This window comes from Pteropus medius, unplaced genomic scaffold (genome assembly GCF_902729225.1).
Source record: "Pteropus medius unplaced genomic scaffold, Ma_sr-lr_union100, whole genome shotgun sequence".
Lineage (NCBI taxonomy): Eukaryota > Metazoa > Chordata > Mammalia > Chiroptera > Pteropodidae > Pteropus > Pteropus medius.
Window position 1 is genome coordinate 26,743,268 of NW_024351730.1, and position 72,089 is coordinate 26,815,356.

The 72,089-nt window shown below is 35.1% G+C and overlaps 2 protein-coding genes across 4 annotated transcripts; one reads left to right on the forward strand and one right to left on the reverse strand.

Annotated features, from left to right (window-relative positions):
* The first annotated feature begins 14,960 nt into the window (after nt 1–14,960).
* On the forward strand, nt 14,961–35,333 carry LOC120588256 (uncharacterized). Of its 3 annotated transcripts, XM_039845546.1 has the most exons (5): nt 14,961–15,188; nt 26,763–26,833; nt 30,819–30,924; nt 33,999–34,081; nt 34,960–35,333. In XM_039845546.1, the coding sequence occupies exons 1-5, from the start codon at nt 15,080–15,082 to the stop codon at nt 34,978–34,980; spliced, it is 390 nt and encodes a 129-aa protein (XP_039701480.1). In that variant the 5' UTR covers nt 14,961–15,079; the 3' UTR covers nt 34,981–35,333. The 3 variants fall into 3 exon arrangements, 1 of the variants encoding a protein (XP_039701480.1); XR_005649199.1 differs by lacking the exons at nt 14,961–15,188; nt 26,763–26,833 and adding an exon at nt 27,852–29,521; XR_005649200.1 differs by lacking the exons at nt 14,961–15,188; nt 26,763–26,833; nt 33,999–34,081 and having other exon boundaries at nt 30,423–30,924.
* A 15,218-nt stretch (nt 35,334–50,551) lies between these two features.
* On the reverse strand, nt 50,552–51,707 carry NAA11 (N-alpha-acetyltransferase 11, NatA catalytic subunit). Its single transcript, XM_039844968.1, has one exon. The coding sequence runs from the start codon at nt 51,242–51,244 to the stop codon at nt 50,552–50,554; it is 693 nt and encodes a 230-aa protein (XP_039700902.1). The 5' UTR covers nt 51,245–51,707.
* Between the last annotated feature and the right edge of the window lie 20,382 nt (nt 51,708–72,089).

Consider the following 72,089-nt stretch of genomic DNA (forward strand, 5'->3'; position numbering starts at 1 on the left):
TTAATATTGGTATTTTGGCATTGTAAAGTTTTTATTAAGAGGGAAGTAGCTGTTTCCTAATTTTGATACAAAATTAGACTTAAATAAGATAAATTTTATTTAAGTAATGTTGAAATGTTAAATTTCTTACTAAAATGTTGTGAAATAGAAATTAGTCTGTATAAATCGATTTGGTTAATGTGTAAGCAATAAGTAAGGTAAGAAAATACAATAGGACTATATTAAAATAATAAATCTTAGAAATGAAAGGGGACTCAGTGTCAGGTAGGTTGGCTAAGAATTAGGTAGAGGATGTGGTAAGGAGGCTGGAATGTTGAGCTAGAATGTAGAGTATCTGTGTTCTAATGCAGTGCTCTTTTCATAACCATGAAGTAGGTGTAAAGTGACTGAAAGAATGCCATACATTTGTTAATGTATGTTATAACGATTTCTCAATTAAAATATATATATATATATATTTGATGTATGCATGTATAATATGCTATGTAAATGAGGCTGTATTGTAAGAGCAATATCTTTGTAAATAGTACAAGCACTTCTTAAGGCTAAAACTAGTACGTTTTTCAATAGCATCTACAGATTTATAATTGAAGTTGTAAAAAGAGAATCTGTACAGTTTCCAAAATTTGTTGGAATTTTATTAAAATAACCAAATTTCCTGGAAGGAAGTGATAATTTTATTCTAATTCAAACCAGACCGTTAGGTTTATATTTAGATCAGAGAAACTAAGTACAGTGATTTGAACTGATATCCTGTGCAATAGCTGAAACCTAAAATATATAATCACATATTTTGTGGGCAAAATGGTAGAGCGAACCCCCTCATTGACAAGGGAGTGAGACATGGACCAGAGAAAAAGAGAAGGAATAAAATGCATTTGGAGCATTTATTTTTCTGCGTGCGTGCACGCGTGCTCGCTCGCTCGCTCTCTCTCTCTCTCTCTCTCTCTCTCTCTCTCTCTCTCTCTCTCTCAATTAGAAACTACAATGATAGTTACTGTATGAATTACAATTTAAAGGGAAAATTTTCTCTCATGGGTTGTGTCATTATTGCTGTGGAGTAATGCTAAAAAATAACATAGAGATTCATGGAAAGCGAAGTGGAGGCTGTGTTCCATTTACCAATTGCTGAATAACATTAAAATTTTTTTTATTATGTTCTCAATTCTGTAGGCCAATAATTCAAGGACAGTCTATCTTCACTCCATAATATTTAGAGCCTCAGCTAGGATGACTTGAACAGCTAGAGATGGTTGAGATGGCTGGGATCCTGGAATGTCCAAGATAGCTCATTCTCTCACATGAGCCACAGGCTGTTAACCCTTTTTCTCGGTAGAATCCCTCCATGTGTCTACCTGGCGCTTCCTTACAGCATGGAAGTCTCATGGTAGTAAGGGTTCATACATGGTACTTGGCTTCCCTCAGAGCGAGAATTTCAAGGTCAGGGAAACAGAAACTGTTTGTCCTCTTAAGAATTAGGCTCAGAACTAGCAAAATATCACTTTTGATATATTTTATTGGTTAGAGCGATCATAGCCAAGCCCAGACTCAAAGGACTCCATACATTTTGCCTTTTGATTGGAGAATGGCACACAAGTACAAGGAGGGAGAAATTAAAAGTGGGCACTTTGGAGACAAGCTATCATAACCATAAGAAAATTTTTAAATTTACATAGTTTTATTAATAGGTAGTTTTAAATAGACGATACTCTATTATTTGTATAGGTTAAAAAATCCATGGATTTAAAAAATATGTTTAAATATGTGGAAAGTCTATTTCAGACATAAATTCAGAGGAATCTGGAACACAGAAAGTTATATTAGACTCTGGAATCATCTTTATAGGAAAAAAAAATAGAGACCAATTGCCCGAGTCATTTTAAATGAGGCTGGAAAAAAATATGCAGTAGGGATCAGTGTTGCTTTGGCAAGGAAGTACTACTGGTCTTTTTAACTCCAAATATCTATGATGTGTTGCAATATTTGTATTCTTATGTGGGTCATAAAACTCTGTCATAAAGTTTACTGAACTGTTAACATTGTCTGTCCATTTTGGGGATATATCCAAACATGTGACCAGGTCCCTGGGATGCTATTGAACTGCATAATCTATCACCCAGTGCATTTGTTGGTGCGTTAAAGAAAGTTAAGTACATCACAGCTGCAAAACTCCTCTAAACACTTCTTCCTCTTTTCTGAAAAAAAGTGCAGAATTTCTTTCATCAGGCTATTTGCAAGTCCCTTGCTCCTCCACGTCAGCTGCCCTTGGCTGCAAGATAACCATAAAACATTTACTGCAAAGCCATGAAGAATCCATATGTCCATTTGATGTGTCAGGCCACCAAGAAGCCAGAGCTTGTGGGGTAGCATAAGGATATCTGAAGGTGACACATGCTGTCAGTTGATGAACAGAGATGCAGAATGGGGATTCTGGCAGCCTCTATCTTGGCCTTGACAACTTGTGATGGTGACCAGGTGGGGTGTGTTATCTTAATAGTCTGGAGCTCTTGTGAATTATTTGCTGATAGATGTAAACAGCTGTTATTCTTGGTAATGGAAAGCAATTAGAAACATCTGTACTCTTGGCTATGAGTAATGCCTCCTATCCTCACGGCTCCCAAGTGCCAATTGGAAATAACTACATCATCGGGATGGTGTTGGCAATTCTACACTGCATTATGGGCTGATGATTAGTACTGAGCTGTGAAGAACAAGAGGTGAAGTGCAGGAGAAAGAGCCTTTACCTAGGATTTACGAAGCAAGAGGGGAAACTTACTGCTTTATCTGGGCGATGGTAGACAGGCACTCTGGCTATGAAAATGGTACATTTGCATCAATCACAGAGATATCGCAATATAAAAAGTTACCAATTCCTAAAAGAAATGATGTTGATCTGTTTCAAGTCTAACATAGTGATTAAGCATGGGCCGCAGAAGGTAGACTGCCTAAGTTTGCATTCCAGCCCAGCTACCTGTGTGACTTTGGGGAAGTTGCTTAACCTCTATTGGCTTCAGCTTCCTCACCAATAAAATGGATATAATACCTACTCTTATAGCATGGCTATGAGAATCAAATGAATTAATATATTAAAAGTGCTTGGAACAGTGCACAGCAAATAATAAGCACCCAAGCAATCGTAGCTGTTGTTGTTATTGAACATCTACTGTGTGTTAGGCACTGCTAGGCTCTGAGTACAGCCTTGGGGAGTACGTTCAAGATGGCTACTCTTGTAGGGACTGCAGTTTAGTGTGATATTTATAAAGGTATCTAATCTATATGCAAGTACACAATAGAAACTTATAGTTAATTTCTCTTCTCTTTTGCTTCACAGGGAAAAAGCTGGATGCTAGTTTTCCAAAATTTAGGACCAATGGTGGGTCCTTGATTCTACTGTAAGCCCTAGTTGTTGATGGCTTAAAAGAAATATGAATCTGTAAGTAACTAAATTCAGGGTACTTAAAAGTTATTTAGAAGAATTTTGTTGCTAGATCTGCTAAGTAATTATAGCCTAATACTTACTCTCTCCTCACAGAGATTCCCATAGATTTATTCTTTCTGGTCTTCATTAAGTTACACAGTACAGCTACATTGCTAAGTTGAAATATAGTACTATCTGTAGGCCTCATCATTTGGAAAAAATAATGACCAAGTTCTGTGCCTAAATACAGTTGTCACAGTATATAGTTTCATGATGGAGACTTCTGAGGAAGACAAATGATTGTCACAGGGAGAGATGATGAAGAATTTTAATGAAATTTGTCATAAGAAAAGGGAAAGGTGAGGCTTTTTTCCCCCATGAGTGAAGTATCATTTTAGGAATGATAATCTACCAGACAGAGACTTTGTTTTAGAGTAAAACTATTCTCACTGATTCATTCAATGAATATGTAAATTACCTTATCCTTTCTGTCACATTCATACTAGGAAAATGAATAAGAATAGGATATAGACCTTGCAAAGTTACACTGATTTTTATACATATTCTGTTGCTTTTGAACTTAGACTTGATGTTTATGTGAAGATAATGAATTATTCTAAAATATGTGTGCAGTCAAAATCCAGAATTATGAAAACAGAGCAAGGTTCTCGTTTCCTATAGACAAGGATTATAAAAGTGATATGTTTCCAAACTAATGGAAAGGAAAAGTTGAAAGTGTTTCACTAAATATAAGAAGATCCTCAGAGCTAGGTGTATTAGGACTTAAAAGGATATGCTGTAAGCAACGTACTGAATTTACAGTGACTCTGGCCTTCTGTTGAATACCAAAAATGCTTATTACTTTAACTATATTTGAGAACCTTACTGTATGCAGAGGGGGAGACCTTAAACCAATGCTTAATCACCTTGACAATATATTTCATATTTTAAAAGAACAAATTTAAATGCAAAAGTTGACTAGAAAAAACAGTAAAAGTCCGTGGAGACTGGTTAAATCCTCAAAAATTATCTGTACCACCATGAAGAAAAAGACAGGTATATAACATCACAAAAGCAGCTGAAAATGAACTGTCTCACCCAGTAACCTGGAGTGATTTATTTGCAACCTTATCTAGAAAGAATTTGGCCAGTAGAAGCATTCCTTTCTTTTGTTTCTATTTCTTGGGCTCTCCGTGATTATCTTCCCTACCAACCTCAACTTAAACCCCATCCAATTAACCAGTTCTAGAGACTCTTATTTTTTTCTTCCACTCTGCTCTCCACCGCTTTATTTTCACCCCTTGTCTCCCACTGGGACTCTTGCAGTAACTCTCCAATTGAAATCCCCGTTCTTATTCTTGTCTCCTTCCAATTCATCTTCCACTCAGTTGCTAGTGATCTGGCCAATGAACATCTGCTCATGCTTTATTATTTCTTAGACACATCCTATTCACCTAGCTAAAAGAAGAAGGTTCAAGTTTCCTAACATGTCATACAAGGTCCTGAAGTATGTCATAGAATGTCCAATTTCTACTTCTTTAATTCCATCTCTCACTTTGTGGACTTGGAAATTTGTTCTCAAAACTGCCCTGCACATATGCCTTTGTTTATATTGTTCTCTTGGATGACAATGCCTTGTTCATATTTCTTTGCTTGAAAATTCCTGGGTAATCCTATGCGACGTCTCTCCAGAGTTCTCTGCCGGGAAGCCCTCCGGACCCTCAGGGCATAATAGTGATGTTTTTCCTGTGCTGTTTCTTGGGCTTCTCCCTACAATTCATATCTCATTTTTAATTTATCTGTTTGAGGTCCAGACTGAGATACTTGAAAGCTGAAAATAGTATCTTACTGATATTTGCATTCTTAACATTCTTTATAGTAGGTCCTCAGTATTTGTTTCATGATTAAAATACCAATGATTATTATAGTAATGTATGTAGATTACTTACTGTGTGCTAGGCACAAAACTAAGTGCTTTGCATGAATTTTCTCACTTCTCGCAAAAATCTAGGAGATATGTACTACCTTTATTCTCATTTGACAATTGAGAAACTAAGGCTTAGAGTGAATATGTAACTCACTTTAGGTCACATAGTTAATGAGTGGTGAAGCCAGGGTTATAATGCAAATCTAGCCAGCTCTCTCAAGTGTTTTTGAACTAAACTAAGTTTTGCCTAAATCCTGGGTTCTCAATTTAGCCCTGCAGTTTGCTTGCTCTGAAATGTAAGGGAGTATGACTCCTCCAATTCTATTTCCTCATCTAAAAAGAAGAGCAGTAATAATGTCTTCTCTATGTACACATGAAATAGTTGCTATTTTCCCAAGACAGTAGCTCAATGTCCCTAATCCTTTCTTACCCATGAACAGGCCAGAGGGGCCCTATAAACTGCTCTTTGCCTCTCAGTTTCAAGATTTCACAAAATCCCACCGGGCTTCACCTTTTTGCTATCTGCTCCATTGGATTTGATGCTACAGACTGTCCTGGTAGCTGCTGAGCCCAGTGAACCTTAGGATGCCTGTTTGTATTTCTCATCCATTCACTCAACAAGTATGTGTTGAGCACCTGCTATGTGCCAGACACTGTTATAGAGACTTGGGGCACGTCAGGGAACAAAGGTAAAAATATTTGACTTTGAGGAATGTATCTTCTAGTGCGAGTGACAGACAATAAAAAACAAACACAATAACTGAAGTTAATTATATAGTAGATTAGAAAGTAATGCTGTGGGTAGTTCAACTCTAGGTCGTCACTTTGCTATGATGGCCAATCTTGGCTCTGAGAACCCAGTTCTGGCGAGAGCTTCTGAGCCTCTCTGTGAGCCTAAGAGTATCTTGGATAAGTGACATGCTCAAATGAGTTAATAAATATGAAATATGTTGTAAACCTGTTTTATATCTGATTATCTCAGAACCACATTGCTTTCCAAGGTGTTAGCTGGCAAGGTCTTAGAGGAAATAACCCAGGATTTTTCAGATAATAAAAAACACCCCTGGTCTTCCTGCCTAATCCAAATCCCTGGTGCTGTTGGGTAGGAGATCAGAGTCCAGTTGAAGAACAAAACAGACACAAAAGACATGTTTGGGAGATACGGCCATTTCCTCCCAGACGACCAATACCAGCAAACATTCATGGACTTTTTTCAACCTGGGATATACTATGAGAAGTTCTAAGGGTACAGTAGAGGCTACAACTGAGTCATTTTCTTGGGGATTTAGAACATTTATACAAAAATATACAAATTACAATGCAATGCAAAAAGGCGATGCTAAGTACCAAATGTCAGGTATAAGTAACTGTTGTAGAAGTTCCTAGAAAGGAGTGATGATTGAAATCTTTAAAGGCTCCAGGAGGCAGTAAGGCTTGCACTGTATCTAAAAAGAGGCTAGTTCTTATCAAGAGAAATGAAAGTTAAGGAAAGAAAACTGGGAGAAAAGATTGGGCAACCAGGGTAAGGATGAAGGAATCCTGGATGTGGGGCAGAATTTATTTTTGAGTAGTTCTAACTAACCTATTACTGACTGCCAGACACTGGGCACTTTTTTAGCATTTCTGAGCATTGGGCTCATACTCTTTATTTCAAAGTGAAATTGTGAGAAATGTATAAGGTCATGGGAGTTAAAAATTGTTTAATTATACAGAATTATATACAAATATAAGCTATTACTTTTTAAATGGACTTCAAGAGTTTTTTCTTTTCCAGAATGCACTTTTGTCTTTTCTTGTAAGAACACTCCAATTTTGTTTTGGAGAATTATTCTTCCTCCTCTGGATACAATGCCTTCCCCTAGCTAAGGGTGGGCATGCAGCCCAGGCCAGCTGAATTATATGTTATTTCCCTGAGATTTCACTCTTGAGCAGATGAGTGGTGTAAGGATGAAATGTTGACATTGACTCTTCCTGGCATTAGGACCCTGAACATATTATCCTTTAGTTCCTATAACGTAAGACCTGCTTTGGTTCTTATCTTTTCTGAATGTTTTTTTTTTTTTTCTTTCCAGGTTTTTCCTGGCTTCTGTAAGATGTTCCATATCCTTTCAGTAATTTATTTTTTTCGATTAAGTTTCCAGAGTCAGTAACTGGAGAACACCAATTGATATAGCAACTTTAAGAGACTCTGAAGATTTTGAGGGAAAAGGTGATGTCTTTTATTTTCATGTATATCTGGCCACCATTCCAGCTCCAATACATGTGCTTAGTAAATGTTAGCTGAAATAAAACGCGTGCATGGACTGGACTAAGTGGAAATGTTCATATGAGGGAATGAAGGAAGCTAATTAATATAAAAGAAAAGTTGTAGGGACTGCATTAAGAAAGTCTTGAAAGATAAATCAAATTCTTATTTGAGAATTGAGAGGCCTTGAAAGATTTTATCCAGAGGTGGAGGATATGATAGGTAAGGGAGCGATATAGGAAGAGCAGTGTTTTAGAAAGATTAACTGGACAGGCAAGGAAGAAACTAACACTTGTCCGTGCTTTACAGGCTGTAGCCCAAATGCTCCCCATGGATTACCATGGGTAATTCGCCAGTTCTTCATAAGAGTCAGCGAGATGGCTACCATAGTTATCTTTATTTTACAGATGAAGAAATAGAGTCACAGACTGGCCAAATAAGTTACCCAAGAGCAAACAGCTAGTAAGTGGTAGAGCTGGGATTGAAACCTAGGCAGTCTGACTGAAGAGCTTATGACTGAAGTGCTACACTGTTCTGCCTTCATACTATGGCTACGCTGATGGGGTGAAGAAAAGGTTCTAAGGAGGCAATAAAGAATCCAAGTCATAAAGATCTGGGCTACAGCGGTAGCTGTAGGAATGAGGAGGAGTAGATAAATAAATAGATGGCATACAATAAGAGTCGTCAGGACTTGACCTCACTGGATGTGGGCTAATATTTGGCGGCGGGGCGGAGGGCGGGGGTTAATCAAGGGCAAAATTAATGAATTTTAATGAATTTATCCATTAATCCTATAAATATTTATTGAGCATATACCAAATGTTATGCACTGTCTCCTGCAATACCGTGGTGAACAAGGCAGACAAGTTCATTGTCATTGAATGCACATGTACACATCCTACTGGGAGGGAACTGACCAAAAACAAGTAAATAAACAAAAAATATCAGGTAGCAATAAATGCTACAATAAATAAAAGTGAAGTGATAGAGAGGGATTAGGATGTGTTCACATAGACTGAATACTCCAGAAAGGTCTCTGAGGAATTGGCACATACACAAAGACCTGAATGATGGGAAGGAACCAACCACCTAAAGATCTAGGGACAAGTGTCACAGCAGAGAGACTGGCAAGTACAAAAGTCCCAAGGAGAGAATGAGCCGAGTATGCTGAAGAACTCAAGTATGGCAAGTATATCTGGGATGTAGTGGGCAAAGAGCAGAAAAAGATGAAGAGAGAGAAGTAAACAGCCTGCTTTATACAGGGCACTGGATGCCAGGGTTAGAGGGTTTTAATTTGGAAGTTTAGTTTTAAAGGAAGTCATTCTGGCTAATGTATGAAAAAGGAATTGTAGTATAACCAGAACAGAAGCCAACCGACATGTCAGGAGACAATAGTAGCAAGTCCAGTTTGTAGTTATTCCGGAGATTTCTCAGAGGAAGAACTGACAACGTTTACAGATAGATTAGATGTAGGAAGGAGAGGAAAGGAAAGGATTTCTAAAAATTTATTTGAGCAACTAAGCAGGTTGTGGTGCTATGTATTGACATGTTAAAAAAAACAAGGGGAGGACAGGTTTTGCAGGTCTTGAAAGTTTTGTTTGGGGCATGTTAATGAAATGCATATTCGAAATTCAAGTGGAAATATCGAGAGGTCAATTGGATCTAAAAGTCAATTTGGAGTAAAGTTTAAGGCTAGGGAAATAAAGTTCAGAATCACTGGAAATGTGGATATTCTTTAAAGCCATGGAACTGGATAAAATCACCTACTGACAATGTGTAAATAAAGAAGAGAAGGAATCCCAGCTCCAAACTTTGAGGCTTTTCAATATTGAGGTCTTACAGAGAATAGTCAGAAAAAGAATGGCTAGTAAGGACAGAGGAAAAACCAGCGGAGTGAAGTATCTTAGAGCCAAAAATAGAGCGGCTTTCCAGGAGGACAGAATGATCCAATGCTGCTGACAAGTCTATAAAGATGAGAACAGAAATATTACTGTTAAATGTGAAAACATGCAAATCATTGGTGATCTTAATGTGCAATCTCGGTGGATGGTGGGGCAGAAAGTCTGCTGGAATGAGATGAGGAGAAAATGGGAGGTGATGCAATAGAGGCAGAGAACAGACAACTTTTTCAAGCAATTTTGCCGTGAAGTGGTAATATAATAAGATTATAGAGAGTAGAATGTTAAAGAGATTTTTTTTTTCTAATGCATAAAACTAAAGACTGTGTGCCAATGAGAATGCTCCAATGGAGAGCGGAAGATTGCTCATGCAGCATAAGGAGAGTCCTGTTTGCAGGAGGAAATTTTTTTTAGGATTCAGGAGCTGATGTGTTTAGGGTGCAGTGGAGACTGAACTTTGGATAGGAGAGGATCTGTCTTTCATTAAAGCAGGCAGAAAGGCAGAAATTATAGTTAGAGTTCAAGGTAAACTGGTGGATTTAGTGTTGGGAAGATGAGGGAGTTTCTGTCTCATTGTTTCTATTTTAATCACAAAAGCTGAGGCAAGATTTCCCAGTCTGGGTAACTGGGAAAATGATGGAACAAGTCACAAAGAAATAAAAAGGATGTATGGAGATTTCACAGGATATATAAAGATGAGCAGAGGGCTAAGAACAGCCTTTTAGATAGTCACTTCATCTGTCTGTGATAAAAAGTGGCCTTAATAGCTATACATATCTTTCAAATGGTGGAAGCTGGGGAGGGGGATACATAATTTTGTAAATTCCTAAAAAATATTTTTAATATCAGTACTGGAAAATTGGTTATAGTGGTATATTTCTTTGTGGAACCAGGGGGCATATAAATATATATTTAATCCTCAATTATATTAATTGGAATTGTATTTTTTACTTACCACTTCATCTGCATTAATTTCCACAGAGCCAACGGCCCTTAACAAACATATTCTTTGAATGAAGTGATTTAAGGAACTTGGAAATCAAGGAATTACATTTTTCCTGGATCGTATAACCGTAATGCTTTGTCTCTGAATTAAAAAACAAGAGAGAACAGAGCTAAGGTAAGTGCTTTTAGGAAATTGAACTCAACTTTATCTAGCTCTGGAAATTACTAATCAGTAATTGAAAAAGTTCCAGAGAAGACTGTGACACTAAGTTACAATTTCACGTCTCTTTCCTGGCAGTAGTATCCTACCAAAGTCAATAATAAACCACGGTTCTTGAGTAATGGAAGGCAATATAAATTAGTACAAAGGGGATTTGTTAACAACGTGTCTTTCTATTTAGTTCCTAAGTAGAATCCTGGTTATCGTAGAGGATCTTCCCCTGTGACAGGACATAAATTTTGATATCCTTGTCTATCTATCAAGTCTGATTCAAGAGTACTAGGTTTATTATGTGAAAAAAGTCTGCAGTTGATCACCATGTATAACAGCATCTAGCAACAAATTCTAGCTATTGTATTTTCCTGAAAAATAGTGAATGCCTTTAAAGATGCACAAATTGAACATTAAAGTATTGGTTAGGAAGCAGGCGACCAGTTTAGTAAATTCTTTGGAAGAGTGTAGATTTTCTCATAGGGTGCTTTTAGAATCAGGCGGATGTTACACGGATAGCTTTTGCAGCATTGGGCAGAACCAGTAGATGGTGGTCTTAAGTTGCAAGTTGCTTTTACAGTAACACCTGTCAGCATGTGAAATTCTCCACAAAATGTTAAAATTCACTTTCCCATTCATCAGATGCTATAAATTGGAAGATGTCACAAGAGATCAGTCTGAGACATGTTAATTGTTTTTCAAAAGCATATCCTCTTAAAAAAAATAGAAAATTCATAACAACACTTTAAAAGTATGAAATACTTTTATCAGAATATGATATCAATGACTCTACCCATTGTTTATCTTTTCTTCAATAATGAAAGAGATTTTCAGTTTCCTAATTAGAATGTTTTCTGTTGGAATTCTGAAAAACGAAGACCAACTCTAAGCTGTAATAACTAAATAAGATATGTACTTAACATTCTCTATTGTTCAATGCACTTTAGAGATTCAATTGCAAGAGTATTATAATACCTTGTAATTATGCAGACTGACTAGAATTAAAGACTTTGGAAATTAATTTTGAGTTGAAATATTAAATTAAGTAGAATGTTTTATCATAATGGTGTAATTTAAAACTAACTAAAAATAGTGTTAATAATAATCATGATCACTCTTCTTTCATTAAAAGGAGATTTAGCACTAAATTATTAAATGATCAAATTTATGGTGCCCAAGTTAGTAAAGATTTTGCAGTAGCGTAAATCATGCTACATGATTTCTGTCCAGTGACTATAGCAAATTAGTCACTATAGTAAATTTTAGAGTTTGTTAATAATACAAACAATTCAGTGTAGGAAGCTTTCATAGAATGATACTGCATGGATCCTTGGGCATTCAAATATTCTATTTTTTTTCTCTCAGCATTGTATCATATACAAGGATTTATATAAGCAGGGATGGACAATTATACTTTAAACAAAAGAAAAGGGGAAGCCTTTTATTTTTGTAAGCCAACGATTTATGAGAAGTGATTTCTGCTTCCTGACATTAACCTTTGCCTTTTTCTCTTCAAGTCTTCTGATTTTAATCTGAAAATATACTGTGTTCCAAGCAGAACATATGTTGCTCATTTTCTTTAATAATTCTCAGGTCAACTCAATTTAACTCTATAAATCAAAAAAGGCGAGAAATGATTTCCTTTTAAACTTATTTAAAATCATGCTTATACACACACACACACACACACACACACACACACACACACATATATATGATTTTTCCATAATTAAATTAGCTGTACCAATATATAAACTGTAAAATGGGTAAGCATCCTAAAATAGAAAGCAAATACACACCAACCTCTTGAGTGAATGAAGGTAGTAGTGTTGGCGATAAGATGAAGGAGAATTTGCTTTATTTTATGCTTCTTAAAGTTCTTATAGGTGTTATAAAGTATATGTATGCTATAGATTTGTGTTTAATACCTTTAAATATTCCCCTCCTTTTTAGCTATGGATATCGTTTTTAGTCTGATTCATATTTTAGAAAGTTATCAGATCTGAGAATCTCAAAAGTCACTTGATATTGCAACTGATTAGTACGTGTGTAAAAATGTTGCGACTCACCCAAATCACTCTCTAGAACTTTCTTTTCTATTTTAAATATCAATGTCTTTAGGAGTTTTGTATTACAAAGACTATATACATGTTACATATCTGTTAATACATAATAGAAGTTTTAGAAAATTGTGGGCAAATAAGTCACCTCATCAAATTTACCATTATGGATTAATCTCTGAGAATGTTAGAATTATTTTGGACCAAGAACACTAATTTAGGATAAACCAGCCATTTGTTACTTTTCTTTCACATAGTAACATTTTGACTATTTAGGAAAAGGGAATATATATTGCTACAGAAGATTCTCATTAAAAACATGGACTGAAGATGGCTGGTACAAAAGCCAGGTAGTACATTCTTCACAGAGCTGTGGAGTGGCATTAACGAGGCTAGTTATTAATGATCATACATTCTTCGTCTTTTATTCAGCATGTTCGTGGCACTTTATGAAGTGATATGTGAATGAAATCAATACAATTGCTATATCTACAGCATCAAAGTCACTATAACTTAAGAATTTCATATATATTTTTTCTGAACATATTAATTCAACAGCTGGGATATTCAGTAGAGAACTACACACTTCATATTGAGACATTAAACTAGACTCAGGAGTCAAACAGACATCTGAAAACATCTATCGACTCATTAGTATTGTTTCAGTAACTGCTTTGGCTTTTATATAACTCAGGAAATAAGAAATCATAACATCATAAATAGTGTTAAACCGAATCTATTGATGTAGCCAGGGCAATTTTAAGCCAATCATTTCTTATTAGGCTAATGCTAGTAAAGTTTCTTATTCAAATAAGATTTAAAAAAATTTTTTTTTCTTCTTTTGGCTATTTAGTGGGCAATGAGGTGTAATAAGTTTTAACAAATTGGGGTTGAGGTCTCTTAGGTTATCTTTATTCTCTGCTATAAATTACAGCAGCTTCATAACTGCTTAACACAGCTCTTGAATCAAGAAATGTAACATCTGAATTTTTTTGTTCAGGCTGAATGACTAGCATTAAAGAGAAAGAAAGAGAAAGAGCACACAAGCCTCTAGAATTCAGGATTAAAACTGCTGCTTTCAGAGTATCAAACTGATTTATATTTTAACTGTTGAGCATCTGAAATGGTGACTAAATAAAAGTTTAATATACTACCATATTCCATATTTTTTCTCTTTGTAGATTATAATTTGGCAAATTGCTAAAATTTTGAATTGTACTCTCTATACCTTCTGTTGACATTCAGTTGGACTTTGTATTTTGGATTTTATTTTGGATTTCAGGCTCAAAACAATGGGGTGCGACTTTAGATTACTTGCTTCTGAGACTTCACAGCTGTTATTTTCAGCACAAGAAAGCCAGTCACTGCTATGAGGACCATCACTCACTAAGCAGCAGGCTTACGTAAGATCTCTGACAATAAAAAGAGTACTGGTGTAGAAGTAGCTCTTCCCTTAGCAGCTTTCTATAGGTCAGCAAATGTGACTTGTTTCTGTTTTTCTGTTTTCCTCTCTTCCTGATTGACGGTTCATTACGAAATGAGGTAGGATTTCTTTCCTGACTGGTTTAGCAAAAGCAGAAAAGTAATTAATACATAAAGTACCAAATATGAAATATTACTCTGTACAGAAGCATTTCACACTTCATCGATTTCATGAGCAGGCCAGAGGTGCCAGAACAATAATTAATATGTTGTAAGGGAAAAATTATTATGCAAGGTCAGTGTCATTTGAAAACTTTACAAAGAAGATGCAGTAAAAGATATTTTGAAACTTTCTTAAATAGGGCTAAAGTTGGGTTTTAAATAAATATTTGAAGAAATACACAATTTTTCTATGAGAAATTAGTAGGAATTTTTCATCTATCACTAAAAGTATGCCTCTTTATGCAAGCATAATGTATGTCATTATACTGAAATTTGGGGGGAAATATGAATAAATATGTGTGAGTAAATTTCTGTGGACCTATCTATGCTGGATATATAGATATCATTACTTCTGATTGTTCAGTGAGATGGTAAAATTTAAAGCTCAAGTAAATTCATTTACATTATTTTTAAATTACTAACCAACACATGTTTCGCAAGAAACAAATTTCAAAAAAGCAAAAAACAAAAACATCCAAATCAAATCAACCATAATTCTTCTATGATGATGTAAATATATTAATATTTTGGTGTGTATCCTTCCAATATTTTTTCCTTTAGGAAATATATTTTTAACGGGATTCTGTAATTGGGATTCAGTGTGCTTTTTCATTTATTTTGTGATTATTTCTTTAGGTCATTCAATATTTTTCTACAGTATTTTTAATGGCTACATAATGCTCCACTGGGTATATCATAATGTATTCAAGTAGTCCTCTGTGGCTGGGCGTATGGATGGTATACAGTTTTTAACAAGTTGCAGCCAACGTCATTGGAGCTATATCTTGATCATGCCCTTTGGACACATCTCTAGAAATGGAGTTCTGGTTGCTTTGACAGGTATTGCCAAATTGTTGTCCAGAAAGGCCATTTCATTTTACTTGCAACACAGCGTCTGTTTCAAATTCACATTTGATCGTGATTATAAAACTCTTCTTTATTCTGACGTCATGTAGTAAGTAATGGATTTTCCAGGATTAATTGAGGACGATTGAGAGAAGATCTCTTGAAAAAATTTCAAAAACAAAATATTTCCAGTGATTATTTTAAGACCAAAATAAGCAAGATCATTTAATAGCATGTTTTTATCCCAAATTGAAAACTAATAGCTATTACTTGCTGAGTGCTTACCATGTATCAGTGCTAACTTTTCAGCAGTTGCTTTGCATCAATTATATCTCATATTTTATCCTCAGTTACCCAGTGGAATAAGATTTTTTATGCTCCTTTTAAAAATGAGGAAGGTGAAACTTGGACAATTTATAAAGTGCCTGAGATCACACAGGTGGTTACTAGGAAGCTGGAATTTGAATCCAGAACAGTCTGATTCAAAAGATCATATTTTAGCTACTGTGGAAAACAGACAAGATCTTAAACGTGATTCTGAAAATATTGTACCTTAAAACAGTATACACTATAGCTTATTTGTATATTCATAGCCACCTTTTACCTCAATTTATTGTGATTTTGGTATTGCGATTGAAAGTGTGTGCTTGGGTAAACGATGGATTTTTACCTCTTGGACCTGTAGTAAGAAACAGCAGGTCTCATTTCTCAAACATGAGGTGCTAAGGAGGCTGGTGCCAGGATGGCAGAGCAAGATCTCATCCTCTCTCAACGCATATGACTCCTTGGTACGGGAAACTACCACTAGCCCTCTCGTTTTCTCTCCTCCTCTCACAAACTAGAGTCCATGTGAGAGTATGACTTCCTTGTTAACCTTTTCGTGAGTAAATTTGAGGTGATATAAAAAAGGAAAATGCCAGAAAACCAGGAATTGGACTGAAGGGAAGTGGCTTCTCTGGTATAGTGTCTCACTTGTGACACAGTTCTGGGAGGGCTAGGATAGGGAGCAGGGAAGAAGATATGTTCCAGACAATATTCAACCCAAAAGGTAATGGGAGTTGGTAAAGGGAAAGGAAGAGGGTATTCTCCATTCTGGATATGAAGCTCAACAAAGTCACATAATTAGGGCCAGAAATTGTCCTGCTGTGGCATTCCAAATGCATACCGAGTCTCTGTCCTACTCATTATGAATCTTTATCCTTTCCTCTCCCTTTGCTCCTTCTCTCATCAGCAGGCTAAAGAGAGGATACATCTCTAGCTTAAGCTTGGGGCTTTTTGGCACAAAGCTTGATTGTCTCGGTTTCCTCTTGGCAGATTTAAATTGTTAGAGAAATGAAACTCGTTTGAAAACAGTAGGCCCTGGCAGGCACTCTCGCAGGCATTGCCCAGGACTCCAGGAACAGTTGTCAACTTGCTGCATGGCATTTGTCTAGGTTGGGTTTGATCTTATTCTCAGTTCCCATATGGTAAGAAATAATTCCGTTTTAAAGTTTTGTGTGTTTTATAGTTGATGGGATGGAGGTCAGACGAGGGAGAGAGGATGCTGCATATGGAGTTTGCAGATTTTTAATACTGAGACTAAGATTTAAGGAAGATAGGAGATGAAGGAAAAAATTTTCTCTTTCTTGCATGATATTTAAAATTGTTTTCTGAATGTAAATCATTATTTGATTGTGGCACCCTTAATTTTAGTTTATTTCCACCATTACTAAAATATAATAATACTGATAACTAATATGCATATATGCTATGTTAGAGATTAAAAGCAAAGTCATATGCATTACTAAGTTTGAAAAAAATTAACTATATAAGTGAAGAAACAAAAGAAAATAGTACCATTTGTAGTAGTATTAGCTGTAATGTAATCAGTTATCGAGAGCATACACAGAACTATCTAAAGAATCGAGTAGCAGGAAATAATATGCTTGGTACTGCTGATGAGACATTTCCAGCATATTTACAAGTTGTTCTTTAGACTTTTCATAGGACAGAAGTCTGGAGCTTCAAGTAAATAACTGGATTAAAAACATCCCAAGAAGTCTTGGGATAAATTTATAGATATGCATAATTTTCATAACCAATTTCTAATGAAACCAACACTGTCATTTTATCATGTAATTACAATCTTCCTCCCTCTATCTTCCTATAACCACGTGGGAAAAGAAATGAACACTTAACAGCTGGAGCTGTGAACACAGGATGGATTTCAGAGCAACTAAATGTAGATGCTCCTCCAAAGAACATTTTAGGCATCATAAATAGGCAGTGTTTTAGCCATTAAATCTCATGGCTACCACCTCTGCTTATTTTGGCCATTTTACCGCTATTATTCCTCTTTGACACACAGTCTCTTCCTCTCGCTTCAGAATCTCAAAGGGGCAAACACTAGGTCCATTTCATGGACTCAGTTTAATAAAGACCTATGTGCACAATGATACAGTCAAAGCTATTAATAAAGAAAAACTGTATTTGGTGGTTCATGGAGTTAAAATAAGTTACCACTTGACGCCTCAGACCTGATTTTTGACCCGGATTTATTCCTTACATATCTGATCATCTACTTCAGATAACCCAGGTTAAGTAGAAGCTAAAACAGAGTAGACTAAACCAGGGGTAGAAGACAAATCTGATTAAATCTAACAATTTGTACATCTGTGTCTGACTTTCATCACTTCTTATGATTGTATATAAAGTACCTGCTGTTGAATGAGGGATTAAGCCCACTCCAATTGTTGATGCTTTTTAACTTTACAGATGTCAAAGGCATTCCTTCAAACCTGTTCATTTCCAGAGCAAGGCTTTTCCAGATGGGAATTAGAAAGCAAGATTTGACAAAATCTGCTTCTCTATTACTCAATACAAAGAAATATTACAGTAATGCTCCCATTTCTGCTAATCCATTCATTTCAGGTTTGATTTACCTTTTTTGCCTTGATCTAAAATCTCTGTGGCTTTATAGGATTATATATTGCTATATTCAGGTTTTGAATGAATCACAGTGTGTGCATTTTAATATGATTTCCCTGATTCCAAAGCCAGGATTAACCTGTTGTTTTTGATTAAAAAGATTTTATGTTTAGATTTTAGAGGAAGAGTGTTAAATTTCTCTAGTTATTTACTGATTCCCTTCTTTAGAAATAGGCAAAAGAAATTATATCTATTGGCTATGTTGATGGAAGAAAGGAAAAAAGCAAGCATAATTTTATAAAGAATTAAAAATATTAATACTCCATATAAACTGTTACCTATATGAGGGAAAAAAAAGTTTCCTTAGTTTTGTATTGCCTATGTTGACATCTTTCTAAATTGTGATTACTTAATGTAAAATAAAGAGAAATATTGGTGACTGGTTAGGTCATAGAAATTGGATAGAAAAAAAATGATTACTTTAGTGCTTAAAAATTGAAGGGAGTATCTCTGCTCTTCTCTCCTATGGTGCTGATTTTTTTTTTTTTTTTTTTTTTTTTGCTCTCTTAAAGTGGTTATGAAAAGTTGGAAGATATGGTAGGGGTTTCTGATATTATTTTAAGGAATAATAGTATAGTAATAGCAAAATCTTAGCGATGCTTAAAATGTGACAGTCACAATTCTAAATCCTTTACATATATCAACTCAGTTAATACTCACACCTTATGAGCTTGATACCATTATTTCCAATATATATAGATAAGGAAACTAAGACACTGAAGTGAAAGAAATTGTTCAAGCTTAGAAATTGGTGAGTGGTAGAACCATAGCCCAAACCTGGGAAATCCGACCAGTCCATGCTCTTAGCCACTCTACTAGCTATGTTGACATCCATAAAATCAGTTTCTGGTCCATCTAGAAATTATGCCTTAAACTCAGTCTAATGAGAATGTGGTAAAGACCAAATGAGAAATTGAATTAGCAACTGGTACATTTTTTTCTCTCTTCCACAAACTCCCTTTTTAAATATGAAAATTTCAGATATGGGTTCTGCATTTCTAGATTTTAAGCACAGCTCATGTGCCAAGCTCTAAGGTTTTAGTCTGCGACTCATGAGGCCTTTGGACTCATTACCGTGTACCTTTGGTATTACCCTACACTCAGGGGACAAAAATTTAGGATAAAGAAAAATTTTGTTGTGAAAACTAGACATAGATAATTGGTCAATATTTTTGGAGGGCAGATTATATCCAAAGAGGTGATTAGGGGAAGATTGAAGTTTATATGTACATTGCTATATATGGGTAGAGAATATACATACCCAAATTGAATTTTGGCAAGTCAAAAAAGGGAATGTTTACAAGCATGTCTAAATGCAAACTAGCAAGTAACCATTGTTTATTAAAATGAATTTCATTTAACCTTTGAAATGTCTAATGTTTACTAGGAATGATCCCTTTCTTTTGTTTATGTCTGTTGGCTTCATTCAAACCACTCTCTATGGTCCTTTTATGCAGTTTCTTATTAAGAAATCACACATTACTTTTTATCCTTGATGACAGAGGATTTTAAATTTAAATATAAACATTTCAGTGTATCTGAAAAATAAAAATGAAGCTAAAGTGAAAAATTTGTGATCCATAGTTTTCTAGGGATGCACATTTCATGTACTCTTCTTTGTATTGCAGCTAGATTCTGAATTCCTCAAAGAAAAAGCTTCATATTGACTATTTTTCGTATAATTCGCCCATGCCCTTCCCTCGTACTATAGCGATTTCAGTGATGTGCACATATAGTAGGTGCTTAGTATGTGCTGTATGAACAAATTGCTTTCTATCTCTGAAGCTTTTGGGGGGATTATTTTTTAAATGATAAAGGGGCTTATAAAGAATATAGCAGACAAGGCTTGAGACAGGGTTTGACTATAAATCAAGCATTTGTCTCCAGGTTTCTGATTTTACACACTCCAGGCAGTGCAGAATGTAAAGCAAACAGGCATGTCAGTGCATCTTCTCCTGTAGAAGGGGCTCAAAAGGTGTAATGAGAAAGAGGTGAGGTTGGAACTTGCTTTCTGGCTGCATGGTTTGCCTTTCAAGCACTAACTGAGCTGCAACATAAGGTGTGAAATTAGGACAAATGTTCCAAGTCCTAGAAAACAAGTATCTTATTTAACTCCATCCTGCTTAGGAAAGCTGTTTCAGGATTACAGGCTTCTAGGAGAGATTGGTGACTAAGGATGTTCAGGTCGAATGGATAATCTTTGACAATGAAATCTAAACTAAATGCTGGCACAAAGCAGCAGCTTTGATAACAATACTCACAACAGTATTTCAGAGTTTAGTATCAGAAACATTAAGGAAGGAGAATTAGAGTTAGTGTTAATTTTCAGATGTTAGTTTATTGTCTAAAACCATAATATCCCCAATGTTAATCACTGGGAACCTATATTATTCCAGTTTTCCAGGTTCCCCGTATAAATTCAGAATTTTCAAAGATTGGGAAAGAGACAGCCTGGTTAGATAATGTAAAGGAAGGAGCAAAAGAGGAAATGTTTGAAATGCTAGATATTCTGTGCATAGTACATATAATTTTTCAGTTATAAAAGATTTTTCTTGTTCCATCAAAAAAGACAGCTTAGGAAAGCTAAATAGTCAAGGATAGAATATGCTTCTCATAATATTTCCTACCTCTATCATTGATAAAGTAATGCAGAACAGATTGAATTATTGTGACCATGAACTCTTCTTATTGATTTAATATAAAACACATAATTTGTTCTTCTGCTCCAAGAGTTCTCTTCCTCTGACAGAGAAAATGTCTTTAAAGTATTGGATTAGATGAAACCTCTGGTTACTTGTATTCCAGCTTGAACTGAGCTAATATTTATGGACAGGTTCTTAAAAGCCACTTTAAAAAACCATCACTGCCCCCCTCTTTTTCTTTTTGCTATTTGAAAATTTTTTTTCTTTCACGTAACCAAAATTCCTTCTTGTGAAATTAATTCATTTTGTGGAAATAGAAGTAGCTATATATTGGACACTTTATTAGATGGGTGCCTTATGTTAATTCACTCAATCTTCACAATAATGCCCTGAGGAAAGTTACTAACTATCCCCATTTTACGGATGAGGAAGCTAAGGCACAGAGAAATTAAGCAATTTGCTCAGGGCTGTGCACCTTATACACTGTGAAGCCAGGCTGCCAGTTCTGGAGGCCATCCTTTTAACCAATAAGCACTCCATTCCCTGAGAGAGAGGACATCTTGTTCATCCCTGTATTCCAGCACTATGTTACTCCATGCCTGGCATTTAGTAGGCACTTAGAAAACATTTGTAAAACGGAACACTTTTGAACGCTATGTGTCTCGCTGTTTATTTTATTTCACTTCTCATCTCTGCAGCCAGATCCACATCTCATCCCATGTTATCTGGGTAAGAACTCCTCATTACTTTCTCCCATTCAGTCTTCGGTTGATACCAGTTAAAAGTAGTTTTGAAATGTTCATTTTATTCTCTTACTGAAAAAAATCTATGGTGGATTCTCATTACTTCTGAACTCTTGTGTCTAGCATTAAAGGTCTAGCCTGTCTTAATTCATATCTCCCACAGTCCTGTACACGCACCCGTGTTGTCATAGAATGCCTTATAATTTGACATTTCTCCCTATCCATAGAGTATTGAATGTTTATCCTTTCCTGTTGTGTGCTCCTGAGATTTTCGGCCTCATCTAATCTCCGCCTATGATTAAAGCTGTTGATTCTTTAAGGCTCAGATCATATATTAACACTTTAGCAACATGTTATCCATTGATTTTAGTTGACTTTATTTCCTCGCTCTTCTAAATTTTAATAGTAATTTACCACATTCTGTTTTATATTAAATGCCTTTATCTTTTCCCTCTTACTACATTATAAACCTCTTTAGAGCAAGGATTGTATCTTACTTTTATTAAGAACTGACTATGAAATAAACAAGAAAATCCATGGGCATAGTTGAAAAACTGTCTCCAAATATTCAGAATTTTTCTTTCTTGAGGGCTATTTTAAGAAATTTGGTGCCACGGAAATATTAAACAATAGTAGAAAGGGACTCTTGCCATGATTTTAATATCTGCCTTATTTTACAAATAAGAAAACTGAGGCATTTTCTTATTGTTGAGACATCCTGAATGCCAACACCAAATGCTCACGATGCCTTAAACTCAGCCTCGAGCCCTATTCTCTATATGATGTTGCCTCACTACATTTTTGAAAGATGAAAAAAAATTTATAACAACAGAATAAAGGGTTTTTTGGAAGTTTCCAGATTGCATCAAGCTATCTTTTCATAGACCTTCAATAATTTATCCACGAGAAAGAGACTGAAAAGGATGGTAAGAGTATTAAGGCCCTGATGTTCTAACTATGGTTTGAATTTTTAATCAATTCTGACTAATGGTTTTTTAGAGATTGGTTATAAAAAAATCACTTCCTGATGTTGAGTCTTGGTTTGTACTTGAACTTTTTTTGATATCCATTATGTCGGTTGACACTCTTCCTCATCCCAAAACAAAATAAAAACTGTCAGGTATCTTGAGTAGGTATTATTTCTCATTTTATGGGTAAAGAATCTCAAAGGAAGCACCTCTGTCAATATTAGGATTGTGACCTTAGCCAGACGTTAACCAGTAGAATCCTCCAGCTCTCAGATTGTGGATTTCAGAGTAACCTGCTTCCTCAGAAGAGAGTGACTCTGACTTCTTGAAGTGTGACTTGGCGATGTCTCAGGTATAATTTTATTAGCAGTGGAGACTGCAAGTGACAAATGCTAATAAATCTGAAGTCAATGCTGCAGAACCAGCTACCACGGCCAACGAGCCGTGGCTTGGTTCAGCTTGGTTTCCCCATGCACTTTCAGTTGATGGCAATGCCATACTTTAATATGTCCAGTTATGCTACTGATGGCAATCTGTTGTACCTTCTTAAATGAGGCACCGATGCCCACAGGAGCAAGTATTCGCAGACACTGAAAGAGTAGAACTATTTGGGAGAATATGTGATCATGACATGGAATGACATTGAGTACTGTTTCTCCTAAAGATGCAGGCAGATGACTTTCCTAAGGTGTGCAACATACTTGCCTGTGTTTATATGTGGAAAAAAACAATGATTACAGAGGGAGCAATACAGTGAAATTTGGTTTTATACCTTGCTGTATATTTCATAGCATGTTTCAGCACAAAGAACATTGCAAGTTAAAGTCCATACTACTCACACTGGTATTCAAGATTCCTCCACAATCTAGCCTACCTACCTTGTCACTTTTGCCACTTGTTCTTTCACATCCCACCTGCTCCAGTAAACACAGGCTGTCTACTGCAATTACAACATGCTGATTCAGCAAAATTCAAACAAAATATTTGTTCAAGGTCCACCATATGCTTGGAATTTTACTAGAAATTATAGAAGAAAGGAGAAGTCATTGCTTCTGTCTAGTAATTGGAAATATAGTGGAAAGACAAGCAAGTACATGAGTGAATCTAATATTCATTAGATGGAAAGGTAAATTGGCATTATATGAGAATATTAAAGAGGGGTGTGTGTGTGTGTGTGTGTGTGTTTAAAGCAGTAGGTGTCCCTAAAGATTTTGAACAGGGAGTAAATGATCAGAACATGGGGTGGGCATTATGAAGGATGAAGTGAAGAGGCAGATATTAAAATTAAGGAAGCCATACTTTAAGTAAGTTGTAATAGCAGTTCATGTGGGATATAAGGGCCTAGAAATAATCACTGGCAGTAGAAGTGAAATGGAAGGGTTGGATTCCAAAAACATTGGAAGAAGAATGCCATTATATTGCAGTGGTTAAGCATATCAATACAAGAGTCAGACAGGATTTGCATCCTGTCTCTGTTATTTATTAGCTTTGTCATCTTAAATGAATTAATAAACTGATCTATGCATCAGAATCCTCATCGATAAAGTAAAATTATCTTGACACTCAGAAGTATGTTTTGAGTTCAAATGAAATAATCTCTGTAAAATTCATTTGTGACACAGAGCACTCAATACATGTTAACAGACATTATTATTGCGAATGAGTTTTAAAGAAGATGGCTGAAGAATTTTATCAGAATATCCTCCACTCGGCTTTTTTTTTAAGATTTCTTTCCACTTTCCTCTTTGCCTCGTTGGAATCTGCCCATCTTGGTTGCATTTTCACTATGTAGAGTTCCTTGAATAGTCTCGTGCACAGTGATCTTTCCTGTGTCTGAGTTCCCAAAATATCAGTTACTTATACTAATCTTTAGACACTATCATATGCCCCATTATGCTGTTAAAATTTTACTCCTTTCCTTATTTCAATTAATTTATTAATTCTTTAAGGGTTGTTTATATTACTTTGTATCCTCCATTACACTTACGTCAGGTTTCACATTAGACTATGACAAAAATACGTTGATCAATTAATTTTGATTAATATATCAATTCCTATTTACCAGAATTCAAGTAAATTGTAATGCAGATTAACCAGAGAAAACAATTTCACTTGGAGCTGATTTCTAGAGTCCAATTCTACTTCCTCTGATCAAGGTCTTTAAGAGAACAATAAAGTAAGTTAAAAATATTCCTGCGGAGTGGCGATAAAGGCTGGGCACCAGTCAAGCAGCGGTGCTTCAACCTGGGCCTAGCAGGCATAAGGGCTCTAACTATCTGAGGTATAAAGCAGGAAGCAGTATATTCTAGAGACTATGCTACTGTAACCCACAGCAAATACTTGAATTGGGTCCAAATTTGTAGGGCAAAGATATACTTTTCAACAGTAGCTAATTTTTATTCCACATATCACTGTATTCTAAAAAAGGCTTAAAATTATTTTTTTCTGGCATGGGAGGCAGTCTCACTTTAAAGAGTCTCTAATTTCTTTGAAAAATGGCAAATGCTAAGATGCTTCTGTAGCAGAACTAGAGAAAAATTAAAGATTGGCTGAACTAGATTTCCTCTCAATCCATAGAGTTGGTTTGTTTGGCCTTGTATTAGTAGAACTGCATATGTAATTTTACAAAACAACATATGGAAGATGTTGAGAGTATGAATGTGTATGTGGGCTATAAAGGGCATCAGAGGAATTTTGCTTTGAAACATGTACTTTAATATAGATTGACACCGTAGAATAGAATGTCTTGAAATTATATTGCAGATGTCTGCTTTTAATAACTTTATTAATTTTTCTTAAATGATCTAAGCAGCATGCTTAACAAGTTATCAGTTTTTTTGTTCAATGTAGCAACTTTCTTCAATTTCATTTAGTATATTTTAAAACTAGTATGTGATTGTGTAAGGAAAGATATCACATAAAAGGAATTCCATGTAAAATTGAACTGGCATGGCTCCTGAAATTGTGTTGAAATATCCAATCTTGTATCAGCCTCTCTAAGTATATTGATTTCTATTCTGTGAGTTCTATTAGCACTGCTGTGCAACAAGATAATTATACAAAGAAGATATGACTGACTGATTCCTGTTCAATTTGGGTTGGAAATGCTAAAAATCTACAAAACAAAATGGTGGTAGACCAAAGTGAGAGGGGATAAGCAGCTGCTAACTAATGTTAACACAAATTTTAGGTGTATTTTCTATAAAAACACACAAATGCTTTATAACAGTCTTGTTTTAGTTGTATCATTGCATTATCTGTGATTATATAAAGGTGTGTGTATATAATGTATACATGCTCATGGTATATTTAGTGTATAATTTGTATTGCATACATGTGCATATGTGTATATATATACATATTTCATATGCCATATATTTTATATGCCATATCTTTGGCATCGACTGTAATAAAAGTGTTATGTGCAGTTTCCAAGTAATATGATTTAAAGAAAAAATTGCCTGCCTGCCATTTCATCTCTCTCTCTCTCTTCTTATAAGATGAAACTCAGATTAGATCTAACCTTATCCAATGCAGAGAACATCCCAGGAAATGGAAGAGTAACAAGAGATCTGTAGGGAAAAAGCTTCCCCACCAGCCTGGAAATACTCGCCCGTGGACCTTTCACTAAGAAAGGAATAAAATGTTATATTTTTTTGAGCCATTGAATTTGAGGGTCTTTTTGTAATAGATGATTGAAATATACCCAAAGTAATATATTTGCCATCTTGACTTTTTTATTTGTACACATTCTTCCCTTTTCACTCATGTTTTCTCAAAGCTTTTTTCATATGCATCTCTCAACATAAATATTTTTTAAAGCATGCAAAATCATCCCTAATTGGTAAAGAAACAACATAAGAGGTAAATTTATAGGTTTTTACTGTTGACATAGAAAATCAAAAACACATTGCAAATTCCGCACTTTTCTCTGTTCATTTCTTCTTGACTGTGTTGATGCTAAAGATAACATACTTGAAGGTGAGATAGGACTTAATTTAAGGGGAGAGGGAAAAGGAGAGGATTTCCATTTAAAAGCAATTTAAACAGAGATAACTATTCTGTCTCTACTGGTGAGTTCAAGAAGGCTTCTTATAGCAGACAGACTTTGGTCTAAGAAAAAAAAACCACTCAGATGACCTTTTAAAATTAAGTCAGTAATGGTCCCTTTGTTGTTTTGGGGGAGAATATAATTGATGTTCTTTTGATTTAATAATGCATGGTACCTCTTTCATTACTCTTTGGTAGGTTTAAAAGCTGCTGGGATAAGTTGGAAGATTTGCATCAAGACCAAGTTGCCTTCAAGGAGTACGAGTGTGGTAACAGACATTTTCACTTTAAAAGATCAAAATTAGAATGTCTCTAATGAATCTAGATGGCCTAGACTAAGAAAGATATTCTCTGAGCTTTTTTATCTCTACATTATGCCTTCGTTTTTAAGATATGATCATTTATTAATTTTTTAAAACTCATATTGACATAGTTGGCCATAATTTTCTTCTACACCAAGGCATCATTTTCTTAGTAAGAGTTCTTCACCTGTCATTTTTTCCCCGTTTTGGCACTTCTTTAGCCTTTTAGGTGTTAAAATATTTGGGCTAAAATGTTTACATTTTTCAGTGCAACTGAACTGAGAATATCCTCTATTTAGCAAAATTTCCTGAGCTTATCAAGAGCCTCAGTAACTGTGTTTTCTCAACTAAAAATATTATTGTTTACAAAGGAGAGTCAATTGAGTGTAATTTTAATTTTATTAATCATTTTTAAATGCCAGCAACTATATTAAAAAATTAAAAATAATACATTGAAAAAATATGTTCTTCAGAAAAATGTGTCCCGTGACACAGTGTTAGAGACAGGTGCAACTAAGAAACTACATAAAGAATGTGGATATGAACCAAAAATAATTACTTTTTTTTGATCATCTTCACTCATTTCCTCAACACCCCTCAACTCTCACCTCTGGCAACCACCAATATGTTCTCTGTTTCTGTGAGTTCAATTCTTTTAGATTCCACACGTAAGTGAGATCATACAGCGTTTGTATTTCTCTCTGACTTATTTCACTTAGCATAATGTTCTCAAGGCCCATCCATGTTGCAAATGTCAGTATATCATGTTTATTTTTTAATGTTCAGATAATATAAAGACATTTTGATTTTTTTTTAATGTACACAGATATGTTATTTTTATACTTTTAGCAAGAATTTCATTTTGAAAAGAGCTGTTGAATAGAAATATTTTATTTGGACAGCTAATATAAAAAAACAAATTGTAAGTCAATATATATATTTTGAAAATTGATATGATTTAAATGACTTTTAGTGTCCTATTTCATTCTCAAATATATCCTGGTTATAGAATTCTTATATGTTTATACTCCCCAGAATGTATGTGTCTGAGAGACTTGGACTCGATGCAACACCAAAACAAGGAGGCTGGTTTCAGGCATATTGTAAAACTGCTTTGGGAAACCCTTCTGAGCCCCTTACCTAAACATAATGAGTGTTCTATACATGCTTGGGTGCTAATTAAGAGTGCTCTGTCAACAAAAGGGTGTAATATTGAGCGCTCCAGGCCTCCTGTGGCAAGGAAAAGACATAGTTGAGTAGGAATCTAAGACTAAAGAGCCTACTTTTCCCCTCTCCACTACCCCAACCCCTAGATGCTGCACTAAGAAACTCACCGGATGGGCAGAGGTCTCTCATCTCTCTGTCAGTAGCCTCTCCTCATTGCATGAATTCTTTCTCAAGATGTTCTTCTGTTCTTCATGTAAAGAATGCTGCTGGGACAGACCATTGTCTTTTCTGGATTACATTTGACACATGCCTGGTTTCCAAAAGCTTTATTTCACTTCCTGCTCTCATTTGATATGAAGCAGTGGAATAAGGAGGCTTTTCATACAAGCATAGAAGTAAGGAGATGTGAGCCTATCACTTACTTATTCATTATAAGGATACTTAAAAGGATAGAATGTTTGGAGAAGAAAAAGAAGTCATCTTTAATAAGAAGATCTTAAACCAGGCCTCTTTTTCTTATTTGGTAGGTACTATTAAAGGAATCTGAAATGGCAGAACCATTATATTCCTTGAAAAGCTATTTTCCCCCTAGTAATTTACACATCTCTCTTCTCTACACCCACTTTGAAATCAATTAACAGATACTACTTATATGTCTACTTCTTCAGAGTTAACTCATTTGTAAAATCAGATGTTTCTATGCTTTCTTGCTTTCTTTATGCAGCTCTGGCAAGCCCTTTTCCAACTAGTTATGTGACGTTTCATTCTTCTTAGTAGAGAGGATGTGATGGGAGAATATGGTGGGAGAATATTCACAGCCAAAGTTTAGGCAATTAAGGGAATATTGATTTCAATATGTAATCACTGAAAAACTGGATGTTTACATCAAGGGTCGAAATTTTGAGCAAAGTAGAGATGACTTAACTTTGGGCTTTTCTATCTAGCTTCATTTCCTTATTTACCTTTAAAAGAGAAGAACTGTAGTAGCTTGCTAGGGCTGCCATAACAAAGTGCAACAGACTGGGTAGTTTAAACCACAGAAATTTATTTTCTCACAATCTGGAGGCTAGAGGCCTGAGATCAAGCTGTTGGCAGGGTTGGTTTCTTCTAAGGTCTCTCTTCTTGGCTTGCTGATGGCTGTCATCTCACTGTGTATTCCCAAAAGTCTTCCCTGTGTGTGTCTGTGTCCTAATTTCCTCTTCTTATAAGGATTAGGGCTCAGTCATGTTGATTAGGGCCAACTCTAATGACCTCCTTTTAACTCAATTATCTCTTTAAAGACCCCGTGTTTAAATAGAGTCACATACTGAGGTACTATGAGTCAGAAATTCAATGTATGAATTTTGGATGGACATAATTCATCCCATAACAAGAACTATGCCTATTACTTTTGTTTTTCAATAACAGTACTTTAAAAATAACATTGTTTCTCCTTCTTGCATTTTAAAAGTAATGGAACATGTTTAAGATTGCAGGACATCTACATAGGTAGGTATAAATCTTGTTGGCATTTTAATTTTCTCCCTGGAAATCTTGTTTCCAAGTGCAAGTACTAGAGGTTCTGGGAGCTTTTTTCATTATTGCTGTCCTTATGAAAGCAGCTGTTCAATGAACACAGCATATTTTGTTACCTCATCAAGAAGCAGAGGAAGATTATGTTATGATCAGGTTCTGTATGGCTGTAGTCAATGCTTTCCTGATTGTCTGAGCCCCAGTGATTGATTTAATAGGTCTAGTCCAGGGCAGTTACTCATCCCTGATATTTGTCCAACTCAAAGCCCCATGTTATTTATGTAAACGATGCTTTATATGCCTTCTGTGAAGATAAATCCAAGTTGACATAACTGTTTAAGAGATGAGTATGCCTCCCAATTGGGATTACGGTCACAGAATTTATCTATATCAACTTTTATGTTACTTCACTGGCAAATTGGGAGCTTTGGAGGATAAGAGGATAGGATATGATTGGGAGCAGCTATTTTCTGCTCTGAAGTTAGTATTTTGACATTTCAAAGGACTGTGCATCTAGGAAGACTTCAGAACACATACAAAAACAGGTTGGGAACAGATGATTTATCTTTGAAAAATGAAAATACCTCTAAACCATGGGGGGAAGTCTTCAACCAGAGTCATTTAGATATACTCAGCACTTGGAAAATATTCTTATGTATTATGAGTTATGCATTTAGCTTTGGCCAGGGATTTTTTTTCTTTTATATGGTAGCATATGAGCCTTATGTGTCCTTTGCACATGTGATTGTCAGAAGATTAAAGGGCTATATGTGATTTTGGAAATGGATTTGAAAATGATGGAGTGAAGTCTGTGAATTTCTCCCTTCTTTTATCTAAAGCCAAAAAAACCAGGCAGTTGGGGGAGATAATGCAGACTTGATCTCTGATAGAACTGGAAGATATCAAAACAATAATAGCAAAGCAGGCAAAAAGGAACTGCTGAAAACAATAAAGGCTGACTGGGACATATGGACATGTAAAGAGAAGACTTGCATAGTGACAGAGCTCAGCAAAAGCTCAACACGAATCTCTCAAATTAAGTATGCTACACTGAAATATAAAATAATACATATTTTATTTGTAATAATGGGAATAGAGAACATCTCTGGATACTTGAAAGTCAAGGTTAATGTAGGAATCCCATGGACGATCCATAGTTGCCCAAAGTAAACTCTGGTTGTGGGGGTCAGGGGAAGACAACCCTTTATATTGTTAACAGTGCTGCAGTTTTTAGCAGGAAAGATATAAAAGCTAAAATAACTCATTCACACAGGCAACTCTGTCATCAGCAGAATTGCTGGGAGCAGCCTGCAACACAGCCTTATCCACTCTCCAACCGAAACCTCAAATGACAGATGGGGAGGATGCGTATTTGAAAGGTGAGTGATGATGATAACCAGCATAGGCTCTAAACAAAGCTATTACAAGGGAAAACAAAGAGATGAAGAAACAGAAAAAAATAACAGGTGAGGAACATTGACCAAGAAAAATGTACCATGGAGCAGATAAAAATTATAACCCCATGTCATCGAGAATTAGTAAAACAACCTTAATGAGACAATCATCACTGAATATGAAAAGGACACAGTAGAGATTCAAGAGCTGATGAAAGATGCCCCTCCAGATACACGCACTACCCTCCTTCACCCTGATCTGTGCCCCAGGAAGCTGACCTCTGGACTACAAAAGGTTTCCTTTTGTAGTTTCTAGTTGAGCTTAGCTAACTGATTGTACTAGTAAAAGAACAGAGGAAGAGGGGAGAGTAGGTCAAAGTATTTATTCCCTTGACTCTCACTCTGGGGTCATGCTAGGCTGGCTGAGTCCCGTGACTAGTAAGGAGCTCCTTTGAGGTGGCTCTCTTTAGGTTCCAGTTACCACTCCTTCTCCTTGCCCCTTCAGACCTATAGGTAGTAACAGTTGCCCAAAGGGTACTGCACTAACCTTCGTAGATTCCCTACATTCTGTCTTCACCTTTGTAAACAATCACTTTATTCATTTTCTTAAGTTTGAATGTGCCATTTCTCTTCTGCAAAGTTCATAACTGAGAAAATGATAAACTGGCAAAGCTCAGCAATGAAGTAGAAGGAAAAAAAAATTAAATACTATTGAAACGAGACAGATTGGAAGCAGCTCAAAGGAAAATAGATTCTTCTGAAAATACAGGCACAATTAAGAGTAAGAATTAGAAAAGATGTAAAATGAAATTAATATAGCATTTAAAAATAATATAGAAAATAGGCAAATAATTGTCATAGACAAATATAACCAAAATAATGTAAACAAATATTCAAAGATATAACTCCAGATAACTTGCCAAAAATAAAATACTTAAATCTACAGATGGGGGATGCATATGCCATATCTAAGGGGAAAAAATAACACAGTGATTGACACCAAAACACATCCTAGTAAAGTTTCATGTATAGAGAGAGTCTATAACCAGATAAAAAGATCAAGAGACTTGAAAAGGAAAAAATGCAAGATAGCCTTAGACTTCTTTGTATCAATACTCAAAACTAACTGTGGAACAATTAATGTCAATTAAGACCTTGAAGAAAGAGTAATTCAAGAATCTTTATACCTAGACAAACTGCAATTGAACTTACAGGAAACGATTTGGAACACACAGAAACTCAAGGAATTCTGGTCTTTGAGTTTTGTTGTTTTTTTTTTTTAACTTTGGTCATTCTTTAGTAAATGGAGAGACTACAGCAAGAGGATTGACGTGAGAATTGAATTCATTGTCTCTGGAACTATATTAAAATAAGTGTGAGAATTATGGTAAAATTAGAAATGTAAATGTTAAAAACTTTGACAATATAAAAATTAAATATTCAACAAAATTGGAGACATAGGGGAAAGTGGTAAGAGGTGATGTAAATATGCTGATTTTTTTGTAACATGGACAGAGTATTAATATATAAATATATTATGTAGTATAACAAATAATAAATATAAACAGATAAAGTAATAGACATAAGGATATCTAGAGATATAAAGGTAGATTGTGATATTTTATATATTTGTATATTTTTCTGGAGAGAATTCATGTTGTTTGTTACTTTTGTTGTTAGTTTGTGTTAACTTTTTGTTTAGTCTTGCCTTCATGTCAGAATGATTTGATGGTAATGAGGCTGCTTCCACACAGATCAACACTTCCTGAGACTACAAGCAGGCCTTATTCCTTTCTGCTACAAGGGGCATTACTGTCTTGGCTTAGTTTCTAGGCATTAAACTATGTCTTTCCCCACTACCCAAATCCCTATAAATCTGCTATCTGAGTCATTAAGTTAGTAACACATTTTTTCAGCTTTTTATCAAGAGATACTGATTCCAGTTGCATGACTTCCCAGGAACCTTTATATTTCCTATCATCCCATAGGATGCTTGTCTGGACGTCTCCCTGCTTCCAGACCTGTGGCTCATGGCGTGCATGTCTTTCTATATAATATTGCATTCCTCTTATTTGACAAATTTTACACTGTGTTATATGTTAGACATCTTGGTACTTGTTACATGGGGGAGTGATAAAGTAATGAACTTAAATACGAATACAGATAATGTTCTGGGTTTTGGTTCAAAAACCCAACTATCATAATAGAGGACAGCGGAGATGTGGCTAAATTAAATGACAGCACACATAACAAGGACTTAGCATTTTAGGTAAATAAAAGTTCTATATGAATTATCAATGTAAGTGCCAAAACATCTAATTCAAGTTAGGCACAATAAAAGAAATATAGTGATGAGAAAAAGGTTGTAGGATATTCCCTCTCTGCTCTCTACAGATCATGGTAACATAGACTATTACTTTCAGCTCCAGCTGCTACACTTTAAAACGAACAAATCCGGAGCTTATCTATAGAGAAATAAGAATGCTAAAATTTTTGCAAATTGTTATAAATAAGGAATGTTTTAAGCAAATGACCTTTGAAGGATAATATCATAAATGTCTTCAAATGACCTTTGAAGGATAATATCATAAATGTCTTCAAATATTTCAATGATAGTAGGAAAGGGAGATTAATCATATTGTGTGTGGTTTAAGAAGACAAAATTAGAAAAGATAGCTATATGTTACATACTTTCTCATTCTATAAAACTAGAAAATTTTAGGAATTTCCCAAACATTAGTTTTGGAAATAAATTTGGCTGTCCTTTATAATGAGTTTCCAGTCATTGGAGTTGTTCAAGTGAATGTTGATGGATTTATATTAGAGATTCATACCTTCAGCTGAAGATTGTATCAATATCTCTTCCTTTGAGGTTCTACCATTTACCAAGTTATACCTCACTAGTCTCATTCAGTTTTGTAAACCCTTGTTAATTCCATTTCCACATCATGTGCCAAATTCCCTTTCATTTGCTCTGCCTTTACAAATGTTGTTCTATCCCATTTTTATTCCTATCATTAGCTTTGCTTAGTTAACCTCTTCTTGCCTTTAAATTTCAGCTCCAATGTCTCTTTGCCCTGGAAGTCTTCTTGGGGTTTTCTGTTACAAGTCTCTGTCCCCACTAAGTCATAAGCTCCTTAAGGTAAAATACTATATATCCTATAAGTATACTTACTACTGTATATAGTGCTTGACACAGGGAATAGATGGATGGATGAATCAATTAGTGATTAATATTTATAGTATTATTCTAACCTAAACAGAGACAAAAGGTTACAATTTCTGCTAAAAGAGGCATATAGAAAATGGCCAATGTCAAGGCATATTATTTTTGGTCCAGGGGGTAAAATATCTGAAAAAACAACAACAAAAGGACAATTGGAAATTTTTTAATTGAAAAGAAAAGCTGCAGAAGCATTTTGTGAAAGTGAGAAATATGTTTTTGAACAAATAATTTCACATTTGTATATTATTTGTTTTCTGTGGTCAGTTCAACTCAACTATTCTTCTATTAGAATAGTTTTGCATAATGATTCAATGTTACTTATGATGTAAGAGCCTAGAATAACTAGACATAAAATTCTATTTTATTAACATATTTCTAGAATATTCCACTCAGTAGCACTTTACTTCTTTTACAATATAAAGGGCATATGCATTCTATACTAGAAATACATGGGCCAAGTTTCTATATGACCAAATAAATCACTACTGTGTTCTAGTTTGATAACTTTGTCCCTATGTAATCTTATGGATATGAAAGTATATATAGGAAACACCAAGATAATTTTTATGAAGGGAAACTAGTGTTCTCTCATGCCTTAGAGCCTTTAAAAAAGATAAAAAGAAGAAAAGAATCTTATCAATACATGTTTGCAAAACAATTGCAGTCAGTTTCCTGGCTGAAAACTAAATTATTGTACATTATAGTATGCATATCTATGATAAGTAGATTACTATAGATCATTCCAAGAGGTGGAGGGAAGATTGCACTAACATTAGTTTCTCTGGTATTTGCAGGCTGTAAATTTCTTTAAATGATAGATGTAAAGATGGAAGACAGATGGATAGAAGAAAAGACAGAATCAGAGACTGGATGAGTTAGTACTGCAGCCGCACTGTCTTATTACCACAAGGCTTGCAAGCATCAAAGTCCCCCACAACCCCCACTCCCTCCCCCTGAAATGTACCGATTTATATGAAAATTAAGATTACAAATTAAAGCCTGGCTATCCTGGAGTTTTCCAGTTCATCAGCCATCCAATAAAAATGATGTCAAGCCTGTATGCATAATTCCCAGAAGATTACTTTGTCCTTACAGCTAAGCCCTGTCCCTGATATGAAAGATCTCTATCCACTTTTATTGAAATAAAGAACTAACATCATAATCCCAATATTGAGGTATAATCTTCATTATCTCCTGACCCTCTTGAGGTTCCCCCAATCTATATTACTTCAGATTTGTTTATTTATAATCCTTATGTATTTACCTTTATTGAGATAGGATTAAAAACTGAAAAAAAAAGCTCCAAAAAATCCTTATGATCTCATGATTGAGTTTCAATTCACCAACAATCAACTAATGTGTTAGACTATTTTTTTTTTTATTTAAAGTGGTTCTTATAGTTGTATAGTCTAAGCTTGAAAAGGCATTAATTGGTCCCCTGAGTGTCCCCATTTCATTAAATGAATTATTTCCAATCCAACTGGTTTGTGAATTGATAGCAGCATCTTCTTTTCCTATTTATTACAAAAGAGGGAGGAGGGGTGTATGAAAAGATAAACACAGAAAGAATCATCCAGAGTAACTTTTATCTCTTTTCTTAGGAAGTTTTGATTCATATCTATAGTTAATTGCTGGTAAACCACAATCCCCCAACCCTCTTTCCCCCTCAAGAGCCTTAATGGCCTCTGGCTGTGCCTCGGGCTGTTAACTACCAAACTAGTCATTAATGCTGGTCAAGATGATTTCTTGGAGATTATTGTTCCTTTATTTTTTTAGTAGACAAAACACACTTTGTTTTGAACAAAGAATGAAGTGGGCCTTGAGCCTGTTTTTTCTTTTGTTTCAAAGGTATAAAAACACCTAGAAAAAACACATTTTACTGCGATATTTTTTAAATACTTGAAATATTATTTTAGTTTTATTTCCAGTGTAAAAACAGAGTTTGCAGTGTCATGGTTTTCATTGATAATCATTTCACTGATAATTAATTTCTTACTTTAAATGAAGTTTTCCTATTGTATTTGGAGAAACATATCTTCAGAGATTTGATAAGTGTCTGTAGTTTTTTATACCTCTCATTTTAAACTTTTATGCAAGGAAATATTAGGATGATATTATTTGGCTGTTAGATATGAAAACTGAGTAGAAAAAGTAGTACTTTACTATTAGCATAAAACTGCACTGGAGTGTTTTCTTTTTGAAATAACATTTATTTTTTTATTGTAAAAGACACTTGGTTCTACCATTATTTGATATAAAGTGAGATTCGTATCATTTCCATTGGCTCAGTTATTTCTTATCTGTAAACCCTTTTGTTCGTTCATTCATTCATTCATTCATTCATTCATTCAGTGCTTTTACTTGAGCAGCTGCTATTGCTGAGATAAATCAGAAGAGAATGGAGAATAGACTGGACAGACAGAAACAGCTTATGATCATTGCATAACCTTTTTGTATAAAATATTCAAATGTAAAATCCTGTATTGGATTTATTAGCTTTATTAAAATGTTCACTCCCCAATTAGAAGAGAAGTACCTGGAACCAGTATTTATTGTGCACCTAATATTTTCTGGATATTGTTCTGGGTAATTTACACAAAATTTATTTATCTTTTGCAACAACTTTATAGTCCTTAAAGCAACCCTACAGTTATTCCTATTTTATGGCTGTTAAAATTGGGACTTTAAGATTGTTGATATAGGAGAAAGAACAAGAAAGAACTGGAGGAAAGATGCAGAAAAGAAAGTTTCAGGGCTTCAAAGACAAACATTGGTGGTTACTTAGTACCCTACCCTTCATTTGCTCATAGATAGGAGACACATTTTTCCTTTCCTTTGAAAACTGTGGCCTGCAATGGAAGGACACCCCATGTAGTCCCAATTTAGATCTTCCAAGAAAAGACATAAGAATGATATTAATGAAGCAGGTTTATCCTACTAATCAGAGATTCATTTGAATTAAATGTATTCTTTGGAGGAGCAAACCAGCCAGTCATTAATAATTTAGTGTGAATTTAAAAAAAATACTCATTATCAGCTATGATGTAGGATATCTATCAATCTATCTATCTATCATCTATCTATCTATCTATCTATCTATCTATCTATCTATCTATCTATCATCTATCAGAAGTAGGGACATAGGAGAAAAGACATAGAAAAAGTGATATGAGCATGGGTTATTTTGAAGCAATTCTGGTCTAGGTGAGGGGTGTGCAACTTAAGCTAGAAAACAATAATACTGGATATCAGGGATGAAAGAAGAATTCAGGGTGAAAAAGTGAAAATTAATTTATGCTCTTGGCTTAGTCTAGCTCTGTCTGACATAAGACGATATGTACCATGTTCTGGAAAAGGTTTATAATTTATAAAGCTTTGAATTCTCAGGGATAAGCCATAAATTACAGGGTGATTCTAAAAGCTTTACATTCTAAGATAAGCCACTATTATGATTTTTCCTCATCAAAGATAGGAGCTTCTATTTTTTTCGTAAAACTGACCCAAAGGTTTTCCAATTAGAATTGTACTAGTATACAAAAATTTAAACTGTAAATACAGCCTTCTTTACTCAGAGTGACAAATTATTCTGAAACGACTCCCTTTCATTGTGCAAATAAAATTCCAATCAGTAATAAAAAAAATTACCCATACTTTTTTTTGGACAAGCATGAGAGGACATAAAACAAATTTCATAAACAATCTTTGGCTTTCTAACAACTAACAATTTCCTCTATTATTATACAGTCACTCTTAAACTAATTTTCTAACTCTGAATTTCTGTCATCAGCTGACAAATCACTATTTCAGGTTATTTTATAGTGCTGTTAGCTTGTGAAGGGTTTAGTTTTGATAGCGTTGCCATCCTTATAAAACAGGGTATGTGTGATTATTTAAGTATTTCCAAAGCAAATACCTTGGAGTATAACCCTAGGTATGACCTTGAATGTATGAGTTTAACTAAGCAATACTACTACCCACTAACTTAAAGCAGTTGAGACAAAGAAACTAATTAGGCACACAAAAACTGTGACGTTTCAGCCTTAAATGCTTATTGGATATAAACTAATCTACCCCCACCCCCGCCCCAGACCCCATCTCTCCCCATCATAAGAGAATAAAAATAAAGGGCATGCATGAAGTGTTGGAATATATACATCATAGATCATTGCTTTTCATACTGAGGAGTACAAGGGATACGCAGGCATGAGTAATTTTAAGAGATGCGGAATCTGTATCAACTTCCATATGTACATTTTCCTATACTGATCTGCCTCCAAGCACATCAGTAGTGTTGGTTCTCCCTTCCCTATTCCTTAACACTAATTTTTCTGCCACTTTACAAAAGAAAAGTCATACCTCTCATCCACCAGGAATCTGACTAAGTAGGGCACATTGTTCCAGACATAAAAATGTCTTTCTTGGATGCCAAAGGAGCAAATAAATTTTTTTTTTCCTAGAAGCCTCCCATATTATATGAGGGACTTCATAATTCTTCAAAATTCTTTATAACATCTATCAGTTAATAGTAAAATTTTAACTTTTGTACCTGCTTTCAGTAATAAAAGTAGGGACTTAATACTTTGCTTAGGGCTCTGGTGATGGAAAAATCAACCAGATGCTTGCCCTAATGTACTACCATAGTTTACTAAAATTTTTGAGTATTTGAAAACTTTGGTCATTTTTTTAAAAAATCTTTTACTCAAAACCATGCAAACAGGAGAACAAGTACAGTTTAATTACATGAATAATCTTATTACATATGAATGCTTTGGTCATAGAGAGCAAGAGATAAACAACTTTTATTACACTTCTTTTCTTTTTAAAGGAATATATAGTTGATTTGCTACATTTACAGAAATTCACTCCCTTCTTCATACTTCATCCTTTAAATATTCACACATTTGCACACATTCCTCATTGCCAAAACATTTTGTTTTCTGGACAGCAAGGGAGAAAAAAGAAAATGACTTATTCTGTACCAGTTTGGGGATGAAAATCTCTGAAAGTAAAAATGTTAGCAATAACATGTACACATCTTATGAATTACAAGGCATTTTTTTTCTTACACTACCTCATTACACAATGAAGTTGCATTTATCTCTTTTATAAATGAAAACGGACATGCCAGAGGATATCCAGGACTAAAATTTAAGCCTTTGTGATTTCACACTCTATTAAACTATATCTCGTGAAAATTGCTCACCTTGCTAGGGACTGTGTTCTCTAGGTAAGCTTTTATAATATGCAGTTAAGATGACGACCAAACTCCCAAAGGGCAAAATCTATCTTAATTTTGGTTAGGAAAGCAATGTATGTTTTATAATGAAAGGACTTTTTCCCCAGAAATTCACAAATTTAATTCCTATGGCCACATAAGGAAACATGGTGTTAAAATAACCCTGCAAGTGTGCCTCCAAGAAATGATCTAAGATTTCAAAGCATTCGTGTCCAGAAAAAAAGTGTAAAGAAGGACTGTGATAAGTCACTTGGTCTGTTTCACTGGTTTTGGGCTGGTACTGTTAAGTTCTTAGAATGCCCAAATGGTGATAGGATATGAGGAGCTAATGACACATGAGAAGGGCATGTGATTCCAAACTGGCCTGGTATCTGGTTCTTAACCGGACAATGCAATATCTGAGCTTTTTGTTCTGGAAACAAATTAAGAAATTTTCAGCATGATTTATGAGTGTTCTCACTCTTCAAGCTTGTGCTATATACCACTATTGCCAAATTGTAACTGCTTGACTGGAATACAGAAAAAAACAGAAAGATAAAACGAGGTTAACGTGTGCTAGGGAAAGAGGGGACACTGATGTGGGTGAATTGGGGAAAAGAATGGGGGGTTACAAATGACAAAAAAAGAATGTATTAAAAATAACATACATGATATAATCACCTTGTATGAAATATATGTACAATCACATACATATATCGAGTGATCACACTTATGTAAAATTCTATGTGTATATATTTTATTTTTTAATTGACTATTTTTAGAGCAGTTAGGTTTACAAAAAAAAATAAGCAGAAAGTAGTTCCCATATGTTACCTCAACCCTTCCCATGTATGTTTATACAACTTGTTATATCTTTTGAGTATTTTTGCTTCTTTTGACAAATTAATTTAAATCTGGAGGGTATCAACATGAAAAAAACGCCTTGCAAATTACCTTTATGAGGAATTCAATGCCTTGTACTAGTCAGTGATTTTCAGATGGCAGTATGCAAAACAGTCACCTGGAGGTTTGTTAAAAATATAGGACTCTTGATTTTGTAAATTTGAGCTAGAGTCAAAGAAACTGACTTTTAAACATAGCATCTGGGTGATTTTGACACAGTAGGTCCATGAACTATATTTTGAGGAACTCTGGGCTAGAAATTCTTATCCACTGATTAGAAATCTCTCTTGAAAGTGTTCCCCACACCACCTCCACTGTAATAAAGATCTGATGCTACAATTAAAAAAAAAAAAAAAGATTGTGTTCATTTTCAAATGTTGTGTCAAATGTTAACGTGGAAAAAATTCTTAGTGACGGGGGTAATCTATGGACCAGTGAACACAACAAATTCTCATATACCATTCACTTGTTTGGAAGTCAAAAGTGAAGAAATATTATCAAAGCATTCTAATATAATAAAAGATGTAATGTCAATTATTGTTGGTACATTTTTAAACACTGTATATGTTTTTTGTTGTATACATTTTGATGAAATCTATGAGATTTTTATTGAAATTATTAGGCCATTGACCTTATGTGACAAAATTCCAAAGATGAACAGGATTTGTGTGTATATTTTTAAGAAGGGGGTTTTGAACTATTCAGGATCTAATCCAAATCCCCCAAAAGGCTAGTTACAAGTGTGGCGGGACTGCAGTTCCAGGGCTGGAGCTGAGCTTGACCTTACTCAGTCAAAGTGTGGTTCCTAGACCAGCCACATCAGCACTGTCTAGGAACTAGTTAGAAATGCAGACACTTAAGCCCCACCTCAGAACAACTGAAACAAGATCTGCATTTTTAACATGATCCCCCAGATGACTCATCTGCATGTTAAAATTTGACAAAACTTCCTTTCAGCTACTTCAGAGTCCTGATCCTTTCCAAATTTTCCGAGCTTTGGACTAACATGCAGCACTGCTTCCTACTTCTCCCACACATCCACATGCCCCATTATTTTAGATGATTACCTCTTGCCCCTGTTCTTATCTCCAAAAGGGAAAAATCACACAAATTCTAACTAGGTAACGCACAGGTTTCATTGACAAGTTTCTCCCTTTTAGCCAAAGAAACTTTTATCCTGATGATTAATATTTCTGAACAATTTGCTGATAGACCTGAGCCCACATGGTAGTTTCTTTAAAGGGGCGTGGGTCATTTTCTGTAGCTAGAACAAAGGTATTCACTATTAACTATCTTACATGCTGGTTTCAGACTTGCTTTGGCCACTCTAGGACTGTATTTAAGTGAAAAGCAGGCAGTCCATAAAGAAAACAATTCGTCCTGTGTAAAAAGAACAATGTTATTACAAAAAGCAATGTCACAGGCTACCACAATTTCAGTGTTATAGAAAGCTACTGCCGCTGCTAAATCAATGTTATTACCCTGAACCACTTGGGAACATGCTAATTTATACCCAGAGCAATATTAGTATTACTGTTTATTTTACTTTCATTATCTAAATAGGCACAGTCCAAACTAAGTAGGTTGCTACAATTGTACCTTCTCTTGGTATGAGACTGGGGAAAAGGATATTATAGTAACAAAGATAAACAGCCAATACTTTTAGTAAATAACACTGTAAAAGTCAGATTATCATTTCTTATTTTCCAATCACTCCAATTCCTATCATCAAGTTATAGAGACAGTAATGTGCCTGGAGATGAAGAGAAATCATTCAGGTAAGCTGAGGCTACTCCTTCTGTTTCTCCATCTGCTACGCTGTTAACACGAAGACATATTGACAGGGGCTCAAGGAAAACATGGAATATTTCATCAGTAAGATTATGCTACCCTAGAGACAGATGTTACAAAGCTGCAATATTTAAAAATAAAGAGATAAACACATGCTTGAGGGGAAGGAATAAAACCCTTTTAGAGTTGTGAGAAAAAATCAAAAAGAAAAAAAGATGGAAAGATAGATGAGAGGCAGCATGTGTGAGTAGGTCAAGAAAGGTTCTGTGATGGCAGGCCTCAAACTTCCTTGGCTCCCGTGCAGCAGGTCTCGTGTCCAGGTGTTCCATCATGATCCCAGGAGGATATTTGGAAGGTTGTGTTGGCACAGGAAATGGCAAATCCTAACTGTGTAGGAAAGAGACTTTTATATCTGCCTCAGGCAATTATTTACCATTAGGTAGGCATTCTTAGAGTACATTGTAGTAGATCTATAAGAAGTGCTTAGCAGGGCTGATTATGATTACAGAGAACAGATTTATCTCTTGTCCTCAGATGGTTAATGTCAAGGCTTTGACCTAAAACCACATATACCAGTTTTCATAAAAACTTAAACATGAAATGCTATATACTATGGCAATTCACATTCAGTGAATATAAAAATAACATTAAATAATGGTAACTCTAGACTTTTCTGGTGACTTACATTGCAGAGGTCAAAGTATTTTGTTTTCACTTATTTTTACTGGAGAAAAATAGTAAACCAGGATTATAATGGTGGGTTACATAAATATTTACAAATGACATAAGTTGCCATGTATTAAGTTAAAACTTAAGATTTCGAAACAGCAGATTCTCCTTTTTTGCTATAGTTTTCACATTTTTCTAAATAAAATGCAAAGAATGGCAATAGGGAAGTGAAAGGAATTTTGGCTTTGAATTCAAATAGACTTGGGTTCAGATCCTAGATATCTACTTTGCTTTTTTTCAGCTTCAGTTTCCTCATCTATAAAACAGGGATAATACCTACCTCCGAAGGTTGCTGAGAGGATTAAAGATATTATTAATCAAGGTCCTAACACTGTGCCTAAACAATATAGGTACTCAAAAAATGGTAAGTTATGTCATTACAAAAAAACCAAAAGAACAAATTGACACAAGTACATCAGACATTCCAATTTAATTACTGGTTGTCCTTTTCTTAAAATCTCCAAGTTCTGACTGCATAGTAGAAGCCTTTATCACTTTCTCAGACTGGGAAGGAGAATACCTCCTCAAGAAAGGGGACGGTATGACAGAGAATGAGTTCCCAGAACAAGGAAGAGGAAATAGAATACTTCTATCAGAGAGGAAAGGGAGAGGAAGAGGACACACAGTCTGACTTGATGATCCTGACTATACCCTCAAGAAGGAAAACCCAGATAAATAATAAACTAAACTGAAATCAAAGGAACTTCAGGAGTTTACCCTGCTTCTTGTTTGGCATTCTAGGAAGAACCACCTTGAAAGACAACCACATCCAACATAGGACTACTAAAAACAGAATAAAATGGCAGCATGGTGTGAGTAGGTCAAGGAAGGTTCTGTGATGGCAGGCTCTTGTGCAGCAGGCTCTTGTGTCCAGGTATTCTGTCATGATCCCAGGAGGGTATGTAGAAGGTTGTTGCTGAGAGTGAGAAGCCTTTGGGGTCACTGTAAGATGACCTCAGAACAGATGCTGCAGAGCAGACAGGGTAAGCCAGGGCTCACAGGGCAGACGTGGCTGAGACACAAGGACCTGCAATGCTGTTGAGAAGTGGAAAGAGAGCAAGTGAGGAGAGGACTATAGGCTTTGACCACTCTGAAAAAATAAAATACTGGTTTAACAAATGACAGACATTAGCAGAAGATCAAGGTACCAGTATCCAGTTTAGACTAGATATATCTCCATGGAAGCCAATGAGAATTCACATGACAGAACAAAGATCCACACATGGATCTGGGGCTTTCTCCCCTCCATGCTGTGAGGACACATGAACTTTTCCTGAAAAGAAAAAAAAATAAAGAGCCATTTCTGACAGAAAGGGGTGGGAGAAGAACACTCAAAGACAGCTCTACCCTAAAGATCCAATTTTAAACCTAAAGAAACCAAGATACTTTTGTTTGCCATCTTCAAGTCCTATCCCATTCTACTCCACTCAAAAATTTTCTAAAGAAATGAAAGACCTTTTTAGTTCTTGATAAGCTACATGGAATGTATCCAATTCTGTATGTCATATTTTCTTTCTGTGAGGCCTGGGGATGAAACCTAAATACCCATTATGTCTCTTTATTCATAAGTTTAAAGTATCCTAATTATATTAGGTAATAAGTAGTACTTTATATATATTTTCTCTCCTTTTATTTTACTGCATAGGTAATTTGGGAGGTTCCTTCCTTCCTTCATTCATCCAATGAACATTTACTGAGTACCTACCATGAATGAATAAAGTTCTAGGAGTTTAAGATAAATGAGACATGGACCCTCTATCTTTAGTAAGGTAGAACAGTTTGTGTGCTATCGAATGGAATATATGTTAAAGAAAAGCTAGTGGAGTACTGCTGCCCATTACTGAATAACTGCAAAGAAAAGAAAACAAAACTGAACCTTACAACTGTAAAGATGCATTGTCTTTTCCCATCTATCAAATGCATACAGAATAAGACAAAGTTGACTATTATGCACAGAGCAGTTAAAAAGCATTTCTGTACAAAATCATAATTACAGAAAAGTTGGTTTCCAGAATAACAGTAAGTCAAGTTGCAGGACAGTCAGAGAGGCATATAATACAAAATATAATTTTTTAAAAAGTATATTTGCTATAATGAATAAGGAATAAGATGTAGGATATGCAATGAAGAGAAATAGGGAAGAAAGATCACCATCATTATCTTTTCCAATTTGTTGCAAATACTGTTAAGATAGGCATGCAAAATGAGTTATATAAACAACAGAAATTGTATTGCCATTTTAGTTTTCTCAGTAAATATTGCCTGATAATTTTAAGACATTAAATATAAAAAGTCAAATAACATTGCAATAAATGCCCTGGGATAGTTTGCTATTTAAGGGTGTAGAAATTATTCATAAAGTCTTTTTAAAATATGAATATTACAGCCCTAATTTATGAGTTTATAAGTTCAAATATTTACATTACTAGGATTTCTGAAAGGTGGGCAATGGAAGCCTGAGAAATACTTTGTTATCATGACTTTATGAACACAAAACAGAATTTTATGGCTTTGCTTTTTAAAAAAATCCTATGATGATCTGAGGATATTAATCTATAGAGATAATATTATAGAATGTTTTCAGAAAGGCTTTTACTTGAGCTCTATCAACCACTGCCATTCATAGTATTTTTACTATCCTCTCTTCCTTACCTCTTCTACCATAAAGCTCATTAGATTTTGTATACCAGAGCAGAGTACATAATTTAGGAAAAACCTCTCCTTTTATCAGTTACCTCTGACAAATTTGGTATTTCAGGCATCCTAAATGTACAACACACACTGATGGAAAAGTGACATTGTTAGAGATTATAAATAATTCAACAAATGGTATCTATCTGATTAGTATTTCAAAACATATTTTCTCTCTTCCCAACCCCCTCTTTATTTTCTTAGAGAGCAGTTGCATTTGAAATCTATGGTTTCTGGCATATCTAGGGTAAGGTTATACTGGGAATTTACCAGACCTGTCAGTCTCTAACTTTCCTCCATATTTCATTATATCATTCCAGTTATAATTAGTTGTCTGGTAAAATTAAGAACAGTCTATTTCAGTGAATGCTCATGTGAACATTTAACAACTTTTTGTTAGGATGACAGCTTAGCGACAGAAAGAATAAACCAGAAAGGGAGAGTCACTGAAGTAACCTTGGTTAACTCAATATTGCCAGCTCAGTGGAAAATTCTAAGATTTTGCTTTTTTTTTCTTTTTTGTTATTAATCATCAAGCACACATTTCTTGTCAGGAGATAAGCATCAGTTCAATGGCGTTCCTGCTTCAACTAGCATGTTTTGAACTGACCTGTCTTCATGGCTATGGCTCCCTAGAAACTTGGCCATTGATGAGCGTTGATTCAGCTGAATGCTTTGACATTCAGCTTGTCAGTGAAAGCTATTTTAATCATTAAGATGCATCTCCCTTCCAAGACTGCAAACTGTTGCTGCTCATATTCTATCATTTGAATACTGTAGAGAAGAAAAGAACCTGAATGGTTACTATTACTACAAATTATATTAAGAGCTAAAATTACCCGATATTTTAACTGTGCCAGGTATTGTGCTAAACAATTTACAGAGACTGTTTCATTTAATCTTCACCATCATGGAGTCTCACTATCTGATTCTGATCCCTGTTCTCCATCTATGATCTGTATAACAGGTGGCCCTCATGTGTAAAATGGAATAATAGTACCTATTTCAGAAGGATATTATGAGGATTAAATGTCACAACTCATCAACAGACCTTAGAATAGCACTTGTAACAGAGTTCTCAGTATTAGTAGTAAATTTTATTAGCATTTTGTAGATGAAGACACCCAATCTCTTCATCAACTGCCCTAGTCACCATCACTTCTAACTTCAACTCTCCCTCATGCCCAGACCCAAAGGAAGAGAGAAGGGAAAATGAAAAGTGGTTTTCTTTCAGGACTTTTTTTTCTGTAGGTATCTAACTGCACAAGAGGGAGCACCACAATTGTGGCATGGTAACACTTTTTTTTATGTCTTCCTAGTCTTTCTTCACAGTAGCCTTTTCCCATTCAGGCAATTAATATACATACCAGTAAATCCCTGTTGAATGGGATGGAGGTAAGGGATGATAACTGAAGCTTTAGAAGTTTGGGGGATGTTCAGAGTAGAGGGATTTGTACATTTGTACATTGAGATTTATTTCTTCCAGAATTTAATGAGAGGCATAATAAAGTTAGCAAGGTGGCAGAATTTGTTTCCTATGCCCAAGATTGTGCAAGAGCAGAAAATATGTGTGACTAAGCAGACAACCCTAGCTAGTCTTACAGAGTTTTCTGTGCCATATTATGGAGCAGCAGAATGATCTTGTGCCCCTAGCTGGGCACAGAAGCTTAACTTTTCACAGTCTCCAGCATCACAAGGACTGCTTCCCAGTGTGATCACACAACTATGCTGTATGGTTACTGGAACTCATTCCTCTTCCTCCTGGGCACACAGCTAAACTACATTTCCTAGCCTCACCTGCAGTTATTTGGGGAAATGTGACTGCCTTTTAAAACCTATAGAACCCCTATGTGCATTCTCTTCATCTGCCAAGCCGAATGTATATGAACCAGCGGAGGACACACGATTCTAAAAAATGGCAGAATCATTGAATCAGAGATTCCTAACCTGGAATCCATTAAAAGAATTTCAGAGAAGTATGACCTTGGATTTTGAAGAAAAGAAATTCTGTATTTTCACCAACCTCTAACTGAAATTTAGCATTTATTTCAATTATGAATGTAGGCACCAATGCACAGTAGTATTAGCAAAACTTATGACTTTGTCACCAATAAAAATCATGGGAATATTCATGTTATGTTACTGTATGGAGTATCTCAACATATCATTTACACTTAAATTTTCTTGGAAATAACAGTAATTACTAGACCCACTGCTAATTTTTTTTTATTTCATATGCTAATAAAGAAGTACATATATAACAAATTTGTTTTAAAATAGTTTGATAACTATAGTTCAATAAAACTGGTTTCCTTTGTAATCCTATATGATTTTTATGCCTTTTAAAGTTAGTTTTCTGAGGAGGATACTTTAGGCTTCACCAGACTGCCGTAAGAGGCTATGGAACAAAGCAAGTTAAAACCATCTGTTCTAGATGTATTCCTAAATGACTTAATGGAGTAGGGTCCGTCTTTCCTTCTTTCCTCCACATCCCCACCACACAGCTGACCTACATTAGAATGTGGTATGAAAAACGAGCTTTCATTGTGTTAAGTTATTGAGATCTGGGGGTTATTTTTTAGAAGTTAGCCTATGCAGACTAATACCCTTGCTACCAAAATGGCCCAACACATGATGGGGAGCACTAGAGACTTGAAGAAGATCCAGAAGTGAACCGTGAGGACCAAAAGTTAGATGAGACCAATAATGAAGTCTCAGCAAAAATCAGCCTGGAAGGAAAGTGGTGATGCTCAACGCAGGAAACATCTCCTTCAACTTAGACATAAAGTTCAATTATAGTAATATAAAGAAACATTTCAATTATTCCTGAATTTATACATTTGTACACTGAGATTTATAACTGCCACACAATTATTTTCTTATTTATTATTTCTCTTCCCTATGAGGGTGACAATGTTTCTTTCTCATAGCCAATACTAAGTCCTTTTGAATTCATATATGTGTGCACACACACACACACACACACACACACACACACACACATACACACACACACGAGTATGCAATCTCCAATTAGTTCTGTTATACTTAAAATAATCCTCCTCAGCTAGAATTTAACACTAAAAAGAAGCCCTAATAACCACAAAGATGAGATGAGATCAATATTACATAAGTCCTTCCATATAGGAATATGAAAGTTAATTTTTAAAAAGGCTTGCTGGTTTAAATAAAATAGTCTTTTCAAGGCAGTTTTAAATTTGAAAACACTCCTCTCAAGGCAGTTAAGTTTAGTTTAATTTTACCTTCCTCTTTTAGACTGTTCTGTCTTTAACTTAACTTTAGATCAAATGAATCTATCATTATGAAACCTTTGGGTTGTTAAAAGTCAGATGCAAAGACTCCTCTGAGCATGGACTCTTTCTAACCCTCAAAAACTTACAATATCTAAATTTTTGTAACCTATGGAACAATAAGTGAATGAAAAAAGAAAGGTTAGTATGCTATACAGTTTGAGTTTCAGCATTAAAATATGTAAAAAATATAGTTATTCTTAAATGCTACATAATGTAAATATCAGCTCTAAGTCTTATGCCTGGCAAATAAAAAAATTTTTTATGAGTAAATTAATCAAGCAGCATTTATTTTTATTATATGCAATGTCACTCATGACTAGACTTTGTTAAGAGAAAGTTGTTGCCTTTTTCACATGTAAGGGTAAGGTAGACTAGGATCAGAAATTAAAGGTTCTAAATTGACATTACTGGCCCTTGAAATTCTTAAGGTGTTACAAAGTTCCTTGACGGAAGTTGAAAAATCTTTTAAACTGTTTTTTAGTGGCTGCTTAGTGTTAGTGTGTATTGGGAAGTATAACTGTTTTTGTCCTTTAGCTTTTCATTCATGGTAATTTTCACACATTCCAAACAATAAAGAACAGCAAGCATAATGAACTTCCCAAATACCTACTATCCAACTTCAATTATCATATCCTGCCATTCTTATTTTATCTATTTCTCCTTCCCCAACACTTTTTTTCTTTTTTGCTGAGTATTTTAAAGTAAATCCTAAGCACCAAATTATTTCCTCTCTAATTATTTCAGTATGTACCTCTGATGGATAGGGACATTTTAAAATGTAATACTATAATACCAATGAGCTCATCTAACAAGATTATTAACAATTCCTTAACAGCATACAGTCTGTGTTCAAATTTTGCCTGGCTATCTCAAAATGTCTTATATTTGGTTTATTTAAATCAGGATCAAAACAATGTCCACAATGACCGCATTTGGTCGATATATCTCTAAAGTTTGTTTTAATAAATTCCTCCTCCCCTTTTTAAAAATGACATTTATTTGTTGAAGAAACCAGGTTATTTGTTCTGTAGAAATTTGCTTTTTCTGGATTTGACTGTTTGCATTATGGTATAGTTTAACATGTCTGTCTGTATGTATATATAATTTTCTTTTGGCAAAGAATATTTTATAGGTGTTACTGTGCACTTCCTACACTTCCTTTTGCATTAGGAGGCACGGCCAGTGAGGTGATGTGTCCGTGGGGGACATTGTCTGGGTCCTCCTCCATTTAGTAATGTGACACTTGAGCAGTGACTTTAAGTGTTGTCAGTCTGATCTATCATTGTAAAGTGCTCCAACTTTCACCTAATAGTATTAGCTACTTATGACTAGTTGGCTAGATCTATTATTTCATCAGGAGTTGCAAAATGGTGACTTTATAATTCGATAACTGTTTCTGCATTTGTTAGCTGTAATTCTATAAAGAAATTTCTTCCATCAATTATGTGGTACCCTGAAATAAAATTCATACCAAAAAGGTAGGATAAACGCTTGTTATCTTTCACTGAATTTAATCTATTTTTACCATATAAGTTGAAGTCCTGTTAACTTCCTATGTGAACAATGAGTTTCCCCTAACCCAATCTATACCCCTCCCCAAAATCACCAGGTGGTTTTCACTGTGAAACCTAGAAGAACTAGAATGGGATGGGATAGCATGCGATTGGACAGGCCGAGATATGGTGCAGGGGTTTGGGGTAGGAAGAAATTGGGTCAGGGAAGAGAGAATACCTTAAGCACGCTCTAGGAGGTGGAATCTGAGTCTTCTGAGCTGTCCTGGACATCAGTGTTCTCCGTAGATTCGCTGGGTTCCTTGCTGTCACTCCCACTACTGTCAGCGGCCGGGTTCTTTTCTTCCTGACCGGCCTCTTCAGAACCAGGAAGTGTGCTGCCCTGGGTCTCCCGGTTCCCCTCGGAGCCCAGCAGCACATACTCGCCCTTCTTCACCTCCGGCTGCCGTCTCAGCTCATCTGCCATGTGCGAGAGATCCCGCTTCATAGCATAAGCATCTTCCCCATCTGCATAATATTTGGGTTCTACCTCGCTAATCTGAAAGTTGAGGGTGTTAGAATACAGGTGTAAGGCTGCCCGGTTACTCTTCCTGACGTGCAGTGACACATACTTGGCACCAAAGTTCTCTATCATGGCCCGGGAGGCCTGGTCCATCAGCTTCTGGGCCAGGCCGAGGCGCCGGTGTGAACGTTTCACGGCCAGTGAGGTGATGTGTCCGTGGGGGACATCGTCTGGGTCCTCCTCCATTTTGGCCAGGACGTAGCCCACAATCTTCCCGTCCTCGTCCTCGGCGATATAAGAGAGCTGGGGCCAAGAAAGGCCGTGGTAGAAATAATATTTCATCTGGTAGTTCTCGGGAAGGCAAAGGAGGTTGCAGTGTTGCATGTTCATCAGGTCGTCTGGCCCAGCATTGCGGATGTTCATGACGGCGGTGGTCGAAGAGCCGTAACGGAGGAAAACGCTACTGCCAAGCGCAAGGAGGACTGCGTCAGGGTCTTGAGTCCAGGGGGCCAAAGCCGCAGCGCAGGCGGTGCGGTGGCGACCAGGCGGAACGACCGGGAGGCGGAAGGGGCCGTATTAAGATGCGGCTTCCGGAAGTGCGCCACCTAGTCCCAGCCAATGAGGTTTTCATTCACTGTGCGTGTGCGTGCGCAAGGCTTAGGGGTTGGGGACGTGGAGTTCACTAAGCCCTAGTTGGTTTTAAACGTAGTATTTTGTCCGTGCCGTCATTATTGTTTTCTTTGAGTTTTAACTTTTTAATTTGGATACATCTGGATAAATTTTCACTGAATGAAGCCATGTAACCAGAATTTAGATCAAGAACCAGAATATTACATGCACCACAGAAGCCCTCACTCACATCCCTTTCCATTCCCAATACCCCCATGTCCTGAGTAAGAACTAAACTTCTAACCTTCTTTATATAAATGGAATCATAGTGTATATATTCATTTTGTGTCGAGATTTTTCTGCTTAATATTGTTTCAGCTAAGTTGAGAGTTCTTCAAACTCTTGTTGGATTATCCATGGTCTAAGTATATCACTATTTATTCATCCATTCCACCGTTGATGGCAGTTTGTATTATTTTCAGTTTTAGAATAGTATAGGTAGTGCAGCTAAATCTTCTAGAACATATCTTTTGTTGACATACGCATATCTAACTAGGATTAGACTTAGAGTCAGAAGATAAGACCTTCAACTTTCAAAAATACCGCCAAGCAATTTTCAAAAGTGGTTGCTCCACATTCTCATCAACATTTGGTATTTCTCCATCTTTTTCACTTTAGCCGTTCTTGTGTAGGAGTAGTGGTATTACATTGTGATTTTATTTCGCATTTCCCTGACGAATAATGAAAATGAACACCTCTTTACGTGCTTATTAATTTTTATGTTTTTTTAAGAAGTTTTTCTCAAGTCTTTTGTTCATTTTTCTATTGGTTTGTATGTCTTTCTCATTAATGTTTAAGGAGTGTGTGTGTGTGTGTGTGTGTGTGTGTGTGTGTGTGTGTGTGTGTATATTATACATATATATGGATATGTCCATATATATCCCATTTACCATTTACCCAGAGAATACTTGCCAGCAGCACTTGTGGCTGTAGCATTTACCCCGAGATAACGCAGATTACAGTCCTAGCCTTACACTCAAAGTTTGCCACAAAATATCTTGTTTTCATTATTTTCGCATCGCTCTAGTATGTCAATAGTCTTTATGAACAAATGACATCATTCTATTTATAGCATTCTGGTTTCAGTAGTGGTATTTCCATTTATAAAATATAGTAGTTCTCAACCGCTAAAAATGCCAATTCCTAGAAAACATAGCATTCCTACGTGTGATGTTAAATTCATGCTGGCAGCAAGATGTACTTTTTTTCTGAACGGGAAATAGGATGTGCGCGCGCGCACACACACACACGTTCTGGATATGACTCCTTTGTCAAATATATTTGTACAAATAACATTCTACTCTATTGTTTGATTTTTCACTCTCTAAACGGTGATTTTTGACACCAACTAGGAATTTTAATATAGTACAATTTGTCCAGTTTTTAAATTTCATAGTTAATGCTTTTTGTGTCCCATTTAAGAAATCTTTGACTTCAGGGTCACAGAGACATTCTTCTGTGTTTTCTCCTGAAAACATTATGGTCTTATATTTAATGTTTAGATATGAAATCCATTGGAATTTATTTTTGTGTATGTTGTGGATAGAGGCTCAGCTATTTTGTGTGTGTGTGTGGGTGGGTGGGTGGGTATTCTATTTATCTAGCACCATTTACTGAAAAAAATCACTTTCTCCACTATATTGCATTGTTGTCTCTGTCATAAATCATAAGTTGCATTTCTAGATATATTTTAAATTTTTCATGCCATCTAGATAAAGCAAGATTTGTGGTATTTTTTTTATTAATGTCATCTTTTTCTTTATTCTTAAAGTATGATACTATTAAAGTCCAAGAGGTATTGGGTTGGTCCTTGTGTGATCTCCAGTACTTTGAGGGACACAGAACTGAGCTCCTAGGAATGTGAAAGCATCATCTAAAAAAGCTAGCAGCAACTACTGTGTCAAGTTCAAAGGCCCAAGTCAAATCCTGGCCACATTCATGGATGTCTGGTAGGCCTTGGGCTCCAGCTCTTGGGAAAGGATGGAGATGGAAACTGTTTGGAGAGGAAAATTGAGCAAAAGAGGTCCCAGAACCAGAAGGGTCTGGAGGGAGAAGTGGTCTAGGCAAAGGATAGCGATCGTCCTCTCTTTTCTGGTAGTACCTAAGGGCAGAGGAACATGACCCCAGTAAGGGGCCAAAGTAGGTAGTAGCTACTTGGATCCCATAGGGAAAGGGGATACTTCTTTGTTAGTGTGGAGAAGTCACATTTATTAGCATCACTTGCACATAAGCTGACTATTTCTATATCTTATATACAAACTTCCTTTTCAATTTCCTAGCATATCATTACCTGGGGACTCAAACTCCAAAGTTTATTCTATTGTAATTAGGTAGTCTTTTGTCTTATATTATGTTGTACACTAACACATCTAGCATATGTATGCAGCACTCTTTCATATGAGTATACGCACGCCTTTATTAGCTAAAGTAGTCTAGAGACGTGTGATTTGTGAAACAGTTTTAATAGCCACTATTTTTTGTTGTAATTTAACAATTAGATATGTTTTTATTAATATGTTTTTAAGATAAGATTTTAGCTCCTTGATATTTTGATCAACTCTATACATTGGAAGTTATTTCCCAGTATTATTTCCACTCAGAAAATTTTATGTTATACCTCACTTCATGGATATCACTCTTTAAGGTGATATCACTCTAAAAGCCTAATCCTGAAGAATCAGTTGATTCTTCTATAAAGTCCTTCTTTTAAAAAGCATAGGCTACCAAAATTTGAGTACATCATGTTCTTCAATAGGAACATTGTGTCTTTATTGGCTTTCTAGAATAGAGACTTGACAAATGGGACAGATATAACAAATAGACCACCTTAGAAGAACTCAAATTCACATATTAATTATTTATCTATTATTTGTGCTGTTAGCTCTTCTGTTTATCCTTCTCATTCCATGAACCATGAAAGCAAGATAAAGAAGATCCTTGGGCCCAAACAAATTTCAAAAGAAGAGACACCCTATTAACTAGTAAGTTTTGTTTGTTTGTTTTAGGCTATTTAATTTTAAATCTGAAACCTAATCTTAGAGTAAGGCAACAGCAAAAAGAGTTTTCAGACAATCAGTTGGTCCCAGAAAGGGGAAATGGCATTTGTCTGCAGTGTGAGCCAAAGCATTTCCATGCCTAAGTCATTTGGAGAGCAGTATAACAGCTAATGTTATAAGGGAATTGTATGATATGTAACAGATCATCAATAACTGAACAAATAAACATTTTTTTATACCTACTGAGATGATAAATTCTCATTATTTTCTTCATTGTCCATAATCATAAACAACACCAAAAATTATAACTTCAGGCATACGAGTTAGCAAGAACAGGTAGCAAAGAAAAATTTTCTACTTTCTCACGTTACTGCTTGCATATCCTAAACCAACATTTTTTTTTTTCTGGCCATTGACAGGGCATAGATACATAAAACATGAGATTAATAATTTTGAAAACTAAATAGTTTTTGAAGTTAACATTGGATTTGAAAAGTGGGCAGTGGCTATAAGTCATGAAATTCTCCTTGCATTGAAACAGGAGCAAAGAAGCTGGGTTTAATATAAGCCCAGACTTCTCTGTTTTCAGAGAAGTATCAAATTACATATTTTGTTAAGTTAACATTAGAATGTGATTGTGTCTTTAGGAGTGCTGGACTGTGTGGGAAATAACCACAGTCAGGAAGTGCTAACGACCAAAGTGGAGGAAGCCTCACTCAGAATAGCCACTACAAGCAAGGACTGAGTCAGGTTAGAATGGACTCATATAACCATTGGGCCATTCTGTGTTCACACCTAAAACAATTCCTTTTTCCTCAAAGTATAAAAATATATGAGCTTATGATTACCAAGAAGACTTAATGCTGGGGTTCTCTAGAAGGTTTGTTTAAAAAAGGGAAAAGCCTTTTTGGCTTCTGTGACAAAGGTCTTGGCTCTGGGATGTTAGTTCTAATTAGATTCAAAAAAGCTTTAGATTAGAAGCAACTCCAATATGCTATGTAAGCAATAGCTAGCTATATACCCAAGAGAGTGGATGTTTGTGGACTTTGGGTGGGCCTCAGGACTGAGACTTTTTTTTTTATCCAATTAGATGACCTCACTCCTGTTCCTATACATATGTAATGTCCCAAGTAATGAATCTGAGACATGCATTACCATATATTCTTTACAATCTTTATAACAGGCAGTAAGATTTAAGTATTTAATCTTCCAATTAGGGAGTGGCTAACAGAAGGGCAGCAAGTCTTGGACAAGGGCGGAGTTTCCAGTATACAAATGGTTATCTAAATCCCTTTACGAATGTGGGAAAACAAAGAAAATCTTTCATTATAGCCTCAAGGAATTTGGGTCAATGTAAATTCAGGTATGTTCCGCTCTGGAGTTGTATTGGAAAATAAAACAAATTAGAACAAAAATTCACTGCCGTAATATAGTAGTATGTATGAAGCAGGATAGCAAGGAGACAAGTTTGGGAATCACGGAAAAAGAAGGTAATGCTGTATTATGTGCTGCTTGGAGATTTGTTAAATCATGAACATCTCTGCTATGTTTCTTGCATTACCAAATGGATGGAAATGTGAGAGATTATTTTCAAGCTTTTTCTTGAAGTAAACAGATGATTCAGCATTATAATCAGCCTAGAGGGTGGGATGTAAGCAATCATTGTTAAGGATCGTTTTGCCTGTGGGAGAAGAGCCTGGGAAGGCTTCAGAGAGACATAACATTTGCTTTGATTCTTCCTTATATTTTCAGATTTGGCTAGCATATCCTCTATTCTGGGCAGTCTTTGTTATGGCGCGAACAATTCTAAGACCCACGGAGCCAAATGAGATTAATTATGAGCCTTTATTAGCCGGCCGGTGACTGACTGCCATGCAGGGTTTGAGGAGATCAGCCCCGGGGTTTGACAGTGAGGCAGTTATAAAGCCTAGAACAAGCAAGCAGATTACGGAAGCGGAAGTTGGCCATTAGCACAATACATCACCTAGTACCACACCCTGGTTAACAAGTAAGTGGATTACAAAAGCAGACATTGGCCATCTTCATATCTTATACAATACACCTCCTAAACCACACCCGAGCAAGTAGGACAACTTCTGGTATCTTAAGATATTTCTTCCCTGCAGCTGACTTAGCTAGTTGGCTCACTTGAAAATTTTCCACCCTTAAGATCTTTGATACTCTTCCCCCTGGAAAAAATGAACTACTTTGTGTGTTCTTCTCAATCACGTCTATGCTATATGTTTATCATATACTTTAATTTCTACCTTCTTTGTTTCTTGAAGATTTGACCCTGTCTTATGAAAATAGTTGTTTTTCTAGAGACTAGTAAATCGCATGCTGCATAGTGGGCCTTGAGTGAATGCTTATGTAATAAATATGTAATGAGATATAAATATATTAAGACAAGCTAAGTAAATCCTTTTGTTATACAATCAAAATAAATTGTATGATTATAGTACATATTTTTGTATAATGATGTCCATTATTGTTGCTTAAAGTGTCTAATATGATGGTACTTACTTATGCTACATCACTATCTATACTTAGCATTAGTTTCTAACCAGCTACATTATGTACCAAATGCTACAATGTCTAGGCTACTCAGAGATTTGCATATCATTCTCATTATACAAAAGACAAGTAAATTGAATATAATTTAGCAACCAGACTACACCTCTAAATTTCTCTTTAGGGCCTTGGGAAGTGGATTGGCCATTTTTGTAATTAATGTTCATTTCTGACCCTTCACCTACAAACTGTTTCCCTGACTCACTTGCCAGCCAGGTAGATTAGATTCATGGGAGGTCAGGCATGGGGGATGGGGGGTGTGAGAAGGAAAGGATGGGAGAAGCCAGGGCAGTATCTCCCTGCAGTGGTTGGTTTCCTCTGTGGTTTCAGCTCCCCACTAGACGGCCTCTGCTGAGTTCTAGTTTCCCCACCAGGCATCCATGGCTCCTACTCTCTGGTAATAAGACTTTTCCCTTTTGTCCCTCTACCCCTGGAAGCAGTAGTGGCTTCTTGCAGTTGCTAATCTTTTGGTTGCTTCCCTGTTGGCTTCTCAGCTCTTCCATCACTCATTACTTGTGTACTAAATTCCCTCATTTAAATTACCTAGAGTGGTTTCCTGGCTGGTCTCTGTCTGATAGGAATTATAGTACTTGCTTGGTTTTAATGTAAATTTAAATTTCATATTGTTTTCTCAGTGTGATATGCAGAACCTAAGTACTACATCCATTAGTGGATGATAATAAGGCAAAATATTCAGAGACAGTCATAGATTCACTGTTCTCCATATGAGAAGAGAAGATATTTTTAAATTTATAGAATTCCTGCTGATGGAGATACCAGAAACCTGTTCCATCAGATCCATACTATTTCCACGTAACTTTCTCATTTGTCTCAAAGGAAGTCAAGCACTACAAGACCTTCAGAGATCATCAGAAGTCCCTGGTAGTATGGTATCAGCAGCAATTTGTATGTAAGCTCAAAAACATTATTGCATGGAAATAGATGTGGGAGTGAAAAGTAACAATAGAGAGGGAATGATGACTGGAGACGCTGTTACATTTAAAGAGAAGCAGTGACTAAGAAATCATGCTGGATATTCTGAGAAAAAGCTTGTCTTTCATTCTTGATTCAATCATTTTTTTAGCTGTGATCTTGGGCAGGCCACTTAACTTGGCTAGTCTTTCACTTTTCTACTATGGAAGATGGAAATCTATATACCAACCCTGCTACTTTGTTTTGAGAATGAAATAGGATAATATATGAGAGCTTCATGCAAAGGGTTAGTATCATTATCAAATGTATTATTTTATAGAAGAAGTTGTCTTGAAGCCCCAAACATGCTAATAGAAATACTTGAGGAAAACAAAAATTGGGGGCAAGGTAAAGGAAATGCAGCAAGTGCAGAATAGCAGAAATTAGGAATAGGCTCAAAATAATTAGATTAAGAAAAGTAGTACTGGAATGATAAAAAAAAAAGGCAAGGGAACAATAGTCTCTAGCTTTTGAAAGGACACAAGAAGAGAAAACTAATTTGTGTCATTTTCCCATTTAAATCTTATAGTTTGTTCTATTATTAGTTATTTAACCAGCTTTCTTTAAAACCTCACTGACATATTTTAGTCCATGATCCCTTTGGAGTATTGGATGCAATCAAATGCTCTCATCCATATTGTGAAGTAGTAAGTAGAGTGATTAAGTGAGAAAAATAAAACTACTTGAGCAATTAGTCGGAAATTTAGAGAGAATCTAGCATGCCAAACTCCTACATAAATTTCTTTTGGTTTCTTGGTGTATAACTGGTTGTCAACATTTATAAATGTTGTCCCCTTAAGATCTCCATGCTGATTGGTCCTATCACTTCGAAAATATTTGACTTAATTGTTATTATTTTTTATGTATGTGCCAGAATTTCAGCTGCTAAAAAGTAAATTCTTTCTCAAACTCAGGGAGCTAATAAACCCTCTCAATGATTGTCCATGGAAAAAGTTTCTTTCAAAAAGAAATTTTAACAACCATGCTAATTAGTTGGGTTGAACCACATGACAGCTTATATCTTTTCTAGTTCTAAAATTCTGAATAAATAAATAAATAAATAAATAAATAAATAAATAAATAAATAAATAAATTCTGCAACTATTAGTCTGGCACACATGAATTTTACTGTTGGTGGAGGCGGCTAGTGGACGTCAAAAAGGAGAGAGATGGTGCAGTGACATAATACTTTATTATTAAGTTAGAATTCACTAAATGAAAATAATTTCCTCTAACCTAACAGCAAATGACAGAATTTTTACACTAAAAGGGGAAAATTGGTGAATTCTCTTTTCCTCAGCATTAGTGGTAATTCTTTGTAGTAAATAATTTGCTATATTTTTTAAGCCACAGCAGTAACATACATACAGTACCACCCTGTTTACACCTATTTCCATAATTCTAGGCTAGAATTAATTGGCAAAGTAGAACATGTTAAAAGTATCGAATAATTTAGGAATATCTAGAGATCCTTGCTAAATGATTATGAGAAATAAGCTTTGTGAAATCTGATTTAGCATCACTTTGTTACAAGGGACATAGATCTATCTATACCAAGTCTTATGGCAAAATGTTGGTCCTGTCATAGGTCTAGATCAGATAGTTTGCTTTTGTTATAGTGGTCACCAAATTCAAAAGTAGTTTTGGAGAAGTAGAACTAGATTTGAAAAATTGGTAGAAAAACAGAGAACTGGCTTGCCTTTCAATATTTCATCAGGAAGATTCATGAGTTCAGTTTCTCAGAACTGCTGAAGTAATTCCCTTGATTCACCATTCGGGATGTGCAAACTAAACAGCTCAATACTATGAACATAGGTTGTGTGTTTCAACTGGATAAATAATTCACCCACAATCATGTTGCCAGTTTAACACTGGTTTATGATTCGCTTTCTAATTAATCCAATATATGTGAAGCATACTTTAAAATATGTCTCTCCCTCAATTTTCTGCCTCTGTGTCTTTCTCACTCATGGTTATTATCACTTGAGTTTTCTCTTGGCTTTATTCCCCCAACACAGTACAGAATGAACATGCAAAGCATACAACACAGAAGAAGAAAGATGACACCTGGGTCACTAGTCTCCTGGTTCACTTTGCTAATCTGCTTCAACTGCCATCATTAATTAGGATGAAGAGGTGACTACTACCATGGCTGTTACTGCTGTTGCTGTATTGAAATGCACTTGGAGAGCCATATATAATTTATTTTCCACTTGATGAACTTATTACTCAATTTCTAATCTAGAAAGACAAGAGATTAACTTTCTAGAATTTAGGGACTTTATTTTACAGGATTATATACTCTTAATGGTGAAGTATGTCTTCTATTATAAAAGTATTTGTAACTTATATGCAGAGTTCAAAAAATAATAAAATAAATACTCATATAATCAACCACTTAACCTAAGGAATAGGCTAACATCAATACCTTTGAAACTACCTTTATAACCCTCCCAGATATTTACCTCCCCCAGAGATAATCTCAGTCTTGACTTGTATATTGATCATTTCTTGTTGATATATGTCCTTCAATGACATGTTATTTAATTTTTTCTCTTTTAATAATTATATAAAGAGTCATAGTGTATAAACTTCTGTGATTTGCATTTTTTCTCAATAGGTTTGTGAGAGCTATCCATGTTGGTATAGTTTATTTAATTTTATCATGATTTATTTAGTATAACATTGTATGACTATAATGAAATAATTTATTAATTTATTTGCCACCCATGGACATTTGGGTTATTTCTATTTTGTTTGGTTTTTTTGGTGTTTTTTTGCTATTGAAAACTGCTATTTTTCTATTGCTGCATAGTAAATTGCCACAAATTTAGAGGCTTAAAACAGCATGAATTTATTATTTTATTTAGTTATTTTATAGTTTTGTGGGTCGGAAGTCAGGGAACAGCATGGCTCAGCTGGTTTTCTTTGCTTAGGATCTCATAAGGTCAAAATAAAGATGATGGTTAGGACTGTAGTCTCCTTTGAGACTCAGGGTCCTCTTCCAAGCTCATTCAAGTTGTTGGTAGAATTTAGTTCTTTCAGGTTGTTAGACTGAGGTCTTTCTCTACTTTCTTGTTGCCTGCCAACTGCAGACGTTTCTGAGCTTCAGGGGCCAACCACATTTCCCTGGCATGTGAACCATTTCACAACATGGCAGTTTGCTAATTCAAGGGCTGCAAAAGAAATATCTTCAGCTTTGAATCTCTTCTTCCTCTTTCCAGGGATCCCTGATTAGGTCAGGCCTATCGACCACGATGGTGTTCCTTTTGATTAACTCAAAGTCAACTAATCAGAGACCTTAATTACTTCTACAAAATTCTCTCTGCCATATAATGTAGCATAATCATTGAGGTGATAGCTCATCATATTCACAAGTCCTGTGAAGGCATTATATAGGGTAAACATACCCAAGGGTGGAAATCTTGGGAGCCATTTTAGAATACTGCCTACCACACAAACAATACTATAAATGCACATCCTTGGATATGTCTTTTGTTTAATTTCTTGTAATTATAATTCTTTTTATGTTTTCAACTTGAACAATGCTAGCAACCAACTTCACCTAATCGAATTGATAGAACAGTTTATCCTCAAGCAGCGAAATCTACAATGCAAATGGTAGTTTTCAAATTAGATCATATTCAGGGCCATAAAACGAATCAATAAATTTAAGAGGATTTAAATTGTATAATGTATATTCTCTGATCGTAATTAAATTAATTATGAAATTAAATTAGAAATCAAAAACAGAAAATATTGAAACATACCCAGATATTTGAAAACTGTACAATGCATTTCTAAATATCTTATGGGTCAAAGAAGAAATCACAGAGCAATTAGACAGTATTTTGAACTAAATGTGGTAAAACTTAAAAAAAAAGATGGAAATGAGATAATGTTGTCATTGTTAGATTGGGTGTGGATTCACAGGTGTTTTCTTTGTTATTACGCTTTAAAGTTTCAATATATATAACACGTATACTTCAGTTTATATTAAAATTTATAATTAAAAGATAAATGGAAATTTATCTTAAATAAACACATGAAAAATATTCCCTTAAGAAAGACTATATGGCATAATCCAAAGTGGATCTGGGCTTGATATAGCCACATGATAGATTTCACATTTAATATAAGAGATCATTAAATCTTAGACCACATTACATGAGGTCACATGGTTAATTGTTGCTGTTTTCACTTCTAAAAACATTTGACATTTAATAACACCTAAGAACATACCACATCCCATGCGTGTTGCAAGTTCAGGTTCTCTGTAGTCTTTGTCAAAGACTAGAAAATGAACATATGTGCTCCATGCAGTTGCTTGTATCATTAGGCATAAAAAAAAAATCTACAGCATCTGCAGTTTCTTGTTTAATTAGATCCTGAAGCAATGGCTGCAGCTGAGCCATTTATTGCTTCTGTAAACCAGAGCCAATAGAGGAAAGATGTTTTTTCTAATGTCACTTCTGAAACGAAATATGTTGGCAACAGCATAGGTGGGACAACTCAGAGTGCGGAACTTAGACTGACCTCTGATGTAATGGAAACAACCTAAGAGAGGCAGCATGTTCGGCATCTATTAGCAAAGAGTCATGGGAGTGGGGACAGAAACTTACCCGTGACATAAAGCAGGAAAGACCCATGTTTTATAAGAGTCACCAATCAAAGGTTAATATCAGTAAAATATCAACTCCTAATTCAGTTTTTATCTTAATAAATATTTTTATTTTTCCATCATATTTTAATGTTACATTATTTGGAATTGTGTATGTATGTAGAAAATTTTCCCGAGATATGTTCCTTAATATAAACACAAATTCAATCATTGTTAACTATTTGATTTTTCTTTGAAATTAATGGTTACAAGTTTTTTGTTATCGGTATTTAAAATTATTATTGGATAAAAAAGTATATATAGGCTTCAAATAGCTATAATTTCCCTAGGCAACCATTTACCATGACAAAATGGTTGCTCAAAAATATTTTCCTAGTCCTTGGAGATTAAAGTGTAAATAATCCTTCCTTCCTTCACAATATTGACAAACTTGTTTTTTAGATTCAAAACTTGCTTTTTAAAAAAGATTACATCATAAAAATTGCATAGAATATTTTTACCCTTGGCTATAAAATGTGTTAAAATTTTTAGTATTGACTATAGCTTAGAAAAATGGCATTTTCATAATATTAAAAGGGATCAAAAAGCGTGTCAGATTTATAAAACTGTTTGTTCCTACAAAACTATGAGTGGAAGGCTTTTGAAGAGGGTTGGCTTGAAGCACTTCATTATTTTGAATGCCCGATTAATGTTCATAGTGTTCTGTTGCTCACTTTTATGTGGGGGCTGGTCTGAAATGCAGTATATTATGCAATGGTTTTGTCATGTATCAGTGATGATATTAACAGTCTAATGCTAAACAGGTTCTGAGGAAATGAAGAGAGAAAAAAATGACTTACTATATTTACTCTGAAACAAGATTCAATCTGCCACTGTATTTAATGCTATATTTTTCATTATCTCACAAGCATATGTTGAAACTGCTACAGATGATGAAGTTAGCTGCTGGGCAGAGTTATCATCAATGCTTTCCATCTTTATTTTAATAAGAGGAGCCATCAAATTGTTTGTGACCTTTGTCAAGGGCTTCCTGGAAGACAAGAAACCTAACCACAAAATCACTAGCCTGAAGCCCTACTGAATATTCAAAACCACCTTTCCTAGAATAAAATGACTTGTTATAAAGCCATTGTTTCTGATGGAGCCTTGTCTTGAACAAAAGGTCCAGCAGCTAAGGGTAAAAATATTTTTTCTTTAAAAATGTTGAATGTGTAATAATGGTTAATGGTCATACTGGTCTATAGGGAAAACACATTTCCTTCAGGTCAACACATCTATAAAAATAATAATGCCTGCTTCCACTTAGGACACTGGAATTTTAGTTAACCTTGACACGTTTATAAAACCAAGCCTTCTGGGTTAGATGGAATCGTCATAGCAATAGTATCATTTATTGACTGCTTACCACTGTTACTGTGCTAAGCTCTTTATTATCTCATATAATCCTTATTCTGGATGATAAATCCTGTTATTATCCCTGTTTTGTAAACTGAACAGAGAAAGACCAAGTAACTTGTCAGTGTTAACGCTCAGATGATAAAACTCCAATCCAGGGGGTCGATTCTGGGTGCCTGGTTACTGCTTTATAATGAAGGGATCTGAACTCCCCAAATTGCTGCCTTTTGGAATGATCTTATTGTATAAATGATATATCTGGTATTTCTGTTGATTAAAGAGATACACAAATATGAGGAGTCCTTGGCTTCTGTAGCATATACTCGATTATTCTGATAAATTATAAGAATAATAGATAGCCTATATTTTCCTGTAAGAAGATCGCATTTTCATTCTAAAGTTATAACCCATATATTTGGTCCTATCTGGAGACCAATATATTTTAGATGGCATTCACTTTACTGGTATGGATTAAATGAGCACCTGCAAAATTCATATGTTAAAACCCTAACTCCTAATTGTGGTAACATTGGAGGTGGGAACCTTTGGAAGGTGATAGATTTAATGAGGTCTTGATGAGTTTCCTGTCTTTATAAGAAGAGACCAGAGGTCTGTCTCGGTCTCTGTCTCTCTCTCTAACCCACTCTCTCCCCTTATGAGAAGAGAATACCTTTTGCAAACCAGAAAGATGACTTTCACCAGGCATTGAACCTGCCAGCACCTTGATCTTGGACTCTTGGCCTCCAGAAATAGATGTTAGTTGTTTGAGCCACCCATTCTATGGTGTTTTGTTATAGCAGCCTGAACTGAATAAGACAGATATCATTCACTTTATTGCCATCACACAAGCAAGAAAGTCTAAGCTAATATAAGCAGGTGTTTGCAAGTTACAGCTTGTCATTCTTAAGTGGAAAATGGCCAACACTCCTTGCTTTGTAACCCTAGGTATAGAAAGGTTCAATCCACAATAAAAGATAAAATGAACATTCACCGCTGTCCTATGCCTGTCAGTTATGGGAATATTACTGAAGATGATACAACTAACACATGTGAACTTTTGGTCTTTTGTGCTCATTTTCTAAATTTTATTTTCCTACAGTTTTCTCTTAAGAGTAACATATTTTTCTAAAACTCTCCTGTAGTTATGTGTATGTGGAAATAGTATTGGTTAGAGAAAAAGCAGTTCCCTCACTGTTATTCACAAGTGATTTTTAAATTTTTACTAGAAACAAATATTTAACAGTGATAATGCAATAAAATCATCTTTCTTTAGGCAAACACTACATAAAGTATGTTTAGCCAACTGATGACAGTATCTAAGCAGTTTGTTACTAGGCCATCATGCATTGGGGAGCTTGCCCCAGAATAGAAATTAACACATTGCTTTCTTTATTGAGAATATCTTGTAATAAAAATGTAGCTGAATAAAACAGTATGTTTTATTCATATTTATATGAAGTTGATTTATAGTCCCAGACAGGCACATTGAGTAAGACTGCCATAGACCACTTTCATACTAGATTTCACAATTTAAAACTATTTTCCTTACTGGATTGTCTTTATTAAAAGCATTTATCTATTGCCTTTATTAAGGTTAGTCTCTATATATTTCTCAAAACCTTGATAAGAACATGAAACAAACCTCATCAATAGTTCTTAATGTCCTCATTTTTTTCATTAAATAGTTGCTAATAGTTCTAATATTCCTTAATTAGTAAGCACATTATTAATTGTTAAAGTTTTAGAATGAAGAACTCTGAACTAGAAAGTCTAAGACATGATATGGTTTCTTCGTTCGCTGAATAGCCATATGTTGCTCATTTAATCTCTTTATGAATTGATATCTTAAAAAACAAAATCACTTTTCATTTAAAAAATTAACCATAGTAATTTACAATTTTCACATAAATTATTCTTTTTAAATTTCACAATACTTTCATATTATTATTTTATAGAAAACCTACCCTCATTATTAAATATATATTTTAAGAGCTATATTATGAAGCAATGCCTTGAGTTTGCCCAAACTAAATGACTAAAGCCCCTGACACTGAATTTTAATCATATAATTTTATGTATGTACATCTGTTAGTTGAAAAATTGAATATACACTGTCAAAATTTTTTAAACTGAAAGCTGTTTTGTAACATATTTTAAATGGAAAAATGGAATACGGTGTTATTCTCTTAGCTCGTTTCATTCTTGTTTGTGTTTTTTTTTTTTTTTTAGCTTTAGCAAGAATTCCTGTCATAACATTAAAGAAATATGGAGAGTCTTCAGTGATGAAATTGATAACGAACAAAAATGAAAATAAACCATGGTTAATCATAAAAGACATAGTGAGAAGAACAAATTAGGGTTTAGACGATTTACATCGTTGGAACAATGTTGTCCCGTTCAACCTGACAATCCCTTAAGCCATTTTTTTGTGCTTAAATGACCCACTGGTGCAGGTACTCTGTACAGGATTAGTCCTGAATGGCTTGACCTAATTTGAACATGACACTTCTTTTCAGCTCTCTTAAATCTCCCAGGTCAGTTTTTACTGATCATTATTTAGTTCTGATCTGGCCTAACCTCTTACGGGCAACGCATGAATCTTTCTATCAGTGAACTCACTTCTAGGAACATATTCAAGGAAGAACAGGAAAATAGCTGTCCTGATGTAAACTGGCTTCCAGGTTGGAATGCCCACAGGTTTTGCCCTGGGTTATGGTCAGGACTCAAACAGATGTGATGGAAAGTCTTACTGCTGTTTTATCATTTAATGAAGATTGATTTAATACTATAGTGGTTGCTACAAGAAGTTTACAAAGGAAAACACATGTCTTAAAGATAATAATATTGATATCCTTTAGACTTGCATAAAGCAATTTCTAGAAAAGGAATGGTAACTGAAAGTGGTCTCCTAATTGTATATCTCCTTATGTTATAAACGTGCCTAACAATCTTTTGCTATTGGGATTGTAGTCTGTTTACACTAAGGTAGCAACCATTATTAAAGGAGTAAAAATGATATAAAAGAAAGGAGTGGAATTTGTAGTTAGAAAGACTAATTCTAGAGTACTCATTGGGAGAGCCCAGATAAGCCTCTCTCTGAGACATCTGCTGTTAAATGTCTGCAAAACAGGACTCTTAATTCCTATTTCATGAGATTTTATTTTTTAATATTAGAAGAAAAAAATACATTAAAGACATCGTAGATCCTAATAGGCTTTAAGTGATCAACTAATGCTTACATATGTTTTCATCTAGATGCAAATATATTCTTTCTTGTTTAGAAATGTAAATAATTTCTATAGCATACTGAAATCATTGCTAGATCCTAATATGATGATTACACTTATTCATTCATTCATTCACCTTGCATATTCAGTGCATATTGTGTGTACATGGACCAGTATGCATATGCACATCCACATACGCCTCTAAATTCAGATGGTTTGTGGACTTTCTGAAACCCATTTATTTTTTTCTCTATGTCCATGAATTCCAGGATAAGAAATTTTGATTCTGAGTATGCATCTCATGACATTCGTTTGGATGATTAAATTGATATACCAGCCACTAATAATGCTATTTGCCAAATGGTCCTGCATTCCTTTGTCTTCTTTGAGTATGCCCTTGTTGGCTAAAAAAATCAGGGAAGAAATTTCTAAAATTTGATTTTCTTTTGTAAAAGCTCATTGGCTATATTCCAAGGGAGCAAAGCCAGATTGTCTTTGGAAATTGAAACTAAAACCCTGCACTTGTGATCAGAGAACTTAGTGCTACCATTTATTAATACTATTTTGATATCCAGCACTTGAAAAATAATCTGTATGAACAATTGGGGAGTCTAGCAAAATAGTTTTGACATTTTGCTAACATTAGTGCTTCAACACTGAACCATCTGCTGGAGAGTTCCGAGTCTGAATGAAAGGTGTAAACCTGGATTAGCATCGATATGGTTTTCTATCAAGTTTGGCTTATTTTCATCTCACTGGATGTTTTCCAGGTCCCTTTGGAAGCCAAGATTGCCATTGTAGAGTCTAATGCCATATGTTAAGATTCATATGACATATTACCTAAAAGTCATGAAGTATTATACCGTGTCTCTTCATGGAGCTGTGATTAGAAATGTTTATGTAAATGCATCTCCAAAGAAAAATGGTGCCCACAGTTAGGCAGCTCTATGCATGGCTATGCATGGTAGCACTGAAGAGATTCTCTGACTCAAGTGTATCTTGAAAATAGTCTAATCCTGGGATAATGAAAAATCAATGCCTTTTTCTAACTGCACGGATCTTAGAGCAGGAAGGACAGATCGGAGGAGCCAGTGAGAATTAGTTAGGAACTTCCTTTCTAAAACAATAAAATCAAGAAAAATTACTCTAAAAGCTAACCAAAATGCTATATATGTAAGGGCAAGTCAAAAATGGCAGAAGAATGTATTATGCTACTAAAGAAAACATAAAGAAGAATGTTTTGTTCTGTTGAATATTTAAAAATGTAGTATATACATACACATATTTATCTACACATACAAACATACACATGGTATTTTCTAGTTGTTAATCAAAGATTCTGTAGGTTGTAAGTGGAACTCAACACTTTTCTCTAATGTTATTCAAGAAATGAATAAATGGAGCTCATCTTGGGATCTAAAAATAGTATACAATATTTTGGCTTTTAAAAAGCTTTGGAACTGCCAGCTCTGTATTTCATTATGCTCAAATAGAAGGTAAGTATGTTGAGCTACTATTCTAGTAGAAGAAATAGACTTGCACAGCTCTAGCTACATTCTCTTATTCTAGTCCTTTGCTATGAAACTTTTTATGGGTTAATACATAAGAATTAGACTAACTTTGAGTAGGGAGAATGTTTCTGTATCCTAATCAATGTTATATATTCTAGCTAATGTTCATAGACACCTACTGACAGATATACATTTATTCTTCTCTTAGAGTACCCAGAATGAGATCACTTTTGGTTAATGCCAAATGTTAAAAGAAAATACTAAAGTAAATCTTTAAGAACAAAAGTTCAGTGTGCTGGCTTGTTTAATCTTCTGGATGTGTGACGTTTATTTGTTCTATACATGAATTTGTAATGAAAGAGTAATCAAGATTGATAATTCTATAAATCACCTGTAGGAGACTAATACATTTCTTTACTTAACAATAAATAATTTATTTTGTTTGTAACATTTCTATGTATATTTTAATGACCTAATGAATATGACATTCAAATTTAAGAAATGTTCCCATGTATAACTAAACTAGTCTGAATTATAAAGATTTTCAAATCCTTAGGAAATTATATGGAAGTAAGATTTTTTTTTAATACATACATATAAATGTGAACATTTAATGTAGTTATAAAATGAATAGCTATACCTGAACTTGCTGGCCCATATTTTCTTAGCTCCAATCAGACTTACTGGGCATATACTCAAGGCTCAGTGTCACTGTGGGATCAGCCGCACGTGATTATGTGTGGGATCAGCATGATCGGCTGTCACTGGTTTCACTGACATCTGTCCCCACAGTGAGACAAGCTGCAACATGAATTATTGAAGACATACACATGCAGATCTGTGTCATGATTACGCCAAATAATACATGTTGCCACACTCTTGAGAGCTGAAAGAAGTCATGGCTGACATTGTTTTTAACCCTTTTTGACAATCTGCTACTGTGTTATAGATTTAAAAAAGAAAAGCAACGCTATTACACTTTGCAATCTGCTTTTGTCTTAGGTAAAGAAATCATCTCTCGCCTCCATAAAAGAGTTTTTATCTGCTCTCATTAGCAGATATTTGACAAATGATTTAAAAATGCTCGTTTTCTTAAATCTTTCTGTTTCATCAGATGATTAATATCCTATAGTTAAATGATAAAAACAGAGTTAGTTTCCTCATTTGTAAAGTAATTTCAATTTGACAGATTAGTGGATGTTACTTCATTAAAAAGTATCTCTAATTGGAGGGGATTGAAGTTGCTTGCAAAAAGTAATAAATACTTGCATTAATAATCTTTTCTAAAGTTATGGCAGAATTTAAACCACTTGGTGGATATTCTTATCAAACAGTAAATATCCTGCGGAGTAACAACTCAAGGGTCCATCATTTGACTATTTTGAACAACTTCGAAGCAGTGCTCTTAAAATACAACCCAAACCTCACAAAAGTGTAGCTAACACTCAATTTTATCTTTGATATATTTATAGTTTTATGTTTATCTGTTGAGGTTGAATTATATATATAATTATTTATATATCCTTTTTAATGATGTAACATAATTAGTAATATAGCAATGTAATTTTCCCCAGAATTATACATATGTTGTATATGTATATATAACACGTATATATAACATATAAATATAATTCTGGGGAAAATTACATGGCTATATTACTTATGATGTTACAATTTAATTGAAATATAATTTAATTGAATGACTCATATAACCTGTGAGGTTATATTCGTGTAAATTGCTTAACCTCTCTGTGTCTCAGTTTTATTCTGCTATTTCATGGCATAACAGTTACATACTTGCTTGTCATGCAGAGTTGGTTGTATAGGTATAACAGACCAGTAGATGTAAAAATGCTTAACAGTTTTAGAAAACTACTATTTAATATTCATACCAGGTGTTTCAGAAACTAATGGTCGTTATAATGATATTCCTCCAAATATTTGTATTTTAACAAAAGGATCTAAGTAATTTCTCAATAATTCTAGCTACACTGTCTTATTCTCCACTCCAGGTGATTGCCAAATACTCAGGGGCTTAAATGGTGTCTATGGCTCTTAGAAACATTTTTTTTTTTTTTAGCAAGGTGCTTGAAAGAATAGAGTTGGACTGTCCAGTATAAAAAAATTTGGATTTTCCAAATGCAGAGTTCCTCTATGTAATGCAACTCACTGCAGATGCAGGTATCATCTGGTGCTTTTTGCATGTGGGAACTGGGACTCAGAACAAATGGTGCTTCTCTGGCTATTGCTGTTGCTGTGAGTTGAGTAATAGACTTTCATTTGTCTTTGACCCAGGAGTCTTATGTCTTTTGCCAGCATTCATGAAACTGTAGTGGGCTAACTTGTTAGATTCTAAGTACGGTAAAATCTCAGACTCTAGATCTTGACATTATTATCTGGTTAATGCTCTGTTTCTTCATTTTAAACCTGTTTCTTTGAGGGGCTACGAACATCAACATGCTTTGGTTAAGAGATGTCCTTTCATTTGTTTCTTGGATAATATAATAGAAAATTGTTGTTTGATAGTTAGTATGTATCTTTCTCTCTCTCTCTCTCTCTCTCTCACACACACACACACACACACACACTTTGGTAAAAATAACACAAACCCTTCAGATAGATTATTCTCCCCCTACTCTCAGCCATGTACTTGGATCAGATCAATTCCATTCCAAGCTCCATGGATAGGCCATGACTGGTTAATAAGCACATTTTATCCCCATCTCTATGATGATTCCAAGATGCACATGTAACTTAACAAATCCATTAAGATTGAATCTCAGGTATTTTGCTGGTTATGCTGAGTCAGATCTTGATGGATCTGAATAAGAAGGCATAGTTCTGATTACTGTAGCAGCTGTAAACAGACCTGAGGTCATATAATTTTTCATGCTGGTTGAAGACTTATTACCTGATGCTATTGATGGACTTTTCATTCAAACAATGCCATAATTTTGTTTTGTTTTGTTTTGTTTTTTCTTTTACAAGCAAAAGCAAGTGTCTTAATTAATCGATAATATATGCTGCCCTGAAGTTAGTCCTTTAAGACTCAGTTCTTGGTATAGGTCCAGTTGTTTTGGTTGAGCTTGTACAGATCCTTCAAAGTGGTGTTTACAATATTCTGGAGAAAGATTTTTTTAATGGAAATAAGAAAATAGTATATAGGTAAAAACCATTGTTTGAGAATGCAAGTTGACCCAGTCAATTTGTGTTGCTTCTGCCTGGCTTGAGTAAAATTTTGAAGCTGATAAAATTGGTCCTATGGATTCAGCATCTTTTTAATGTTTCTTCTTTGTCTATTAAAAT

Coding starts and splice junctions, on each gene's coding strand:
- LOC120588256 (XM_039845546.1), top strand. CDS start 15,080: ATGGATGGTATACAGTTTTTAACAAGTTGCAGCCAACGTCATTGGAGC. Junction 15,189..26,762: donor AGTTCTGGTTGCTTTGACAG/GTATTGCCAAAT, acceptor ACTCTTTGGTAG/GTTTAAAAGCTGCTGGGATA. Junction 34,082..34,959: donor TAAGTCATAAGCTCCTTAAG/GTAAAATACTAT, acceptor TGGTATTTGCAG/GCTGTAAATTTCTTTAAATG.
- NAA11 (XM_039844968.1), bottom strand. CDS start 51,244: ATGAACATCCGCAATGCTGGGCCAGACGACCTGATGAACATGCAACAC.